This window comes from Phoca vitulina, unplaced genomic scaffold, assembly GCF_004348235.1.
Source record: "Phoca vitulina isolate PV1807 unplaced genomic scaffold, GSC_HSeal_1.0 scaffold19, whole genome shotgun sequence".
Lineage (NCBI taxonomy): Eukaryota > Metazoa > Chordata > Mammalia > Carnivora > Phocidae > Phoca > Phoca vitulina.
Window position 1 is genome coordinate 23,649,624 of NW_022589722.1, and position 70,316 is coordinate 23,719,939.

A 70,316-nucleotide genomic window follows, 5' to 3' on the forward strand; every position below is an offset into this window, starting at 1 on the left:
GAGGCAGGAAATCGGAACGGCCTGGTTGGAATATCCTGGGAGAGTTGGCCTGGAACTCTGCACAGGGAAGCCAACAGTGTCTTCAGAAGATGCTGGAGGTTTCTGGGAGGAAAGCGGCGGGGGGTGACTTCCAAGGTCCCCAGGCAAAGTGGAACTTGGAGAGGTGACAAGCAGGAAAGAGAAGGGGGGGCACTCCTCTCTGTGCGGGTTTCGGCCGATCAAGAGGAGGGGCTGCTGAGTGGCATGGCAGGACCGTGCAGGAGCCGAGGGTTGGGGTTCAGATGCCCCCTAGCAGCGCGGCTTTGGGCAAGCGACCAGGCAGTCCCAAGTCTCAGCTGGCCTGTCTGGAAAATGGGGCAGCGTTGCCGGCCTCGAGGTGCTATGCTGACAATTAAACGAAATAAAAAAGTGCTTCTAGTGCCTCCTTCATGGTAAAGCCCTAAATAAATATTAGCTACATGTCGAGCTCCTATTGGGTGTTACGTGCTTTGAAAGAAATACAAAAATGAAAAAGATGTGGTCCCTGCTCAGAGGCAATCAGTCCAGTGGAGAGAGACCTGCCGGTGGCACTCAGTATGATGTGGACGGAGGGCGGAGGTGGGCATGCGGACACCGCAAAGAAGACGAGACAGTGTTACCTGAGTATTCAGCACGGGCTCCCGGGACTTGGTGGCCACGGAGCCAGGTCTTGAAGGATGAGTGGAAGACAAGGAGCAGAGGAAGCCAGGCACGGTTTTCCAGGCGGAGGGAACAGGGGAGGTGAAACATTCACGCAACAAGAATTTGTTGGAAAATAAACACTTAAAAAAGGATTTAGAAAATCAATCCCTAAATCTTTTAATTATTTTTAACTGAAGAGGTGTTTGTGATTTTAGCAGATCATTTGTTACAAATAAAAACTATTCTCGAAAAAAATTGTTTTGTTGAGCACCTACTATGTGTCAAGGCACATCAGTGAGTGAGACTGGCGCGGTCCCGGCCTCTGGGAGCACGCACGCCCAGGAGGCAGACCCTGAGTCATCGATTATGAATTGACTGTTTAATTGCAATCATGCGTGCTTGTAGGTAGAGGGGCCGCAGGTAGCTCTGTTTTGCCGGGAGGGGCTGGCGGAGATCAGGCTGAGGGGGGCGGTGGGCCGGACCAGGGCGAGCCCTGAATCGGGCGCAGTGCTTACGGGCTGTCACAGCTCTGGACAATGAATACAAAGGTGAACAAAACCAAGGCCGGCACTGGCAGGAACCAGTGACCGAAGGTGGAGTGGTAGAGGGCAGTCCATGGTGTGACTGGAGCACAGCACGGAAAACCACAGGTGGGAAGGCTTCATGGAGGAGGGGACCTTTGCCTCTTCCTCCAGTGGAATAGAAGTCCCAAAGCCGACTGTCCTGCCTTTCAGGGGCGGGCTTCCATACCTGCAGGCTTAAAGGGGCATTAATCACAGCCAAGAATGGCTCAAGAGCAAAGGGTTCTGAGTCTGGCAGAGTTCTTTCTCTAAGCCTTGGATATAAGGGAGGGAGGAACTAGCATCATATTGAGCTATTGACCCAGAGACCAGACTGTGGGGAGGACCAACAGGCTGCTCCTAGGCCCAGGGGCGGGGCGGGGGGAGGGTGGTGGTTGCTAGGGCCAAGGGCTAGAAATCCTGGCTCCACCCCTCCCCCACAAGCCAGGTGAGCTTGAGACAGGTTATTCCCCCTCTCTGCCTCTGTGTGCTTACCTGTAAAATGGGCATCATGGTGACTTTACGGGGCTGTTGTCATCGTGAAGATCAAGTGTGTGTCTCCCCCTTGGAAATTTTAAGTACAAACAATTTGTTATTATACTCTACCAAGTGTATCACCGATTCTATAAAATGTGGCTGACTTGGCTCCTTGTAGGAATGGTCTAGATGGCCCAGGGTGCTCTGTGGTGGATGGGGAGGGTAGCCAGGTCCTGAGCCTACTAGATGTGGCCTAGCACCACATCCTGCTTTGTCCAGGCCTGATGGGGGCTGCAAACTGGAACAGGTAGAGAAGACCCCACCTCCTGACCCTGGTGGGTGTTGCAGGGTGTCAAGTTCCTCTTTCCCTAACTTGGCATTCTCTCCAACAACCCTGCGTGCCTGCGTTCCCCTGTTGGCGTCACTGAAGTCCCTTGCACACTGTGAGCAGTCTGTGATCTGAGCCAAGTGACTTCCTGCATGATAACATATCCACCCACTCCAGGGGCCTGTGTGGAATTCAGACGGAGGGCCTGCCTCCCAGAGGGACATGGGGCTGCTTCCCGAGGCCGGGGGTGCAGCCCTGCCCCCAGACCAGGCTAGGCTTGGTGCCCTGGCCAGGCTCCCCCCAGCCTCCTTCCCTGGGCCCTCACCTCCTTGTGCTGCGAATACTGTTTCTCGTCTTTCTTGGTAAGTCCTGAGTCCCGAGAGGCTGCATCCTTGTCCCTCATGTGCCTTACTGTGTCCTTTGCCTCTTGAGCAGAGTTTGGTACAAAACAGGCTCTCAGTACGTGTTTGTTGATCAATAGGGGGAGGGGGCCAGGTGGAAGGAGAGAGAAGAGGAGCAAAAGTGATATAGCAGCACATTTTCTTCAATGATGGGGGTCCTGTTGACCACCCAGCTCGCACATTTGTTGAGTGTGGCCTGTGCACGAGGTATGTTTCACGTGATACGAACTCCGGTGACCCTTATAGCAAGCCCTCCAGGGGAGGTCTGTCATAGTTCTCGTTTGACAGATGGGGAATCCGAGGCACAGAGAGGTTAAGCAACTTGCCCAAGGTTACACAGCCAAGAAGTGAGAGAGTCAAGATGCCAGCTCTCAGGCTCTCACGCTGTAGAGTCTCCTATTTGCTGAATGCCTACTGCGTGCCAGCCTCATTGTCCTTTAATAGTACAGAAAACCCGGGGAAACTGAGGCTCAGGGAGGTGAACATGCCAAGCCAAGCGGCCAGCAGATGGCAGATTCATGATGGCTTGCACACAGCTCTGCCTGTATATAGTTTCTGCCCCAGAGTGGGGAGAGGTCCTGCGGGTCACCTGCCCCTCCCCTTCCCCGAGTCAGGGACAGGTAGACATCTACTGAGCCCTTGCCTTCTTTCTGGCCTCACACCTAGGCCCACCCCCTGCTGTTAGGGGGTTATACTTAGCTATGGAGACCTCACTGAATGGGGTAGTGGAAAGAACACGGAGTCTGGAGCTAGAAGACCGGGTTAGAGCCCCAGGGACCTGGGGGAAGGTGCTTCACCTCTCAGAGGCTCAATTCCTTCAGCTTGGAAATGGGAGAAATCACATGCCGCCCTCAGTACAGTATGGATTAATTCAGATCACACACCTAGGGCTGTAGGGTACATAGAGGGTGCCCGGGAAAGGTGGGAGATGGTAGCATCTCCCCGCTGAGAATCTTCAGTGGGGTCTACACACTGAGGCCTGGCCACGTCTCGTCCAATCTCGTCCGCTTTATCCCCTCCGTAGCCCTCGACCCCCACGTATACCCTGAGTTCCAGCCACGCTCCCCTTCTTCCTCTGGACAAGCCAGGCCCTTTGGTGCTACCCATTCTCCCACATCTCCTTTCTCCTTTCCGCTGGGATCGGTGTGGGGATGATCTGCAGAAGGGCTTAACGGGGAAAACCCGTCATATCAGCTCTTTCTCCGTCTTTCTTTTTTCCTTTTGCTTGTCTCCCTCCTCCCTACACATTTCTCTCTCCCACCCCCTTCATCCCCATGTCAGTAACCTGTGTATTTCTCCATGTTCACACGATCATAAACAGAACATACCGGCAGCTAACATGCGCACAAAAACACACACCTGCGCCTTTTCCTGTGCCTACGCCCATGTGGGGCTTGAGTATTGTTTCACAAAGCGGGGGCCCTGTGAGGCACCCCTTTTGCATGTTGCTTTATCATTCAAACAGCAACACCCGTGAGGCTCTGAGTCAGCTGCATCAGCCCTAATTCATTCTTGTAATGCATTACAAGCATTCTATTTCACAGTGAGCACTAACTGTCATTTCTTCATCCGGTCTTTTACTGACAGGCATCCACTCTACTTCCTGTCCTCCCCCTGCACCCCGAGCCTATAAGCAGTGTTGCGGGGCACACCCGTATATGTGTATCCTTCAGCTGGAGCTTTTATTTTGATGGACTAGAGCCCCAGGAGTGGGATTGCTCAGTTGAAGGGTATATGTATTTTTTTTAACTTCAGATCGCTTTCCAACAATGCTATAACTTGTCACCTGTCCAACAACAATTTTATGAGTCTGTTTCCCTGCATCCACGCCAGCAATGAGTGTTAGTAGTATTTTTAGTTTTTGCCAGTCTGATGGGGACAAAATGAAATCTCACCGTTACTTTAATTTCAAGTTCCCGTGCAACTAGTGAGTTAGGGCCTCTCTCCGTATGTTTGTTGGCCATCTGGATTTGCACCATGTCTTGCTGAGTCTTATCCTTTGACTCAATCCTCCTTATGAATTTCTTATCAGTGTGTGAGAACTCTTTGCATATTATAAATATTAATTTTTTATTTGACATCTGCTGCCATTTAATTGAAGAATAATTGACATGTAACCTTATATTAGTTTCAGGTGCACAACATAATGATGTGATCTTTTATACACTGCAAAATGGCAAATAGTTTCATACTTGAATTCCTTATTTTCATATTGACTTTGTGAATGGAATCTGTTGCCACAAAAGTAATTTTGGGGGTAAAAAGTCTTTTCATGTACCACTTTCTTGTTTTCTTTTTTTCAGAGTATTTATTTATTTATTTGACACAGAGAGAGAGAGAGAGAGAGAGAGCACAAGTTGGGGAGAGGGAGAAGCAGACTCCCTGCTGAATAGGGAGCCCGGTGCGGGGCTCAATTCCAGGACCCTGGGATCATGATCTGAGCCGAAGGCAGATGCTTAACCAACTGAGCCACCCAGGTGTCCAACTTTCTTGTTTTCTTATGCACTGAGACCGACCCTGTCCTCTTCCAAATTTTCTTGCAAGATATTTATAGTTTTCGTTTATTTTTTGGATGTTAACTCTTCAATCCATCTGACGTCAAATGAGGTTTCAACTTCCTTGCAAAAGAGAGCTGGTTGTGCAAGTTTCATTAATTAAACAATGCCCCCTTTCCAACCAAATTGAAATACCATCTCTGCCCCATATTGAATTCCTGTGAACATGTTGATCTAGTTCTGCTCTCTCGGTCTGTTCCACTGATCTGTTCATTGCTTCCCCACCAGCCCCATCTGAATTTGGTAACAGGGGCCTCAATATGTTCTCGCTTCTAGTAAACCATGTTCTTCCCTGATATTTTCCCTTTCATTGGATCTGGTTATTACCAGGTCTCCCTTCTTCTATGTGAACTTTGAGATTATTCTAGTCAATGGCATGTTGGTCACCCCTGGAGCCCAGTGACTTACGTGGGGTCAAGCATCTAACTGGGGAGCAGGAGATATTTGTGGAACGTTCTTGCTGCCCTTCTCCTTCTCTAGGACTATGAAAAGTATTAAAGAGCAATATGCAAGCCAAAAGTAAGTTAACATGAACATGTGTATAGAGTAGACGACTCTTAACTAGAGAAAGCCTCAGAGATGTTGAGACTCAGAGACACTTGAAGCAAAGAGAGAGAATCATTGGTTTTTCCAACCCCTGTTTATTGGACACCTACTGGATGCCAGACCTTAATGTAGGTCTGGGGATATAGTGGTAGCCAAGGCCAAGACAAAAGTTTGGTTTTTGGGGTATCACAATACTATTGTGCTCATTATTTTTCCACGTGATGATGATATTTTGGTTATATTTAAAATAAAGAGTCCCTGTATTTTAGAGTTACATCCTGAAATATTTCCAGATAAAATTTTATAAAGTTTGGAATCTGTTTCGAAATAAGCCAGGGGTGGGAGAACTGAATGGAAGTACAGCTCAAACAAGGCTGAATTGATCATTATGGAAGCTCAGTGATGGTTTCATAGGGCCTAATGGCTTCACAGTATATTTATTATACTACTCTCTCTACTTTTGTCCGTGTTTGAAATATTCCATAATAAAAAGTTTAAAAAATGCATACAGAGCTTATTATGTTTCAGGCATTATTCTAATTGCCTTACATCCATTAATTCATCAAATCCTCAAAAAAGCCCTATCTCAGACAGCTGGGGCTGCTATAACAAAATTCCATAGACATTTATTTCCCACAGTTTAGGATGCTGGGAAGGCCAAGATTAAGGTACTGGCGGACTTGGTTTCTGGTGAGAGCCCTCTTCCTGGCCTGCAGGCGGCCATCTGCTTGCTGTGTCCTCACAATGCAGCGATCGAGCTCTCTCGTCTCTTCTTATAAGGGCCGTGATTCCATCATGAGAGCTCCTTCCATAGATGTTACCTCCAAATACTGTCATCTTGGGGGTTATGGCCTCGACACATGCATTTGGTGGTGGTGGTGACGGTGGGAGGCACGATTCAGTGTATAGGAAGCCCTACGAAGTGGATATTATCATCCTAGTTGAGACAGACCAGTCCCCACAAGATTCAGTAACTCGCCCAGGATCCCCGCTGGTAGGAGCAGAACTGTCTGGCCCCAAGGCCCTGCTGTCAAGCACTGTGTTCTACTTTTTTTTTAAGACTTTATTTATTTATTTGAGAGAGAGCGAGTGAGAGAGAGAGCCTGAGCTGGTGGCGGGGGAGGGAAGGGCACAGGGAGAAGGAGAAGCAGACTCCCCGCTGAGCAGGGAGCCCGATGCGGGGCTCAATCCCAGGACCCCAAGATCATGACCTGAGCCGAAGGCAGATGCTTAATCGACTGAGCCACGCAGGCGCCCCCACTATGTTCTACTTTTATGTCTATTCATTCCAATGAACCTATAAACAAAGAGCTATATATATAATATATAATATGATATATATAATAAAATAATTTCATATAGCAGGAAGAGCTATGAAAGATAAAAAGAAAGCATTGTGGGAAAGAGAGAAAGAAGAGCGGTAGCCCCATAGTGGGACGAGGAGGGACTGAGGCTGCTGGGGGCAGGGTCCCCCTTCAGCAGGTATGACCAGAGAAGGGCCCTCCAAGGAGCCAAGACCTGAACGAAGATGGGGAGGCTGTGTGGAGATCTGGGAAAGATGTTCAGGCAGAGGACTGACAGGTGCAAGGACCCCGAGACAGAAACAGAAGGTTTGGTGGGGCTGGAGCGCGGCCAGAGAGGATGAAGGCAGCGTAAGCAAAGTGGCGGGAGCAGATCTTACCGCAGACCGTGGTAAGGCATTTATAGGTTCAAACAAAGGAACTTAAGAGATCTCAGTAGGATCAAAACGATTTATTGGATTTATTAGCTCAATGATCATTTAAATACATTTTCCTACATTTTGCCCCGCTAAATTCATCTGTAACAGAGGAATAATTTAATTCCGAAGCCAAATTAACTGCTCTTTGCCTTCTCGCAAAGTCACTGCTTTAATTTTTTTTTTTTTTTTGCATAACTTGATTCAATTTTTCTGCTCTTGCCGCATTTTCTCCAGCTCCTACACAGTTTTTGAGGCGGTTATAACGTTATTATCTTATTATTAGTCACTACCAGGGATAATTCACTTTCCAATTGATCTATGCTGCTTATAAAATGCCAAATCAAGTGGAAACATAGGAAGCAAGTGGTTAGTGACTCCTGAAAGCCAGTGTAGACAGAAAACTGTGCGTGAGAGGCTGGGGGCCGGGCCTTGCTGATCTCCGATGAGTTGAATTTACCTGGTTGAGCCGTGCAAATGTCAGGAGCATCCACAAGGCAGGTTGTCAAGGGCGCAGGTGGTGGTAAGTGCTTGCATCAGATTCATGTTGTGTGTGCTGAATGTTTTACATGGTCCCTGCTAGTTTGTATTTGTTCTAAGTAAGTATCCAGCAATGTCAAGTTCAAAGGATTCTGTAGACAAAATGTGCCCAAGCACAATGTTTCCCTTGGGGACAAAAGGCTGGCAATACTCAGATATTTGTCGTGTAGCCTTCATACAAGCCACACTTACCACGCGGGTGGAGTGGGAATGCGTATGTGGGGGCCGGCGGTCCCTTCTGCCATTTTGACTCGAGCCTGGAGAGTGTCAATTGTGGACAAGCAAGGTTCGGGCCATAGACATTTGCTGGTTTATTTTATGGTAGGATCACCTCTGATGTTGCAAGTTGGAAGAAAAGAGGCTGAAGACAGAACATAAGATGGACAGAAAGGAGAGGCTATAAAATAAAACTTATTCTTTGGATAAGAGGATGCCATTGAAAAGGGCAGTTTATTCCTGAAGGAGGGTTCCTGGTCTTTCCTTTCAGGCTGTCAGCTAGTGAGGTTTTGCTGAGTTGTTTTTTTTTTTCCTTCTGATTCTTGACTAGTTTTTTTTTGGCGGGGGGAGGCAGCTTGGGGGCTACAAAATCAAGATGAAAGGGGCAGAAGGAAATGGACAAGAAGCCCACCATTTAAGACTTGGGAGGAATTTTTCAGGGTGCTGGAGGAAAGCACATAGAAGGAGCTGTAGGGGAGGTGAGAGAGGCCAATGGGAAGGTGGATTTTTTTTTTTTTTAAGATTTTATTTATTTATTTGAGAGAGAGAATGAGAGAGAGAGAGAGCATGAGAAGGGGGAGGGTCAGAGGGAGAAGCAGACTCCCTGCTGAGCAGAGAGCCCGATGCGGGACTTGATCCTGGGACTCCAGGATCATGACCTGAGCTGAAGGCAGTCGCTTAACCAACTGAGCCACCCAGGTGCCCCCGGAAGGTGGATTTTAAGAAATTTTGCCACAGTATGTGTCCCTCTGTGGTGTCTGAGACACATAATTAAGGAGCTTGAATTACCGCGAGTGTTTTGGTTGTTGGATTGATTCTTTGACTGTTACACGTCCTCGTGGACTGGACCACATGGCCCCAGGTACAGCAAGGCTCCAGGGAACAAAGGCCTGGATGCTATCGGAGGCTGCTCAGGGAAGACGGTGGATTGGCTAAAGATTTGGTGAAAGTTCATGCCAAACTATACAACTTAAAAATGAGACATTGTCTTTTGATTTTAGGTGCTAGGTAAAAAAAAACAAAAAAACCCCCCAAAACAAAACAAAACAAAACAAAACAAAACAAAAAACCCAAAAAGTCACAAGGAATAAATAGCTCTGGATAGAGAATCAAGAGACGTACATATTTGCCTTTGCTAATTCATTAGATGGTCCCTTCCTTTATTCAATAGATTACTGAGTGATCAGTTCTATATGCCAGGCTATATGCCAGGCCTGAGCTAGGTGGAGGCATATAAAGATACATTGTTCATCTTTCTGGGTAATTCTGTGCTGCGTGTTGAAGGGTGGGTGGGAACTTACAGACAGACAATGGAGGGAAGGGAATTTTAGGCAGAGGGAACAACATGTGCAAAGACATGAAGTTAAGTTTAAAATGGCAAGTCTTCCAAAAGTGGAGAGCAGTTTAATGAACCTCAAATCTAGAGTCCATGCAGTTGGGAAAACATGCGATTCATCTCCTTATTGTTGGTGTTAAGGATGTTTCCGTTTTTCGTGATTATAAATAATGCTGAGATGAACATCTTAATGCATAAAATGGTTTTTGGGTTTTGCTGTAGGGTGGATTCCTACAAGTAAGAATCACAGTGAGTTTCAGTGGGAGAGTAACCCAGTGGGTCTTACCCTGTGAGTTTGTCCAAGTCCTTCTGGGTTTTCCTTTCCCTGTCTCAGAACATGGATCACAGGAATGAAAAGGATCTTTTTAGCCCTCACATGCAGACACCTAGTGGCATCTTCAAACTGTGCTTTGTCCGGGACTTGTGAGGGAGATCTGGATTCCTACTGACTGAGAAAATTATTCATTATTTCATCTCAAGCAAGTCACATCCCTCCTGTATGCCTTGATTATTCTATTGGCTCAGCAAGGATACTAAAAGAGACTTAGGGAGCCACGAAGTGATATTTGTGAAGCTTTTTAATAAAATAATTCTGTGGTCCAGAGCACGGAGTTTCCTTCCACACCATCTCTTGTATGCAGGCCCCTCCTTCTCTTGCCTTCCTGTTCCCTGGTCCATTGGCCCCCTCCCTCCTCCTGAGGGGGCTGGAGGAGGATGCGCCCTGGGAGTGATATCCTCCCCGAGGGTGGCTGCTGACTTTATCAATGTTCAGCAACTGTTAAACACCACGGATGCATGGATATGCTCTGAGCTCCTCTCCATGGAACCCTCTTCCCAGAGACTGCACCCTTCACTGAGAGGAGTCCCTGAAGCTCTAATAAGGGCCAAACTCACTTCTTCTTCTTTTTTTTTTAAGATTGTATTTATTTGAGAGAGAGAGCATGTGGAACCTGGCTTTAAATGTTTGCTCTGTCATTGACTAGCTATGTGAACACGTGTGAGTTACTAAATCTCACTGTTCCTCAGATTTTTCATAGGTGGGGTGGGTTGGGCATGGGTTTGGCTTCTGCAGGGGGCTTGCTGGGCTGAACTCCGAGCTGTGGATTAACCACAGGTCTCCATTTGTCTTTCATTCTGTTTGTGCCAGTGGCCACCTGGGGTCATGTTCTTGAGGAAGAAGACAGGAGCATAGGAGGGCACGTCCAACCATATCAGCACACATCAAGTCCCTACTGAGTCACGTCTACTAGTATCCAGGTGGCCAATGCAAGTCAGTGGGGCAAGGATGTGTATTCCCTCCATAGGAGGGGGGAGGTCAATCTTTGTTGAATACTAATTCTATCACATTATGACATGGTTTGTTGTGAAGGTTAAATGAGATAATAACTTTTAAGCGCTTATAACAATACTTGGCATGTAATATGGGTTCAATGACAAATACCCTAATACTAGGGGTGGTATTAATACTGGTGTTTGTATTAGTATAAGTACATATCAGATACTCTTTAAAATACACATTCATACTATAGTGTAAATGTCTGATAAGATAGTGTGACACAGACCTCAAATGTTTATCTCAAACAGCAGATGTTTAAGCCAAAGGGGTGAATGCCTAAACGTGGACTTTTGAGAATCAGTAAGATCTAGCAGCTGAGAAAAAGGGTTCTGGAATTAGCCAAATTTGGGTCATGATTCCAGCTCTGCCACTTTTTTGCTGAGTGACCATGGGCTGGTTTATTATCTTTTTTTGGTTGGTTTTGTTTGTTTTGTTTTGTTTAAATGGTGGTTGGAATTTTTTTTAAAGTTTCTTTGTTTATTTAAGTAATCTCTACACCCAACATGGGGCTTGAACTAACAACCCCAAGATGAAGAGTCGCATGCTCTTCTGACTGAGCCAGCTGGGCGCCCCTGGTTTCTTATCTTCCCCATGTCTCATAGAGCTGTTGTTGAATGGGAGAAGATATTATACGTAAAGCATGTCATAAAGTGCCTGGCACACAGTAAGGTCCTTAAATGCTCATGGTGAAAAAGGTCTGGAGTGGGGGAGGGGGAAGGTGTCAGAAAGCCTCCCACGGAGCCCGACCCTTCCCAGAGTGTGGGCGCTGCTTAAGCTGTGTCTTCCGGTCCACTCAACAAACATTCTTGTAGTACCTACTATGTGCTGGACGTTCCTCTCTGTTCGATCCGTGCATGCCCACAGCTCACTACCTCATGGTAAATTCCATGGAACATTAGTTCCATTGGATGTTAAGTAGGGTGTCAAACTGAAAATGACAAGTTGAGTTTGGGAAGCTGAATTAGGGAGCACTCAACAGTTTCCGCGGCTGTGGGGCTTTGAGCTTTGCCTAGGCGTGTGTGCCTTGAGGGCTGAGGACTGTGGGCGTTGGGTCTCCTGTGACTGCAGACTCCTTCTTGTGGAAGCCTCTGGGGCTTTCTTCACATGTCCCGAGCGTGCACCCTCATCTCCACCCACTGCCACTCTCTGCGGGTGGCATGTCCCCACCCTGCTGGCCGCCGTGGCCCCGTTCCTGGTCTCCAGCCCACCGCCAGGGCATGTAGAGTCAGTTTTCCAAAATTCATGCCCTTTGAGCCATATGCTGTCCTCCCACACGCATGGTGCAGGGACCTCCTCTCTCCACTTTTGCCTTGCCGGTTCTGTTCACCTTCCATGACTCCACCCCCCCCCCCCCCCCCCCCGGGGCCCCCCCCCCCCCCCCCCTTGCCTTGCCCCCCCCCTCCCCCCCCCCCGCCCCCCCCCCCCCCCCCCCACCCCAAGGAAGACTCCTGCTGTCCTCGTCTTGGATGGGAGCCCCTTTTGGACCCTCTCTCAGACCTAACGGTATTGTCTGGCACCCCCAAGCTTCCCACTGTCTCCTTCCCAGCATCTTCCGGGAGCCTTCGGGTGGGGACTGCTGTGTAGCCCTGTGACTAAGCCCATAGGCTCTGTGGCCAGGGGGTGGGGATTTGTGACTGTGGGCACCTGCCTGGGCCTCAGTGTCCTGCCCTGTGAAATAGGAATCATGGCCACAGCTCACAGGATGCCACATGGAGGAAGAAGCAGCTTCTGCTCTCCATTCCCCGTGCCCCTTCCTGGCGGGGAGGTGGTGGAGTGTAATGGAAGGAGCTCGACCTGGAACCTGGCTTTGAATCTCAGTTGCGAGATCAGAACAAACGACTATACACCTGAAAACCTAAACTTCCCTCTCTGCCATATGGGATGATTGTATTTCCCTCTTTCATCGGGTTGAACTGAGGATGACCAGAGGCTCTGAGGGTACAGGAACTGACACAGGGCAGGTGCTTAATAAATATAGTTTTTCAAATTATGTGGGCTTGCATTTGACCAGTCCCACAGACCTGGGGCATGTGACTCCTGGGCTCCCTGAAAGCCAGCATGGGAAGGCACCTTGACTTCCCATGACTGTACAACCTCATTATGCAGAGGAGGAAACCCTACTTTTGCTTCCTGTTTACCTGAGCGTGGCGTGAGGGTCACCGCCTTTAGATGCAAAAGGCAATCCTAGTCATCATTATTACCCTATTTAATACCAACCCTGAAAATTGGGGGTGCAAGGGGGCCTGAAGACACCCCCTGGTGTCGTTGGCCTCCAGGAGGGAATAGTTCTGTTACCCCTTTGTCTCACACTCCCAGGCCCAGTGGCTTGTCCACACTTGGGGAGCATTCTTTTGACATCGTGAAAGGCACAGCCCAGCAGCTCACAACCCAGCAGCTCCCTGGTGTTTGCAAAGGCACGAACGCCTAGCACGGGTGTCGCATTTCACAGCCTAGGAAGCCCTTTATCCTGCACCATACATCGCTACCCCTCTTATACCTCTAGCGCTTTACAGTGGATACATCACAAAGCGTCTGCCAGGATCAGGGATCCCGACCCCAGCCCTTACAGATGAGGACGTGCAGGCCCAGGGAGTCACACTTGGGCCCAGACCCTGCCTCTGGGGTGGCCCTGGGGGCGAGGTTCCCCGAGGGGATGAGGTCCAATTCCGACTCTGCCCCGGTGCCCTGGGCTCGGCCTCCTGCAGAAGATGCAGCCTTCCTGAATGAGGCTCGGGAACGCCGCCACCGTTCAATGAGCTAATGGTGAAATCGGAAACTCAGGGCTGGTAGCAGAGGCAAAAAAAAAAAAAAAAAAAGGACAAGCTTTGATTCATGGGCCGGAGGATCAGTGAATGGGGAAGACAGCCCGCGGTAACAGAGGAAAAGCCTGAGCTTCTAGCTTAGTCCCTCCCGGGGAGAGGAAGGTCAGGCTAATGGAGGCCTGGGTCAGCATCGGACGGAGCCTGACGGGGGAGGTGAGGGAGCACTGCCGTTCGGAGCAGCTCTGGTGAGCCCCATCCGTGACCCGGGCGGGGGCGGGGTGGCATACTGGTCGTCACCGGCTCCTGAAAGCAGGGTGTGTAAAGTGGCCGGTAGGAGCCAGGCACAAAATAGTGGCTCACAAAATAAAAACACCCTGAAACTTCTTTCGTTAGGGCAGAATGGAGAGAGTGTCCTGTGTGTTTAAGAAGATGGGAATCAAATCTCTTAGCTGCCTCCACTGGTCTTAGAATGAATGAACAGGGAATTTTTACCCTGTCAGATCTGGTTCCTATTTCCTAGTGGACCCCTATTGGGGTCATGAAGATGTTTAGAAAGGGAATAACTCACATATCTAGGGGGTCACCACACACGGGGCCCTTTCCCAACCAGGCTCTTCCATCTGCTCTTCATACAGCCTCACTGAGCTGGGCGTTATCATCCTAGGACAGGTGAGGGCTCAGGGATCAGAGAGGGGCAGTGATTTGTCCCAGGTCACACAGCTGGTAAATGGCAGAAGTGGGCCTCCAATCCCCAGCTCCTTCTCATACTTCATCTTAATTTGGGAGGAGATGGAGATGCCTGAAGGTGGGGGGGGCAACATGACAGTGTAAGAAGGAGAATATTATTGTACCTTGACTAGTTACAGAAGTTTCTTTAGCCCTTTCACACTGGTGAACTTCTCTGCAAACGTACTGTTTGGCATGAAGGCAGCTAAGCGGCAGCAAGAAAGCCTCCAACTCCTCACATTTTGGTTTACACGCCAGTTTCCCAAATTAATGGAGACTTCCTCTGTGTGCTAGGAGGGTGGCAAGAAAACTTCCCAGCCTGAAATGGGGCAATGATGGTAATTAATGAAGCCGGTTTGTGCGAAGCGCCTCAGCTTTCGAGGTAAACAGGAGAAGGTGATAATGTATTTTATTTTCTCTAGTAACTGCTCCCACTGTGCCCAGTTGAGCTTCGTCTTTCTGGCTGGCCTCCTTCAGGACACCTCAGGCCCATTCCATAACTTACCGATCACTTTTGGTTATTAAAAAGAATAATTTCATTTTTATTGTTAAGTTCAACCCTGTTCATTTTTTTTTTAAGATTTTATTTATTTAGTTGACAGAGAGACACAGCGCGAGAGGGAACACAAGCAGGGGGAGTGGGAGAGGGAGAAGCAGGCTTCCCGCTGAGCAGGGAGCCTGATACGGGGCTCGATCCCAGGACCCCGGGATCATGACCTGAGCCAAAGGCAGACGCTTAACGACTGAGCCACCCAGGCGCCCCAACCCTGTTCATTTTAAAATATCGATCTCACACGAAATGTGGGGCTCCGCACTGGGGTCGTGTGTGTGCGTGCATGCCTGTGCACGTGTCCACAGGCGTGTTTGCATGTGCATACGGGCGTGCCCGCGTATGCATGCATGTGCACATGTCCATATGTGTATGTGCATGTGTGTGTGCATCGCCTGGAGTCGGGGCCAGGAGAAAGCTGCCTCCTCGTGTGGCTGCATCCTACAGGTGGATTGTGCTCACCTGGGTGGTTCAGACCTGCTGCCCTCTCTGCAGACAGCCCCGCGTCAGAGGTGCCGAGTTTGCTACGCCTCTGCCCCGTGGTTTTGCCTGTATTTCTGTCCAACACACAGTAGCTGCTGGTGTCCTCTGTGAGGCTGGTGCCTGAGGACAGGCTCTCTCAGGAGGAGGTGCTGGTTGCATGCAGCTCAGGCTCAAACTCTACCTCCTTCTCTTAGTGCTCATGGGCAAGTAGGGGTCCGCTCACGGCTCTGACTCCTAGGATCCCTGATCTTGGAGGTTTACTCACAGCTTCAACTCCCAGGGTCCCTCCCCGATCTTGGCAGGGGGCCGGGACATTGACATAAGCCCTGAATTTCTACTTTAATGTCTGCTCATGCCACAGGAAACCCACAGGTCCTTGCCACACCGAGCAGTGGGCATCCTCCTCTCTGCCCCGCTGTCTCCCTGTCCCTTTCTCCACACTCCCTGGAAATCTCCCTGACTCCAGGGGAGGGCAGGGGAGGTGGTCCAGGGCATTCCAGGTCTTGTAGAAGGGAGGCTGGACATGCATTCTGAATCCCTCCCCAGACTTAACGTCTTGCGTGTCTCGCTGGTAAATGCTGTCCTGCCAGGTTGGTGTCTCCAGCTGCTGGGGCTATGGGAGGTCCTAAGAGTCCAGGAATCGGACCTTCTTTGAGATGGTCCCAGAGAATTTAGTCCTTTTGTTCTCTACAGTGAGCTTGTGGAGCCCCTTCAGGGAGACGGTGGGGTGTGTAAGGGCCAGACCTCACGGCATCCTGCTACATGAGGTCCTAGCCTGTGCCAGCCACTGCCAGGGGCTTCCTAAGCACCAGCCGGTGATGCTTCCCACGACTCTCAGAGCATGTTTTGTTATCCCCATTTTGTGGATGAGGAAACCAAGGCTCAGACAGAAGATGGCTTGTTAGAAGTGACGCGGACCGCACGTGGCAGAACCTAAACATGAATCCAGGTCTGCCTGTCTTCTGAGCCCGAGGCGATGGGTATCGGTTGTTGGCAGCCACCCAGAATCGATTCCTCATTCTCTGGTCACAGCACCCTGATTTCTTTGGGGGAGCAATGACCTCTTCCCCATCGGGTACAGTCTTGGGGGCACCCTCAATTCAGGTGGCCTGTCCGTTCTTAGACGGCTGACCCAAACTCGACTTATTGGACCGTTGGTCTAGAACAGAGATACAGTGACAAACATCCCCCCTTCCGGCAGTGAAGCCACGAACGATAACGAACAGTCAGAGCACGTGCTCTCCCGCCCGGCTGGGATGAGCTGCGGAGCAGCCCGGGCTCCCCAGGCTCTGGAACTGCCGCAGTCCTGCCCCCGGGCAGACCCTCGTTCTCTGGCTCGCCCACGGCTTCAGCGAACTAGCCAATGTCCCACCAAACCCGTCCGTCCCCCACGTTATTTGCTCCCAGCTGGTTTCCGTTGTTGTCATCCAACGAGCCTACCTGGTACCCCAAGCATTGTGCCAGGGGTCCGGCTCTTTGCCTGATGGGAACCCCTCTATGCTCCCTGTCTCCATGAGTTATGACCTGAGAAGCATGCAGGCCAGGACCTGACACTCGATGAATAAGATCACTGTTCTCTCCCTGCACTCTGGTTCACATCAGGGACCAGGTGGGGCATGGGACCTGACCTTCCCGGGCGTGGGGTGAGTTTGGGGGAAGCCGGCCCGGTTGCTGTCTGCGGGGCATTCTAGGGTCCCCCGGCCTGGGGCCGATCATCTTGTCCCGCAGTTCTCACCAGCAAGAGGCAGGGAAAGGCCAGACTCGCCCTCTCCCCATTACCATCGTCATCCTCAGCGTCGTCATGAGGAGTGACCATCATTACTGTTGGAACGCCTACCGTGGGCCGGGCCCTTTATGAGAGTGAGGATAGCCCTGATCATGAAAGCAACAGCAACATACGTTGCCATGGTTACTCTTCCCAGAACTCGTCTGAGGAGGCGTATGCCCATTGTATGGATGAGTAAGTTGAGGCAGGGGAATGTTGCTGGGGACACATGGAAAGTCCTGGGTTCCACTTGGTGTCATTCCACCCAGCAGTGGCGGTGGCTGCTTTCTCCTGATTTACTTCAAGGCAGACACGGAACCATTTGATTCTTCCCGAGACAGCAGTTTGACCCACAGGAGATGCATACATGCTCCTCCTATTAATGTGGTTTCTCTCCTGCTCCTCGTAAAACATCATCCTGGCTCTGTGATGCTAAAGGGACCTTCACCTCCTCCCCGGGTCATGTCCAGATCCTGGGGACAAATGGCGCTCTCCTCACCAGTGCTCCCTATGCATCGATGACTCCCAGACTCCTAGCTCCCATCAGACCCCTGTCCTGAACTCTAGACTCACACCGCCAGCAACCTTCGCACCTCCAGCCGAATGTGGGTGGACATCACAAACTCCACGCCCCTGGGCCCCTGGTCTCCTCCAGCCCCAGGCCCCGTTTCTCCTGTAGCTCCCTCCACTTTGATTACTGGTGCCTCCCTCCGTCCCTCTCGTGCCCAGTCCCAAAGCCCTGGAGTCCTCGTTGGCTCCTCTCCCTCCTTCACCCCACATCTAACCCATTAGGAAATCCTATATTCACAATCGATCATTTCTCTCTGCTTTTGTCCTGGTTTGAACCACCATCCTCTGGTGCTTGGATTAGCCCATTGGTTTCCTAATTGGTCTTCCTGCTGCAATCCCAGCTCTGCCTCCGTCCGTTCCCACTGCAAAGACCGAAATGATCCTTTTAAGACGTCAGACCGTGTCACCATTCTGCATGAGCCTGAGTGGTGACTCCCCATTTCACTCTGGCTGAAATCGAAGGTTCGAGGTAGCCTCCGGGACCCTCCCTGACCTGGCCACATGTCTTACAGCTCTCCTCTGCCCACTCACTTCGGCCACCACGCTGGCCCCCTTGCCATCCCCCTGCACCCCACGCCCACTCCTGCCTCAGGGCCTTTGACCTGGCCACTCCCCCTTACCCCGGATACACGTATAGCTCACTCCCTCACTTTCTTTGAGTCTCTGCTCAACAGGCTCCTTCCTGCTTGACCACACTAGGATTGCATCACCCACACCCCACCCCCAAAACTCCCGAGCCCCTCACACTGTCCTACTTTTCTTTTGTTTTGTAGTACGTACTGCCTTCTGGCAACTTATACAATACACTTAAGGAGCATTAGGATCACCGTTTATTGTCTGACTCCTGCTACCAGTATGTTGGCTCCCGGGGTGAAACTCTTTGCCTGTTTTGCTTACCCACATGACGCAGGCTTCTGGTTCCCTGCCTGGCACATAGTGGACGCTCTATGAATGACTTCCTTGTCGCTTTCCTCTGATCCTCGACTTGCTCCCTGAAACTGGGGACCAGGAGAGCATCAGTTCATTGCACTGTACTAGGTATTGTGAAAATCCCCAGGAAACCAAGTGATCCTGCCGGGTAGGCTGCTGACCTGGTCCCTGCCCCCACTTCCAGGCTCATTCCAATCTTGTTCTCATCTTTAGGCTCTATCAGTGGTGAAGTCCTGGCAGGGTCCTGTGCTGTCATATCTCAGGGCCTTTGCATGTGCTACTGTGCCTCTTTCACCCGATGGCCTCCTAGGTGTCATTCAAAGCCCTAGTTAGGTGTTGCCTCTTCCCTGAGGTCCTCCATGATACTCCCACCCTCCAAAGTCCCGAGAGACTCCTTCCTTCCTTCCTCTGAGTGACTTCTGTGCCTCACATGCGTTTCTCAGTGTGTGGGTCCCCAGTCTCCCTGGGGCTCATCTTCAAGTCTGTTGCACCATCAGACTGTGAGCTGCTTGAAGGCAGAGGCTGGGCTCTGTGTCCCGAGCTGGCCCAGAGCCTGGCACATGGCAACTGCCTCGCCGGGGTTTGTGTGTTGCGGACGATAGAGCAAATCTGACACGAGCCAGGGGAGAACAAAGACTGTTCGAAGACCCTTTCAAGGTCACCGGCTGGCAGGGAATGAATAATGTCTTATTATTTGATCATTTATTTATACTCTATTTTCACTAGGATTTGAGGCAGCCTGAGATGAAAGGCACAGATATGGCAAAAACAAAGCCCTGTGTCTCCAACACCTTCCTCTCTTCCTCGACTGGTTCTTCCTCACTGGCCTATAAACACACCCCAGCCTCTGTTCTCTTAACAAAAGCGCCCCAACCCTCTGCAGCCCTCTGTCCCTCTGCAGCCGGCACCTCCAGCCGGGCCTCCGATGCTTGTCCTCCTCATTCCACCTGCTCACCTGTCAAGTGAGCAGCTCCTAGTCAACAGCGGCCGCCTGTTACTGAACACAGTGGACACTTGCAGACCTAGATCCCATGAGCTCTGGTAGCACCAGACCTCCTGACATCTCCCCCCTCCTCCAATCCCTTGCCTCCTTTGGCTTACATGCTGCCATTCTCTCGAAGTTTCCTTCTGCCTCTCGGTTTCTCCTCCCCAGCCCCCTGGCAGATGGCCTTCCTCTGCCCGTCCCATGAACATCTGTGCCCCCAGGACCCCTCTCTGCTCCCCCTAGACACTGCTTGAGCAGCTTTCTGTTCCAGTGACTGCGCTTAGTTAGGGATTAGTTAAGGTCATTCTAGAAACAGATGCCCCCAACCTCAGTGGCTGAGCACAGGGTTTCTGTCTCACTTACATAAAGTCCATTCGGCAGCAAGGGGAGGGAGGGCGGGCTCTGCTCCCTTTGGTCATCTAGGAACGCAGGCCCCTTTCACTTGCCTGCCCCTGCCCCGGGCTCTGTCCTGCGGGAGGAACGTGCCTCCGGACCAGGGCGGCTGGTGGATGGGGTGTCACGGACAAGAGTGTGGGGTAGAGCACAGGGCGAGGCAGGTGGCCCCGAGTCCCCGACTCAGCCTGTCCACTTGGTGTCCCCACCACTGGGGACAGTCACCCTGTGTCTCTGAGCATCCTTTTACTCTGGCCGGAGAAGAATGTGCCACTCACCTTTAGGCTGTTCTGAGGCTCCTTGAAAGCACGGACTCCTCGTGTGCTGATGAGGGAGTCCTCCGTGCACAGGGACAAGCTTCCTGCACTCACATTCACACATTTCTTGGGCCCAGGAGAGACCTGCCAGTTGGCTGATCCCAGGAGTTGGGCATGTCGTTGGAAGAAGGAATCCAGAACCAGCCATGGGTGGCTTGCTGGCAGGGACATCCTGGCCAGAGGGCAGCTGTGTGCCCGGCTCCTCCTCTACACATTCGTGGCCCAGAGGATGGACTCAGCCTTCCTGCCCGCGCTCAGAGCCTGTGCGGGACGTGCGGCACGGCTGATTGTCAAATCCATCATCCTCAGTCAGTGGCATGACTGTGGGCATTGTCACTGGCTCTTGAAGCCAAACAGGCTGGACCCGCTGTCCTCTGTAAGGAAAGGGGAGCTGACATTGATTGAGCACCTACTGGGTGCCAGACATTCTCCTAAGTGTTTCACACCCGCGCTCATTGAGTTCTCACAACAGCCCTGGAAGGAGGAGTGGCTCAGCACCCCCATTCACAGACTCAGACACCAGGACTTGGGAAGCTTAGCATTCGAAAATTTCAGTAAAAGCACAGTGATGAAGAAGCTGCCCAAAGATCACGTGTTGCCAAGGTGCAGCGGCTGATGTTTGAGCTCTCTCACCTGACCCACATCTTTGACTCTCTTAGGACTGTAAGACAGAAAGGTAAGAGGCACGGACTGGGCATGGGAACACCTGGGCTTGAAACCTAGAGTCCAGCACTCACCAGATAAGCCATGTTGTACAAGCCACTTCTACCTCGTAAAGTCTCAGTTTTCTCATCTGTCAAATGGGCACGATTATGCTGATCTCCCAGGGGCAGCTTAACAAACCATCCGGGTCTGTTATGGAAGTTGTCTTGTCCTGCTCAGATATTTCTTAGGGGCTTCTGTTTACTCTGGCTCCTTCCTCGGCAGCCTCTTCTCTGCAGAGCAGCTAGAGGGATTATTTTTTGGAAACAGAATCAGTTCGTGTCACATCCTTGCTTAAGACCTTTAAGTGGGTTCACATGTGTTCCAGGTACCCTGCATGATCTGCCTCTGCCTCTCTCCCCCGGGCCTACCTCTTGCCCCTGCCTCTGCCTTTAGCTCTCTCTCTCTCTCTCCAGCCCCCTAGCCACCTTTCAGTTCCTTCACCGCACTAGGCTCTCTCCTGCCCCAGGGCCTTTGCACATGCTCACCCCTCTCCCTGGAATATGCTTTTCTCATGCTCTTCATGCTCTTCACCTGGCAACACCACTCCTCCTTCAGATTGCTGTAGAAACTTCATACTCTCAGGGATCTTCCTTTCTTCTGCCTCTATCTCAATTAGGTTCCTTGGCCTCCCTCTCTTGTATGACTCTGCATGCTTCTTTACCCCACACAATCTGTCCTTGCAGTTTTACTTGTGCATGTGGTTTGGTTTGGTTTTGATGTCTGTCTCCCTCTCAGAATGTGAACCCCATGAGGACAGGCCCCTCTTCTGCTCCGCCCACCACCACGGGGGCTGGCACAGAAGGGCACTTGACACTTGGTGTTGAATGAATGGAGATGCTTCCTGCTGTCTCCCCAGGATGCCCGCAGCTGCTGTCTCAGTCCTGTGCTAGAAAGCATGAGTGCTCGGCAGCGTCTGCCCCAGATGCAGTGGACCAGAGCTCTTTTCCCATCTCGGATCTCCTTGAACCCTCATGGTAGTTCAGCTTTGGTTTCTTCATTTGTAAGATGGGAGTAACTGGGTTGGAAGGTTTGATGTGATATGGTATGGAGGTGTCCGGCACAGTGAAGATATTTTAAAAATGCTGTTCCGGGGGTGCTTCGGGGGGGCTCCGTCAGTGAAGCATCGGACTCCTGATTTCAGCTCAGGTCATGATCTCGGGGTTGTGAGATCGAGCCCCAGCTCAGGCTCTGCACTCAGCATGGAGTCCGCTTAAGATTCTCTCTCTTCGGGGCGCCTGGGTGGCTCAATTGGTTAAGCGTCTGCCTTCGGCTCAGGTCATGATCGAGCCCCGCATTGGGCTCCCTGCTCAGTGGGGAGCCTGCTTCTCCCTCTCCCTCTCCCTGCCACTCTGCCTACTTGTGTTCTCTCGCTCTGTCAAATAAATAAATAAAATCTTTAAAAAAAAAAAAAAAAGATTCTCTCTCTTCCTCTCCCTCTGCCCCTCCCCCTCCTCGAGTGCTCATGTGCACTCTCTCAAATAAATAAATAAATCTTTAAAAAAATTTAAAATATTAAAAAATTAAAAATTCTGTTCCATCCCCATTTTACAAATGTCCTCAGTCCCTCTGTGAGGGGTATTTCTCCCATTTTGCTGATGAGGATGCTGAGGACTAGAGAAGTTTAGCGGTTAGCCCCAGCACGCAGCGGCAAGGCTGGGCACAAGATGGGGTTCTCTGCATTTTGTGTGAGATCAGGCTGCCTCGTCCACCTGCCAGCCATCGGGAGCAGTCCCAGGCCCCGAGGAGAAGCGGGAGGAGTCTCTCGTACCCCAGCCCGCTGGTCACAGAAGAGCCTCTCCTGCCACCGTCCCACGTCCCCTCCTCACAGCTTCCCTCTGCAGAGCCAGCCCCAGGTGACCAGGTCTCCTCTCCCCGGGACCACTGGGACACTGCTCGGCAACTGACCTATATTCCTCTCCAGTGCTATTTGCCGCCCGAGTCCCCTCCCACCCGGCGCACAACCCCACCCTGCACAAACACCGCCATCCATCCAAGGACGTTGTAAAAATAAAATGATCACAACCTGGCCCTCTGGGAATCGTGGCTTTACAGCATGTCCTGCTCTGAGGGGGAGGCATTCACATCCTGGTTCGCAATAGAGGAGGAGGAACAGATACAGGGGGGCCTTAGGAGGAGAGAGGGGAGGCAGGTACTCACCGGCTTGCAGGGTGGAGCAGATGAGGCACGGAGGCCGGGGAGGATGGGCAAAGGGAAGGGGAGTCAGCAAAATGGGTGAGAAGAAGTCGCAGGGATGCCGGGGTAAACAGCACCAATGGAGCCTCAGAAAGGGTGCTGAGTGGGTGGAAGCGAGCAGAGAAGGGGCCTGGAAGAAAACCCGCGGAAGGGGAAGAGCGGGACGAAGGGGGCAGAAGACATGCAAGCGGCCAAAGCTGAGCACCCAGGACAGGGGACCGGGCTTTTGTGGGGAATAGAGACTGAGGGCATGAGAGAGTCCAGGACCAGCCTAGAGGCTGCCGAGTCAGAGGCGAGGGCTGGTTGGCAAGACAGAAAGCCAGTTCAGGCCGGTGGGGGCACCTGGGGCCTGGGGCACCGAGCGGACCAGCCTCTGCCGGCTGCTCAGACCTCAGCCCCAGAGCCGGCAGGTGCAGCCTGCAAAGCCGGCTCCCGCGGGGGCTTCTCGGGCTCCACCTGCCCGCCTCGGCCCCAGACAGCAGTCCGGGGAGGTCCCCTGCCCTCCGAAGGCCTCGGTCCCTCGAGAGCATCCATGAGACATTTTCACTCCCTCTGAGGTCTTAATGAAAGTCTTCACAGTCAGTCACACCTTGGATTCACCTTTAAGCCGTTTCCCTGATAGTGGCCTGGCTTTCATCTTTGCCTGGACCTCATTTCCTCTTGTGGATAGATTTCGAGAAAAGTCTTCAAGCCCAGCAACTCCTGGCTCTGTTACGCTTAAAGGCCTGTTCTTCAGCATCTCTTACTGACAGAGGCAAGACTGCACCCAGGACTCTGTGTTCTCAAAGCCTGCCCTCTTGCTGAGAGACACTAATGCCTCTCATTACAGTGGAGTGAGCGGAGTTTCCGGAAAGTCCTGAAGGAAGGAGGGGAGAGCTGACGCAGGAGGGAGAAGGGAGGGCGTCCCGGCAGGCCTACTATACGGACAAGACCATGGCGATGGAGAGGGAAATGCACATGGTGGGGGGCACAGCGAGGCATCCAAGAGGGCCGCACCTTTCGATCCCTCTCTGCTGTGCCTTATCTGTCATATGTCGGTTCCTACCTCCCCGTCACTCAGCACCACCTTTTCTGTCCTGTTTGCAGCACCAGCCTTTCCACATCTGCCACCCTACATTCCCCTCCTCCATGGGCTGGCTCACAGAGGTCCCGCCCTCCCCAAGAACGCCCCTCCTCATCTTGCCCCCCTGGACAGTGACTTCCTTACCCACCAGGGCCCAAGAGGAGCGTCACCTCCTCCAGGAAGCCTTCCGTCATAGTTAGGACACATAAACTGTTATAAAAACACACCAGTGCCACAATGGCTTGACAAACAGTTTATTTCTCACTCAGAGCTCAGCTGAGTGAAAGTTGGCCGGGTTGAGGGGGGTGGGCTCTGCTCTCTAGTTATATGGGGGCTCAGGTTCCTCCTGCAGGGGTCCACCATCCTCTAGGGCAGAGATTGGCAAACTGTGATCTGTTTCTGTAAATAAAGTTTTATTGGGACATAACCACGCCCATTTAGGCACATGTCCTCTGAGGCTGTGTTAGTGTTACCACGACAGCTGGGCTGAGAAGCCGCGACAGACCACAGGCTCTGGAGGCCTCAGAAGAGAGAGTGGGGACGTTTGGATGGGCCGGGCCATGAAATACTGGGCATCGCCTGCTCCCACATTCCACGTGACCCCACCGTGCTGCCGGGAGCTGGGGGATGGTGAGCACACGGCCCTGCTCCTCCTCACCTTTCCTCCTTGGCTTTGCTCCCCGGACGCAGGCCCCCGTGGGGTGGGAAGCCCTGTGTCCGTGAGGGCCGAGACTGTGTCTGTCTTGTTTATCACTGTCTGCCCCAGGCTCAGCACAGAATACGTATTCTGGAAATAGTTCCTGAAGAAAGGAATGGATTGGTGTGCACGTGTGCGCCCGGAGCGCTTCGTCAAGACCTCCGGTCTGGCGCAGACATGGCTGTGTTATACTCACTCCATGCCTGTGTGCCCCCCGTCTCTGTTCCACCAGTTTCTCTCCAGGTGGCTCGTGTGTGGTTACAGTGTGCCAGGCCCCGGGCATGACTTTGTGAACAGAACAGATCCAGCCGTGTCCTCAGGGAGCTTCCAGTCCAGCGGGAGGGACCGGCCAGGAGCAGAGAATCACACCATCGTGCCAGTAAATGTAAAGGGACAACAGGGATCGTGTGCTCTGAAAGGAAGGAGCCGAGCAGGTGCGCTGAGCACATCCAAGGAGAGATGATCTAATCCATGATGCAGGGAGGCCCCCCCCCGGGGAGGTGACGTTTGGGCTGCAACTCGAACCACATGCAGACATGAACCAGGTGGAGGGAGGGTGGGGCAGCGGCGTGTGCCAGGCCGGGGGAAGGGAGGGCCCCGAGGTCGGAGAGAGCATGCCCTCCCGACGACAACGACATCCTTCACGTCATGACAGCTCGGACCCACTGAGGGCTTACTATGTCACAGGCCCCGGATTAAGTTCTTTCCGTGTATTATGTCATTAATCTGCAGGATGCTATGAGAGAGGTACTCACTAGGGCACAAGCTGTTAACATCCAGCCCCTACTCCTTCAGTCTACCGCAGAGGTCCCCTGGGGACAGTCCTCCTACTTCTCCCAGCTTCCCTTGCGGCTCTGCCACCCGCAACGGGTCTACTTCCCAGGTGAGCCCTCGGCAATGACGCCTGAGAAGTGGGGAAGGGGGACAAAGCCCCGCTTCCTTGCCCCTGGCTGGGGAATTCAGTGGCAGTCCTGCCGTGGCCTCTCTGAGCGCTCCCCCCACCCCGACACGGAGGCTCTCTTGGCCACAGGAGTAGCCCCCATCGGGGCACACGTCACTGGCTTTTCTCCCTCCCTCCCTGCGCTCCCGGGATCACTCTCAAATAACTACTTGCTCCCGAACACTTGTCTCAGGCTCTGTTTTTGGAGTAACCCAAACTAAGACACTGTAAAGTGTCCCATTTCATAGACGAGGAAGCTGAGGCACAGAAGATTTACGTAAACACAGAACTGACGGAAGGTCTTTGAAACTAAAGCACTGTGTGTGCGTGTGTGCATGTGTGTGTGCGTGTGGGCGTGTGCGAGTGCATGCACGTGCATGTGCGTGCGATGGAACCGAGGCCGGGGAGGTGTGTGTGCAGGCCAGGACAAGGAGCTGGGTCATTAACTTAGAGGCACGGGAGGCTGTTGAAGTGCTTTATGCAGACCAGTGACGCGTTCTGATTGATGCTGGGACAGAGTCACCGTGGTGACCGAGGCAAACCTGGGTCAGAGGCACTAGGGCACATGCAAGGGGGCGGTTGGCAGTCACTGCAGGTGCCCTGGGGACCCCCCCAGGGCAGGAACACTGAGCTCACTCATTGGTCTCCGCAGCTCTGTGGGGCCCCGTGAGAGCCAGGGAGTATCTGGGTGTCCGAGGGGCTTGGTTCCCTGCATCCCGCCCAGAGTTCATCTCTCCAGGGGGACACACACTTGGTGTCCCAGCTGCTCCCCTCCCCGCACCCCTTTTCTGCCCCCTTAGGTCACAGAGTCCCCCTAACTCCCCCCAAGCCCAGGACCTGCATCGGGGGGGTCTGTGCCCGGCGCCCAGCACCCCCTACAGCCCAGCTGGGGCCGGCAGCTGCGGCGGGAAGGCCAGCCGGGCCTCCTGACCGGGGAGGCCCCAGAGGCCAGCACGCGGCCGGCCGGGTGCTGGCTCTTTCTGCCCCGGGGCCCTGAGCGGCCCGCCACCGCCTGAGCAGATGGTCTTGGAAGCGAGTGCGGACTGAACGGGGTCAGGAGGGTCTGGCAGCGCATCTTCCCCTCTGTCTCTGCTGCGCTCCTCTGCCCTTGTCACCGTCCTGGAGAGACCGCTGAGCTCGGCCGGCTGGTGGCACTGCGCGGCGTGGTGAGGGTGGTGGGACCTGGCCCAGGCGTCCAGTGGTGCTGGGCATGTGGGATGTGGATCCCGGGGGGCTTTGGGGCAGCGGTTGCAGGACTGGAGGGTGGGAGGGTGGCAGGAGAGTGACAAGGGGTACAGGCCACCCGGCAGATGCCTCAGGGAGCCCCTGACGGCACAGTGAGCCCCTCACCGGGTGGCTTGTGGTGGCGGTCTCCACGGGGGTCCCCAAAGGACGAGGTCAAGGGAACTCGTATTTGCTGAGAGGCTAGTCCTCATCTAAGTGTTATCCTGGACTATCGCCTGCCTCTCACCACCGCTTCATCACCTTGCCTCTGCCCTTTCTGGGGGGCCCTTCTCCAGCCCCCATCCTGTGGGTTCCAGCCCCCAAAGTCCAGTGTTGATTATGTGGTCTTCGCTTGCACATCCTCCAGGTCAGCTGCTTCCCCGCAAGCCTGTCCTCGAACATTCCCAGCTATACTGTCCTTCCTGCTCCCTGGGACTCTCATTCCCTCTGTCTCTCATTCCCAAGGGTCAGTGGCAGCCTCCCTCGGGCCTTTGCTCTGCTTTTGGAACTCATTGATGGGTCCGGTGGTGGGTCAGTCCTGCGTGGGGCCCCTGGGGCTGCCCATGCTAGGAGGGGGAGAGCTGGAGCCCCACCTTAGCTCAAGGCTCATATCTGAGCATCTGCTCACCAGTGTCCGATGTCTGCTACCCTTTCAGAGGGGGGACTGCCAGTACCTGGCAGAGAAGGGCATGGGGAAACCCCGGGAGAGTGAGGGCAAAGGAGGAGGCTCTGCTGAGATCTGCTATGGAATTGGGGTGTTATTCCTCTCTGCCTCAGGACCTTTGAATGTGCGGTTACTGCTGGCTGATAGACAATTTCCCTGTATCACTGCCCAACTCTTACTTGTTCACATCTCAACGTAGGGGCTTTTGCTGGACAACCTCCTCCCCAATCTAAAATAGGCCTCCTTTGAAACCTAGTTCAGAGGGCTCTGGTCTTCCCCTTCAAGCAGCTTTTACAGCTTGGTTATATGTGTGTTTGTAAACTTGCTTATTATCTCTCCCTCACGAGATTGCATGGAGAGGGGCCTCACCAATCCTGTTCAGCCCAGAAGATCCCGCACATAAAACAGGGCCTGGCACATAGTTGGTGCTCAAAAGGCCAAGGTCAATTGAGACACACTGTCCCTGTGCCTACAGCTGTTCCGTAAGCCCTTTTGCCTACTTGCTGTGCGTGGAGAAACAGAGAAGTTAGAGGCACAGGACTGCTCGGGATTATTAGTGCAAGCTTGTCATTACGGAAGCCACCCAGGCTTGGGCCCTCCCGCTGAGGGACAAGGTGGACTTGAACCCAGGTCTCCTAGCCCCTAGTCAGGTCTCTCTAGCCTGCTGTGGGCCGTGGTGGGCCACTTCCCAGAGGGGCGTCGTGGGGCACCCAGGCCTTCTAGCCCCAGAGCCCCTTCGGATGAAAGGTGGGGGGCAGCGGACTCAGCCCCTTGGGATGATACGGGACGGGACAGCAAGATTAACCACAGTCGTAGCAGGACACGAACAGTGGCTCTTCCAGTGTGGCCAAGGGCTCTGTACATACTGCCGCGTTAGGAATCCTTAGCGGCCACTGGGGGAGGTGATATTGAGGCCCAGGGCAGTGAAGTGACTTGGCCAAGGTCATTCAGTGAGGAAGCGGCTGAGCAGAGATGGGAAGCCAGGGCGGTTCGCCTCCAGAGCCGAGAATGCTGGGAGGGGCCCACGGCTCCGCTCTCCGCTTCTCTGAGCTGTGGCCACCTCCCGCCTGGGGAACAGGAAGGTGCTGAAGGAAGGCTGTTGCCAAGGACCTGACCTTCCTCAAGATGTTTCCTGAGATTCACAGATCCCCGAAGGCGGCTGTGGGCGTTCCTGGAAAGCTGTATTGGGGACCGAAGGTCACAGGCCCAGTGTGTCTTCAGCCATTGAGGAAGAATGTTGGCTTGGCCTCCTGGCTTGTTTTGAAGGTTGAATGAGAGGAAAGAGCTTGAAGGGGACTTGGGGAGATCTGGCACAGAGCGGGGCTCTCAGGGGCTACATCCTCCTGCTGGGCCCCCCCACTTGGCCCCAGAGCCCCAACCCCCTCTGGGAAAGGGAGCCACTGTTGGATCCACGAGGAGGCAAAGGGTTGGGGGCAGAAAAGGCTCACAGATGCCAAGAAGACCATCTGAGGTCATGGAAAGAGGCCTGGGTCGGAGGGACCCCAGGTTTGAGTCCTGACCCCTACCAGTCAGGTGAGTCACATCACCTGCTGGAACTCAGTTTCCTTTTGTGTGAAATCGGGTACAGAATGTCCACTTCAAAGGGTTGCCATACAAAATAAAATTGAGATAGGACGTATGAACTGCCCCAGACATTGTTCGTGAAACTGTTTCTTGATCTTTGCTTGAGAACTTCCTTTTATACCAGCAAGAAGCCACCATGACCTGGATCCTGTGTGCTCCTAATTTCAATACCATCTTACAAAGGATACAGCAGTTAAGAAAGTTCTGGACTCATTCTAAACCCATGAACTCACCCGAGTTCTATGGTCCTGTCGTCAATGATTACAGTTGGAATGGTTCTGTCAATTGAAGATTGATGACTTCGATCCTTGGACTAGATCTTCTCTGAGGGCTTGTACTCGACAGATGGACGCAACAGCGGAGGGGGTGAGTCGAAGGCAAGCAAAGCATCATGATGTCCCCCTCCAGAGGGACGCTCTGACTTTACCCGGCCCGTAAGAGCCAGAGCCAGCCTGTCCTCCATTTTTTGTGTAGAGCCAGGCCTCAAATGTATCTTAATTTTATTTACTCTTCTCAAACCTGAAATTCCTGCCCTGAGCAAGTGCCAGAACAGAATGTCCCCTGGTCTTCGGTGGTGGAAAGTCTTGCCCAAGTCCAGCCTACAACCTTCAGAACAGGGGCCCCTGGACTGTGAGCACAGTGGATGAAGCTTTCGGGATTTTAGGAAAACAGATAAGCTTTGAGCACAGCTGGGCTGCAGCTTCCCTGCCCGCCTGCCCCCCCTCCCCGCCTTCAGCCATGGCAGCCTGCTCCTGATTTCTCTGGAAAGGCAGCTCCTAATTAGAATGGATCGAAGAGTCTCTGCTCCAGCTTTGTTCTCAGTCTCGATTGAATCGTTGCTTTAGGACTTAATCTGGTGTAGTCGCCGGTGGGCTGGGACCCTTGGGTCTCTGAGCTCCTCTCAGGCTTGAGCAGGCTGGCACTGGAGCGGGGGCCGAGGGGGGAGGGGTGCCCTGCTGGTACCCGGGGGGCACCAAGACCTTGCATCACCCCTCTCTCTGCACCCTCTCCCTCCAGCTCCTCTTCTATTTTTCACCTGCTTTCTCTCCCTTTAATTTCCTTTCATTAACAACCCAAGGCTGTCCAGGACAGTCCCTGCTGGTGGGAGTGCAAATTGGTACAATTGCTCTGGAGGGCAATTTGTCAAATGCTATTAAAAGCCTTAAAAAAGTGCATAGGCTTTGACCTGGAAAGTCCCCTTCTAGGAATTTGTCCTAGAATATAATAATTGGACAGGGGTCCACAAATATGTTGCCCTCAATGCTTTTCATGAGTGACAACTTGGAAACCTGGAGCCCATCAACAGGGGGTCATTAAAAATGACCATGTGATAAACCAACTAGAAAGGAACACTTTGGAGCTAATTGGAGAAATTTGAATCTTGACTGGGTATTAGCTGCTCCTAAGGAATGGCTGTTAATTTTATCAGGTGTGATAATGGCCTCGTGATTGGTTTAGAGACACATGACAGGAGGGCTGATATTGGGTTTAAACTGTTAGAACAACAGTAACGGGAAGAAACAATGCTGGCAAAATCTTGCAAGTTCTGAATCCGGCTGATAGGTTATTTGAGTATCCATTTTGGTGTATCTGTCCTAAATTTGTGCATGTTTTAAAATGTTCATGATTTAAAAAGAAATAAAATGATTGTTTAAAACCGTATTTTTTTGATGTCCACAAGATACTGCTAAGTGAGAAGAGAAAAATCCCAAATAGCAAATATGGCATTACCAGATTTTCTGGTTTAAAAAATATACACGGAATTTTATATGCAAAAGAAAAAGGATGGAAGTACACACACCAGAATGTTCAGGGCGGCCATTTCCGGGTGGCGGAATATGAATAATTTCCACTTTCTTCTTTATATTTTTCGGTTGTTTCTGACTTTTGTTTTTGCAACAAGCATACATTACTTTTACGCTTCTAAAAAAGCCAGAGTTAACTAAAGAAAATTTGGAAATCTCCTACTATGCATTGAGCGTTACTATATGCCATGTCTTGCAAAAGGAGGTTTGATATATCTTAATTCAGAACGCGGTCATTGGTGAGGTTGACGCTGTTATGCCCATTTGCTAAGTGGGGAAGCTGGCCATCAGAGAGGGTGAGCGCTTTACCTACGGACACACAGCCTCAGCTCTAGTTCCACTCTTCCAATGTGACGCCGGTGCTCTTGTCACACTACACCTCCGCTTCTTCCAGAGAACCTGCAAGGAGTATCAGGCGTGGGCCCTGCCCTCCAGGAACCAACCCCGTCTGGTCCCCCTGGTCTCCCGCCCCCACGCTCTGCCCCGAGAACCAGTTACATAATGGCTTTGCCAAGAACGTGTGCTCCCCCCTCCCGTCACAGGTGAAACTTGAACACTGCCCCTTTGATATTTTCTCCCAATGAGCCTTCCCAGGCTTCTTGCCTTTTTAGGATGGAAACAAGTGCTCTGCTGTTATCCTCTTCATATTTATCAGCTCGGTTTACTGGCAGAGTGGAAGAGTGAACGGGCATTGTATACATAAATATCATAAAATCCACAGAGGGCTGGCGAGCCTGAGTTCTTAATCCGGGCTCTGTCACTAACAATTTGCAACTCAAAGAAGTCACTCTCTCTCTGTTTTCTCTGTCTCTAAAGTAAATAAAGGATAGCCTATTAGAAAAAAAATCAATTGGTGCTCTGAAGAAAGGAGGGGGTTTAGACAACACTCTAAGTTGGGCTGAAAATACGTTTCCCAAGTTTTTGCTAATGTTGGAAATGGACAAAGCCCTGTCTCCACCTCACCCCATCAGTTCTCAGCCAGAGTACTGTGATGTCTCTTACCTGATCTCCAAGCTCCATGCTCTTGTTTGTCCTTCTCCCCAGCTGTCACCTGCTGGGCGCCCCTCACCCCTTGCCTTACCCTGCATGCACAGTTTCTAAGAGGGGCCCCAGCTTTGCGCCTCAGGGCCTTTGCTTACGCTCTTCCCTTTGTCTGGAATGCTCTTCCCCAGCTAGCATCAGGTATTTCCCTGTAAGGTCCCTGGAAACCCTCCCTGCCCAGCAGACCTGAGCTCCTCGAGGGCACAACCTCAGTTATCTCCAGGATACAGCCGGCCCTGCGCAGACACGGATGGGAACGGGGCGGGCAAGGGCAAAACCGAAGGCTTCTCTCTACGTCTCCAGGATGGGCAAAACCTGTCCCACAGATTTAGGTTAGAAGAGTACTGTTTCCATCCTGGGCTCCCTTGAATCTGCGTTTACTGCCACCCCAGTTTGGGACAAGACATTTTTCCAATATTCTCTTTTAAAAACACAACATTTAAGCACCCAAATGAATGCATTTTTATATAGACACTGACTGCAGGAGGTTACCTCTTGCCCCTGAGCCCTTGCAGAAGATGGTCTAACCAAAGCACCTGTCTCAGCCTGGAAAACTGCGGGGCTGCCTCTCAGGGCAGAAGCGTCATGGCGATCCAAGGCGTCCGGGGACCACCTGCCTGGGGGCTGCCTCCCACACCATCCACATAGAAACGAGGAACCCTTCCGTGGTGGGACCCCCGCAAAGGACTCAGCAGGGAAACTACCTGAGGGTCATGGTCACATCACGTTTATGTTTCTGGACACTAGCTCCAAAACTCTACCCGCCCATGAGTCCCCGCCCTCCCACTAGCCTGCGCATCCCTGCCCTCTCGGTGGGTGAATCCCAGCCGTGTCAGCAAGCAGCGGGGACAGTCAGCTTCATACAACCAGGGAGCAAATGCTGAGGCCGGGCCCCGGCCTCAAGCCACTCCTCAGAGAAGGAAGGCAGCCATGGAGGGCAGTGAGAACCTCCCCCTACAATCCTAAAGGAGATGGGGGAGCACCTGGCCCCTATGCAGGTGGGAGACCCTGGCTGGGGTGCTTTTTGGGTTTCACTGGGGTTTAGAAGTCAAGTGTTGCTCAGCTTTCTCCTCTCTGGATTGTAGGTGATTCTAAGACCCATTCAGCGTGGCATTCCCTCCCCACCCCCTCCCCCCGCCCTGCTGCCCCGAGTCCATACACATGGGCTGTGCTCATCTTGAGTCCCAGTGCTGTGTGCCAGGGACAGAAAGTGGGAGATGGGCCACCACTGTCACATTTCGTCTCTGAGGGGCCAATGAACGAACTAGAGGGTGCCAATCACTCTGCTCTCTCTCAAACCTTGCTGAAATGTCACCTCGGGAAGGTTTCTCCTGACCCCCTAATTCATATTGCCACTCCCCCTTCCCCGGCACCCCCTCTGCGCTCTCCTGCTCTATCACCATCTGTCGGATGGTTACTTTCCCCGCTTAACTGGACCTCTGTCTCACTCTGCTAGACGGAGGGGAGGGATTTTTGTTTTACTCAGTGACAAATCCCCATTCCTAGAACAGGGACCGACACATAGTAGGTGTTCAGCAAATGTCAGATGAATACATCTGCAGACCTGGCGTTCGTTTCATAAATGTCTGCTCACTGAGAATGGCGTCTCCAGGCAAATGAAGACGTTAATAACCACTTACTAGATTCCCCAAATAGTGTGGGGCACTGAGTCCATAAAAGGTCCACTGTTTTCCATTGGCTCCCTGTTGTCTTTGCAGTAATCCAAACTCCTTCCAGAAATGGTCTCTGTCTGCTTCATTTCCTTCTGCTCTTCCCAGCACACACCAGACTCCACCTCCTGGACACTCTGAGCTCATTCACACCTCAGGGCCTTTGCATTTGCTGTCCTTGCTGCCTGATGGCTCATCCCTCAGGGGGTCACATGGCTGTGGGGCCCTAGCTTAAATGTCACTTTTCCTTAGAGTCCTTCCTGCCCACCCAACCCAGTTACCCCAGCACCCATCACAGCTCCACTTTATTGTCTGCATAGCTCTTAGCAGGGTCTGAAATGATCTCAATCATTTATTTGATCATAGTACATTTATTGGAGAATCTCGACCACCTTACTTTCCCTAATTGCTTTATTCTGTCCCGGTCCGTTGAGCCCCCCTTCCCCTGGGTCTTCATGACAGCGAGATCCCACACTAGCATCAGGTATTTCCCTTCCCCCTGGGTCTTCATGACAGCGAGATCCCACACAGTGCAGGTGCTCTCGCTCATTAGAACTCAGACCAGGCCAGTTCAAAACCCCATCCTGGCTCAGAGCTCCTCTACAGAAGGGGCAGGAACGGGGAGCAAGGGCTTTGTCTTCTCCTCTCTCTGGGGTGCCTCAGAGCAGAGGGGTCAGGGGTGGGCTACTTCCATTTCCCTCGCACGCCTCTCTGGGTCTGCTTCTATCCGCCGCTGTCTCCGTGGAGATGGGTGTCTGGTCATTTTGGGGCAGAGACTCCTCTGTGGCTGGCACCTCCTCAGGAGGTGGCAGGCATACCCCCCACTTCAGCACTGCCAGCAGAATAGGCCCCAACCTTTTCCAGGTGGGAAGCAGCTCCCTCTGCTCACGATCCGTCTGGGGGGCCCACTGACTCTGCTCTATGTGGGTCCTTATATGAGCCCTCTGGGGGTCTTGCACAACTGAGTTGGGGGCACCTGCTCTTCCTGCCGGTGACACAGGCTTCTCCCCACCAGATCCCCCTGGAGCAGGCACAACTCTGGGGCATGTGTGCCGAGCTCCCCTGAGGGCACCCTCAGCACCCCGCGCCTGCAGCCGGCACGAGGCTCCTGCACTCGGCGGGCACCCAGCGGGGGAGCGAGGCGCCAGCCTCTTGTTGGCAGTGCCCTCGGCCTCAGGAGCATTCTCTGGGGCTGGGGCAGGAGCTGGGGGGGCACCCACTCACCAACAGCCCATCTCCCCGCACTCCCTCCTCTCGACCGCTCAGCTTTCTTACACCAACGGGGAGGGGGCGGTGGCGGGGAGCACAGGGGCCCGGGGCTGGTTCCTGGCAGCAGGGCCAATTCTGCCCCAGGGAAGGTGTCTGGCCCCAGCCTTTTGGGAGCTCTTAGCATCTCTTTGTCCACAGCAGTGGGTCCCAGTAACCAATTCTGGGGCAGCTGGAAATGCCCCTTCCGTGGCTCCTTGGTTGTTTTTTGTAGGTTTCCCTTGTGGGCCACGTGACACGAGATCAGCACTGCTGGCGCCTAGAGAAAAGCCTGACACACTGTAGGTCCTCGGGAACCGCCGTCCGAAAGGGTGACTCAGCAGGAAGCCTGCTGGCTACTGTGAGCTCACGTAGAGAAATGACCAGAAGAGGAAGGGGCTGGACAGGGCCTGACGGGGTGATGCCATGTGCCCCCACCGATGCCTTTCCCCCATTAGCTGACTTCTCATGGTGGCCTCAAGGGGCAGCCTAGCCATCACCCTTCGCAGATGGAAAGACCTCCACCTGCTCCAGGCCAGGCCGAGCTCGGAGGTCGGGGGGGCGCGAAGGGGCAGCGGCTGTGCACAGGGCTCTGGTGTCCGTGATCCTGCTCTGCCCCCCCCCCCCCCCCCCTTAGCTCAGTGACTGGATTCTCTGACTCCGGTCCCTCGTTTGTAGAAGCGGATGGTAAGACTACGTTGTAAGGCTTGAGTCAGCTCATGCAGGTCATGTGCTTAGTTCAGGTGGAGACACGGCAGGTCATAAACCACCCAGAGTAATTGTCATCATCATCACTAGCATTGGGACAGACCCAGGTCTGTCCACCCCCAAAGCTGATGCTCTGCATGAAGCCCCCCACCCCCACGAAGCAGGAGGGGGGGATGCCTGGCAGTGGGTGAGGGGGAAGCCCTCGGGGGCACCGGGGCCGAAAGAAGCCGAGGCCCCCAGCAACGGTGACTGGCGGGCCTTCCGTGCCAGACCGCGGCGCACAGCCCTGATGTAAAAGGCACTGAGGAACCTCTGTGGTCTTTCATCAGGGGAGCGAAACGATGAAAGTGAGGTTTTAGGAAGATTAATCTGGCAGCAGGCACGGGATGGAAAAGAGTCAAGCTTAGCGCTAAGAATTACGACTGCCGCCCGGCTCCGAGAGGCGGGTCATTAAAGGAAAGTGGCCTGGTTTTCGGCTCCCTGGGCACTCAGGGTTCCCGGCAGCTGGGAGGGGCTGGGTGCCGTACTCCGGAGGAGGCCCCGAGGGGGCTGGCAGAGGGCACCGTTTGGTCAGTGGCCGTGGCCACCGCAAGGGACAGCAGAACAGGCAGCAAAGCCGAATCTGTCAGGAGGAGGCAGAGCTGTGGGCCCCTCAGCTGTGGGGCCGGTTCCGAGCCGAGCATCCCACCGTGGGCCGCACTGTCGGGGCAGGCCCTTCGGGGCCGGCAGGACCACCCACTCTGACAGGTGGCGGCCCCCGCAGGTGCCAGGCCACCAAGGTTCTGAGCGCCGCCCTGGAACTGGCAGCCAAGGGGCAAGACGGAACCAGGGCCGCCCCGGCCAAGAACGGAAGGAGTGGCGGCTCCTACATTTCATTTTATTTAAAGCTATCAGGATACACTGGAAGTCGTCGAGGCAGTTCCAGCTTCTCTCCTCCCCGAGGAGCCCGAGTCCCCGCCAGCTCCCCAGTGGCGCCGTGCCGTCGTGGGGCACTGCCCGCCCCTGGCCCTCACAGCAGCGCCTGGAAAACCTCCACCTTCTCCCGGTACAGGTGGTGAAACTGCTTGGCCAGGCAGTGGAAGGGGGCTTCGTAGTTTTCCAGCTCCTTCTGTAGAGGCAAGGTGAAGAAGCCCGTGGTGTTACGGCCTCATCAGGACTCACGCTCCCCTCCCGTCAGGGGCCACACACGCTTGGCCTCCTTTGGCCCGCACACCAGCGCGGCTGGCTACGACCACGCCCTCGGTACAAGGAGGAAACTGAGACACGGACAGGTTAAGTAACTGGCCAAAAGCCTCACGCCTGTCAGTGGTGGAGCTGGGTCTGCACCTGGGTGTTTCTACAGAGCCTGGGCTTTCAGCCACGCTCGCCCCACGTGTGACGGGATGTTACAGTGAGACTCTTCTCGCTTAGTTTTCACTGGGGCCCTCAAAGGCCAATGCAAAATAACAGATGGCAAGGACTCCCCCCGCCCCACTCCGGAGGGAGGGCCAGATGGGATGGGCCCACCCTGACCTCGAGTCGGGCAGAGCCGTGGCACAGACCCCTGTCTGGGGAGGCTCTCCCTCACCTCGAGCTCAGTGGGAGGCTCCAAGAGAAAGCCCGAGGCCCGGGGGCTCAGGCCAGTGCTGGAGCCAGGCCTGGGGAGCATCGAGGTTGGCCCGGGGCTGGCGGTGTTGACAGCTGAGCCAGGAGAGCCAGCCTGGAGCTGCCCTAAAGGGACTCTGCAGGGACGGACTCCAGGAGGGGGGATGGGCCCCAGCCAGAACCGAGGGCCAGGAACCAAGGCTGCAGGACAGGTGAGGAGGAGTGACCTATGAGCTGCAGGGGGAGGTTCCGCCAATGGGCCAGGGAGGGGGCATCACGGAAGCGCTCCCAGGGCGCCAGCCTGAGACACCTGGCAGGTCCAGAGGGGCTGCGGCGGGTCCCAGCCCAGCTGCCTGAGCTCCCCACTGAGCTCCCTCTCCCGCAGGGGGCGGGCTGGGCGGGGAGGGGCAGGTGCAGGACCAAGGACCGCCGACCTGGCCCCGCTTCCCACAGCAGGTGTGGGAGGGGGCACTGACTGGAAGTGGTGAGGAGTTTTCAGGCACCCAGGACGGTGCATCTTCATAACTGAGATGAGTATTTTGTGACTAAAGGTGCCCAAAGGACTTCCTGTTCTCTGAGAGATTAGACAAGCTCTGGAACTGGCCCTAGATGTTCTCTACGGGGTGGGAAGAACCGGCCCCCAGGGTGAGCATGGCCAAGCTCTAGGGGAAGGAAAATGGTAGCCTCTCAGCTCAGCTAGTGCTCTCTCACTCTCCGTGTGCACGTATTTTTTTTTTTTTTTTTTTATGAAGTAAGTTGGCAGAAGAAAGAACCCGCTACTTTGAGCACAGAGGCTCAAGCTACGCACGCACAAGAAGCCGTCTTCAGACGATCCTTGGGAGCTGGCAAAAGGGCAGCCTTGACAAGAGGCAATGATATACCCCAACGAAAGGGAAGGATTTCCAGACTGAGAATGTCCTGAAGTCATCGAGCTCAGTGCCCTCGCTCTGCAGGCGAGCAGCCTGCGGCCCAGGGGTGCAGTGGCTCAGCTGGGGTGCGCGGAGCCCAGCCTAGGATTTGAGTTCCCCAACTGGAGAAGAGCAGCCTTTCCACCCTGCCAGCCGGGGAGACAGAAACACACAACGGAAACCGGTTCTCATGGAGAACGTTACCTGGACTTTCTCACAAGGGAAATCCCAAGAGGAAACGGGACAAGTTAGCCAAGAGCAGAAACAGAGGTGGCGCTGCTGAGGAACGAGGGGACAGTTTGTAGTGAGACGAGCACCCGCGCTAAGTGCACGACTGCCGAGGACCATCAGCTCCCCAGTCGGACGGAAGAGAACTAACTCAGTCACATCCGCAAGGCACGTTTGGTGGTACAGAACATAATGTCCCAAGCAACGCCAATGTCAATGGTAAAATGTTACACTGGGGGCGCCTGGGTGGCTCAGTCGGTTGGGCATCTCTTGATTTCCGCTCAGGTCATGATCTCAGTGTTGTGGGATCGAGCCCTGTGTCGGGCTCTGCGCTGGGCATGGAGCCTGCTTAAGATTCTCTCTCTCCCTCTCCCTCTGCCCCTGCCCCTCCTCCCTCTCTAAAAAAGAATGTTACACCAGTTGAAAGCATAGTTAAGTAATGAGTAGACAGAGAATGAGGCCTGCATAGGACACACACGAGGATTTCCAAATGAATTTGAAAGCTCCTGAAAGCAAGATCTGGGGAGAACACAACACAAAAAGTAAAGAATTCAGTGGAGATGAGCCTTTATATATGCCATGGAGCACTCCTGAAGTAGCAGATGTAAACTGGACCATTTTCTGAATGCATTACGAGAGTTTGCGGATGACAGGAATCCTTTTGTTAAATGACTAATCATAATCTCCCTGGCACACTATGGAGTACGTTTGCTTTGTGTGAAAAGATCCTTAGAACAGGCTCCCAGACTAGCGCTCAATCTGGCCTAGAATTCTGCCCCTGAGAGTCCCAAAGTAGGTTCCGTGGGAGGCCAGAGCTCCTTCTAGAAGGTTCTCAAGCTTAGACCGGCTTTCTATTCCTGGTTTGGCTGCTCACAGGCTGAGCAACCAGAGAGAGCCACACACCCTTTCTGAGTCTGCTCGTCATCTGTAGGACAGCGATAGCACCGGCTGTCTTGTGGGGCTGCTAGAAGCTTCAGCAGATAATGTCTGCAGATAGCTAGCACACAGTAGGCGCTCAACAAAGGTCAGTTCCCTTCCCTCCCCCGGCTGCAAGAGGAGTCCTCCCCACAGATCCTTCTTGAACTTGCTTGTGTTTAATACTGTCCTACAGTAATAAACTTTTTTTAAACATGCTTAAAAAATGTTTTTTAATTTTTTGGTCTGAAAATGTCAAATATCAAGGGGTATTAGAAAGTCCAAGAAAAGGGGGCGCCTGGGTGGCTCAGTCAGTTAAATGTCTGACTCCTGATTTAGGCTCAGGTCATGATCTCAGGGATCGAGCCCCCACATTGGGCTCTGCGCTCAGTGTGGAGTCTGCTTGGGATTCTCTCTCTCCCTCTTCCATTGCTCCTCCCTCCTTCCATTGCTCTTCCCCCCACTCACGCTCTCTCTCTCCCTAAAATAAATAAATAAAATCTTTAAAAAACTCCAAGAGGATCTACAAAAAATGCCAAATAGCCAAAGCAATCCTAAGAAGAACAAAGTTGGAAGCATCACACGTCCTGATTTCAAACTATATTATAAAGTCATAGTCATCAAAACAGAATGGTCCTGGTATAAAAACAGACACAAAAGCCAATGGAACAGAATCGAGATCCGAGAAATAAACCCCTGCCTACATGGGCAACTAGTATTTGACAACGGAGCCAAGAATACTCAATGGAGAAAAGCTAACCTCTTTAATAAATGATGTTGGGAAAAGCGGATATTCATATGCACGAGAATGAACCTGGACCCCTATTTTATACCATTCATAAAAATTAACTCAGAATGGATTCAAGATTTGAACTTAAGACCTGAAACCATAAAACTCCTAGAAGAAAACATTGGGAAAAAGCTCTTGGACATGGAACTTGGCCATGATTTTATGGCTATAACAGCAAAGCACAAGCAACAGAAGCAAAAATCAGTAAATGGGACTACATCAGACTAAAAGGCTTCTGCACAGCGAAAGAAACCATCAACAAAGTGAAAAGGCAACCTATGGAATGGGAGAAAATATCTGCAAACCACACATCTGAGAAGGGGTTAATATCCAGAATATGTAAGGAACTTGGGTAACTCCACAGCAAAAACATCGATAATCCGATTTAAAAAATGGGCAGAGGAGCGAATAGACATTTTTCCAAAAAGGATATTCAGGCGGCCACCAGGCCCATGAAAAGGTGCTCGACACCACTCATCAGCAGGGAAATGCAAATCAAAACCACAATGAACTATCACCTCACACCTGTTAGGATGTCTGTTACCCCAAGGACAAGAGATAACAAATGTCGGCGAGGATGTGTGGAAAAAGGAACCTTTGTGCACTGCTGGTGGGAACGCAAGCTGGTGCAGCCGCTGTGGAAAACCGTATGGAGGTGCCTCACAATGTTAGAAATAGAGCTACGATATAATCTAGCAATTCCACATCTGGGTAAATAGCCAAAGGAAATGAAATCACTACCTTGAAGAGATACCCGCACCCCTACATTCACTGCAGCATTATTCGTAATAGCCAAGACATAGAAACAACCGAAGTGTCCATCAACGGATGAATTAAAGACATTGTGGTTGGTATGCATATGGCCACGATGGAATAGTATTCAGCCACGAAAAGGGGGGCATCCTGCTATTTGTGACAATGTGGATGACGCCTGAGGGCGTTATGCTTGGTGAGACAAGGCAGACAGAGAAAGAAATATACCGCATCTTCTCATTTATACGTGGAATCTAAAAACGCCCTAATCCTAGAAACACAAAGCAGACTGTGGTTGCCAGGGGTGGTGGGGGACACAGGTGAAGGTGCATCGAAGGGTGCCAAGTTCCAGTTTTAAGACGAGTGAGTTCTGGAGATGGAATGAAGAGCGAAGAGAGAAGGTCAGACGACCACGTGGGCCCCGCCTGGTCCGCAGGACCGTGGCCGCTGCATAGTCAGGAGGGCGGAGCTGGGCGCTGGGTGTCAAGGCTTGGCTGCGTCTCAGGCAGCGTTGGGTTATATTTCCTTTTTAATTACAGCTTTCTTAACCGAGCTGCCAGTGGTGCTTCTGTTAGCATCAACTCGGGGGACTAGTTAACTTACACAGTTAATACCAAGTGCTTAACTGCAGCCTCCTCCGGTGTAATTTACCGGCGTAGCAACAAACACCTACACAGAATTGAAACGTGCCGCCGAGGGGCCTGTGATGACTAATGTGTTGGGGGTGGGCGTTAATTTTTGAGCTCTATCAAGAGTTCTGGGGACCATGGGATACCGGGGTGGGGAGGCAATTTCACAAATGTGAATGGAGGCAGAGGGAGTAGTAAAATATGGCTCGATGTGGGTAGCGCAGCGTACGCTTGGCTCAAAGGCGCACCACGTTACAGGATGAGAAGCCGTCTGTCCCGTAACCGTGAACTTCATTAGTTTAGCATTTGTGATCATCGGGTGGAGGCAAGAGGGACATCTATCTTTGTATAATCTATGAATACAAAACACTTAAGTAACAATAGTATAAAGAAAATTGCTGGGGGAATGGTCATACGTCAAAAGCAAACATTTATTGTTTACTAGGTACCAGACTTTGTGCTGATGTTTTCCCATTTATCCTCTGACTGAATTCTCACATTTACCACTCGATGAGGAATATATTTTCTTATTCCCATTTTACAGGTGAGGCGGCTGAGGCGCCAGCATGTTGATGAACACGCCGAGGGTCCCACAACTAGTTCTGCGCCTCACCCTCAGCCGCCAGAGTGTTGGCCTTTACCCGCTTTACTGTCTCAAGAAAACACGCCACTTTGGGGGATTTAAAAAGTTCACATCCACACAGCAATTGAACAGCAACATTTGCCAAGTTTTGTAAATGCAACAACGGAAATGTCTGCAGCTTGAGTAGAAAACCACCTCCAGGCTATTTCTTAACTAGCCCACTGACTCTTTTGGAGGGTCAAAGAATCAGGCCCGGGGGCGGGGCGGGGCACAAGGCCAGGAGTGAGGTCCCAGCGACAACCATGGGTGTTTCGGGCTGGCAAGTCTCCCCAGCAACCCCGGGGAGGGGCACTGCAGCCAGGACGTTGGCCCCTGGGGCTGCAATGGATGCTTCTGGGCCGCTCCGGCAGGGGGCGGCTTGTCACTTTACTCCCTTCTGGAAAGTCTGATCCGAGCGTGCAGAGGGGGTCGCATGCCTGCACCTGGCTGCGGGGAGGCTGGGACCTAAAAGGTCTCGAGCAGAGGAAGGGGGTCCCCCAGCGGCGGACAGCCAGAATCGGGAGACAGCACACTCAGGGTGGCAACAGCAAATCCCGCTGGCTGTCCCCTTTCCCAAGAGCTCCTGCTGACTCTAAGGAGGGTACTTTGTGGCCTGGCATCACCCTGGGGCTGTGGCAAGGTGGGACAGGGAGCCAGGGATCATACTCCTGGCTCGACTCTTCACTAGTCCTGTGACCCTGGGCAAGTCCCTTCGCCTTCTCAACACGGAGATGGGAATTATGGGACCGGCGCCCAGGGTCACGGTCCTGCCTGGGGGACCCGTGAGATACGCTCCAACAGCACTGTAGCCCACCCTGTCTCATGCGAATGCCAACGGTCACTGCAGTCGAACCCGATGCACTTGCATTTCTCATTAACTGAGATACAACTATGTCGGCGCTGGCCGGCTGATCTGCTTTACTGTAAGTACATGAGTGACTCTGCTATAGCGAGACGCGTCTTGGACTAAGAATGTGCACGTCAGTTCCAAATGAGACCCTGCATATGGTGGGAGAACAACTCGATGCCCGTGAGGTCCTGTGAAAGACCACTTCCAGCAGAGGCCCACTCCAGACTTGGCTCCGGAGTGAGCAGAGCCACTTACCACGGATGTTTCAAAACATTCCAGGCCTTGGCCCAGGGCCCACGCCCGGGCCTGAGCTGAATCCACCGCTCGTCTGCTGGCCAGGTCTGCCTTGTTCCCCACTAGCACACCTACTCGAAAGAAACAACCAGAGCATCACATTTAACTGTGGTGGCCTGGGAGGATCGCTGGAGAGATGAAAGGGCAAGCACGCTAATTTTGAGGGGTATAAAACATTGTTGGGGAGAGGCCGCCCGATTCGAGGTGCTGAGCACGGGGGGGTGGGGGGAGAGAGAGGGAGAGGCTCCAGGGCTGCCCCCCTACCCCCACCCCAGCGGGCTTTGCTTTTCACATGCAGCTTTTGCTCGGCCCTTTTCCCAGATTTCACGCGGATCTGTCCGCCCTGTCTCCTTCAGGCTGCAAGGTGAGGGCCAAATTTATGTGAGCATTTGTGATAATTCCTAGCACATGGAGCAAACGTTAAAAATGGTCATTAATACTAATCTAAGGACTGGGCTCAGAGTCAGGGACTCAGAGGTAATTTAGAGCCGTTCCCAGCTGCATCAGCTGCAGCTAATTTCTGAGCTCGTCTCTGGAGATCGCTTTCCCTGGTCTCTAATGAGGGGAATTTGTTGATCTCACATAGGGATGAAAAATAAACTGATTTAAAGCATTCAGAAGTGACAATAGGACTTGAATGTTTACTTGCGCCCCACATACAGGAGAAAATGAGGAATTCATCCCCGGGGCTAGCTTTCAGAAATAAAAACTCATTCATATCACAGCACCTTCCCCATATTATGCTTGAGTCTCCTCTCCACAACCCTGCGGCAGGGTTGGGGGGGGACGGGCGTCATCGTGCCCATTTTACAGACTCACAGAAGTGTGTGCAGTAACTCACTGAGGTTTCCGGGGCTGCTAAGAGGCAGAGTCACTGTACAATGCAGGCCACAATACTCTAAGCCGGGGACACCGCACCCTCTTTTCTCCCCGTAGCCACCTCTGCAATGACCTTGAGCTCGTGAACTTGAGGGCAGAGGTGCTGGAAGTCCCACAGCCGACGGCAGCTCCTACCTGGGAGGGAGGTGCCTGGAATCTGTGACCGAGCCTTCTCCAGCCACTTGCTACAGTTGGTGAAGGACTGCTCGTTGGTCACGTCATAGACGAGACACAAGACGTTGGGACTCTCCCACTGTGCCAGGGGGACAGGACGAGCACATCAGTAACAGTGAAAGCGATTTCTAGGCTGGCCTTCCGAGGGAAGCGATGGGGGGAGGTGGGGGGGTGGGATGAAAAACTATAATGGGGATGGGAGTCAGGAACCTGAGCCCACCCACAGGAGAAAGCAGTTCACCCACAGGCACCAACGGGAGGGCTGGGCTGAAGGCGAGGGCAGGGGCTCACCTCTGCACCAGGCTGCTGGCTGGGCAGCGTGCTGTGCGTGGCTGAGAAACCTCCCAACTTTGCAGGGCTGGTCTCAATATCCCTACTGAGCTCGGAGAGGGTAACTGACTTGCCCAGATCAGACATGCTTTAAAAACGGGTAGGACTGAGGCTTTTTCTACCCAGAAATGCTTTTGCCTGCCACTGGTTTCATTCATTCATTCTCTGTCGCATTCCTCTCGAGGGCCCACTCTTATGCCAGTTATTTCGTTTTTCTGCTTTGCAGGACTAAAAGAGCATCCTTTCTTCCATTAGCCAGCCCCTGGAAGCTTATTTGCTGGCATCTTCTTAATAAGGGCTGGCTTTTCAAAATGCAAAGAGCACTTTCTGCTTCTCCTGCAGTGTATCAGCCCTAATCCAAACCAGACTGACAACTGGACAGGGCTCGCTGTCCCAATTAAGAAGCAGGGCTCTGCTCTCAGAGGCTGTGGCCTTCAGGGGCTGCTCAGAGTCCTGGGACATCCTGCTACATGGCACAAGGCCACAGGACGGCCCTGCTCAGAGGCTGTGATGCTTGTCCCGGTGTCGGACGCTCTTGCCATGCCCCAGTCTCTGCGGACCCCCATCCTGCACAATTACAGCCTGGTTTATTTCTGGTGTCAGTAACCTCCCAGGGTGTGGGGAGGAATCCTTTTCCCTCCAGTTGTCCTTGGAAGGCTGGTCTAGGATTGGCTCTGGAGGGCTCACTGTACCCCAAGGCTATGCTGCCCCTTTGACCGAACTGATGAACACCCCCCACACACACACACAGCTTCACTCTGCAGACGAACTCAAGAACTCTTGCTAGAACCACAATGACCTCTCCTTTGTGCATGCAGGGGACACCTCCTCCCTCTAGGCCTCAGTGAGGGCACCCAGGAGAGGCCTGGGATCAAGCTGGAGCCAGAGCAGGCACCCAGCATCAGGGCCGGCTGGAAGCAGGGGCTGGGCTGATCGGTACTGCTCTGGCTTGCCCAGACACACCCTTCTGCCCAGTAGGGCCTTGCCCAGTGGGAGGCCATGCACACAGCGGGCACGTTGTAAGCATCGCAGATGGATGTGTGAAGCCAAGCCCATGAGAAATGACCGTCATTACATCTATTTCTCTTAGACAACAAAAAAGGGGCAGAAAACAGTTTCTATTAAAATGTAGCCGTTCTTGGAAAGGCAGGGGAGGGCTCTGGAGAGCTCAAACCTTCTAATTAGCTCACTGGCCCAGATTAGCGGAACTGTTACCTTGGAAGGTACATTGAGCTGGATCCTGTGAGGACGGCTGGGTGGGCCAGAGAAGCCCCTGGTGGCCGCACGCGCAGGTCCCAGAGCAAACCCCAGGCTGGGCCCAGGAGGTGGGAGGGGAAGGTGAGCCTTGCTATGGGGCCTCCAGGGTGCCCCCTAGAGGGGAAGGAAATGTTTGCTTCCATCCTAGGAGGTTGGGGAGTGCTGACCGTGCACCATCGGGAGGAAGCTGGTGAAAGAAGGGGGGCCCAGAGCGCTGCGGGGACTGAGTCACACAGCTCGGGCACATTTGGAACCTGGCCATTCCGGAGCTGGGGGGAGGGGAATCACGTGCACGAGCCAGTCCTCCTGGCCAAGGGGCCGTGAGTCTCAAGGCTGGGAGGACTGCCCCTGAAATAATTCAGCCATGGTAGCTTCTCTTGGCAGCCAGACTGCAGTGACATTTCTGGGAGAGCATGGAAGGGGGGAAACTTTGTGGTGGAAGGTGGTGGTGGTGGTGGTGGTGGTTAGGAAAAAGATCGCACGCTACTTGCCAGTTTATCCAGCATTTCAGAAAACAGCTCCTTGCCGGCAGAGTCAAAAATGAAGAGTTCCTAGAACCAGAAAGGCATGTCCCGAGAAAGTCTACATGTAGGGAAATCGCTGGCCGCGAGTCCCCGAGGTGACACTCAGCTCCCCGCAGACCTGTCTTAGGGGTGAGATACGCCCATTACCACAGAGCCTCTCTCTCTTCCCCAAGGCTCGCGGAAGATGATGTGGGAAAGGAACGATCTCGAGAGCCAGAGACAGGCAGCGCAACGGTTTCCCACACCAACTAGCACTTTCTGTGCGGCAGCTCACCTCTCCTAACCCCGAGTGCAAAAATACCAGGAACAAGCTGACTTCCCACCTGGCAGAACAGAATGCTAAACAGGCTGACAAGTGCTCTGGTTTCCAAAAGGTCATTCTGCACTTTGTTAACCAAATTGATTTTCAAATCTTAAAACAATTCTTTTTAAAGCAGGTCACTGAGTAGGCCTGGAGAAGGCGTTTAAAGTAGGACAGCCTGCCATCCTTCCCCGATGGTGGAGGGTGACCCTTCCTGCCCCTCGACCCAACCTCGGCCAGCCCATGCGAGGGCCCCTCCCCAATGTTGCTGCTCTGGGAAGTCTCCCCCTTCGGCTCCCCTGGGCACTGGATGCCCCCCGGCTGGCTTCTGACCCCAGCACCCGCAGTCTGAAGGTCAGTGCTGTAATCTGTGCTCATTTCTGCCTGCATCGGGGAGTACTTAAAAGTTGTGTTTTCTCATAGACCTCTTTAAGAAGGTGGTGATTCTTCAACCTTCTCTCCAGGACAGTACTACAAACGTAATGCCTTGCAATTCAATTTCCAGAGTTATGGATTCCAAAAAAGGGACCCGGATTAAGAACCCTGATACTATGCTAGTTCTGTGAGCGCAGGGCCCCTATCCCCGTCTTCCTACTCCCTCCTCTTCGGCCTGGGTCAGCGACGCTTCCCAAGTGCTCAGAAAAGCCTAGGCCAAGTCCTCGCACCGCTTCCCTCTTAGGGAGGATGACACTGACCACGGAGACTCTGGGCCCAGCTGGAGGAGCACTGAGCTCTCCGGGGTCAAGGGCACCACTTACCACACTGTCCCCCGTGTCAGAAACTGGCACTGTCTTCACCACCAAGTCCACCCCTGTCGTCTGCGGGGGGAAAACCGAGAGTTTGCACGTCAGAGGGTCCCAAGAGGCGTGTTGCAGGACACGATGAACACCCGATGCCCAGAAGGTACAAGCACTATGTTCTGGATTTGTTGGTGCAGAAGTCAGACAGGACCGACCAGCCTCGTCCAACTCCCTGCCCACAAGGAGCGGTACACGGGGACCAAGCCGACCACCAGCTGCTCTGTTCCACAGACAGCCTCGTGCCCTGTGGCTTGTGGAAAAGTGCTCTTCACGTGGCCATGCTCTCTTAGGGCTTCTTAAGGAATTCTGGAAAGTCACTGCCTCAGGGTTAGGGGACGACCGCTGCTCTTTAAGCCTGGGCCAGCCCACGACTCCCACATCTCACCAGGGTGTAGTTCTTCTGGAAATGGGCCCCGTCGCTGCGGAAGATCTGCGCCAGGGCGGTCTTGCCCACTGCTGGATCTCCTGTGAGGTCAGAGAAGAAAATCATCATTGCCATCCTGATCTGACTGGAGAATCTCGCACTCCACAACACTAGTTAGAAACCAGAAACTTCAATGACTTTTCAGAGAAAATGTACTTGATTCTCCTGGGGACTTGTGAGGTGGCTGGTGGGGCCACGGGTCCAGGAGAGCAATCTTCAAAGCCCAGTTGCGTTTCTTCAAGGGTAATCCTTTCATCCAAAAGAACTGACCCAGAAGGTAACAGAGCTTAAGGGGGGCTTTCGAGCTCTAGAAACAGAACTAACATCTGCCACTGAACACACCCCATGGGGAAAAACTCTCTCACTTTCAAACTTGAATTTACTTTGAAGTCTTGAAGGTAAAGGGGTAAGACCCGGCTCAGTCTTACGGGGCTCACCTGCCTAACAACCAATTTGAGTTTAGAGCTTCCATACTTGGGTCCCTGCACGCTTCTTTTAGGACAGGGCGGGATGGAAGTTGGGAGGGCTTCTGTATTTACAGGAAGCAAGAGATCAGGTGCTAAATTCATCAACCTGAAATCCATTTCCAAGTGATACGTTCTGCTCCCGCCTTCCCTGTGCCTGAGACCACTGCGGATCCATCTTTCCAGGGGCCTCTCCACGTCCATCCGCAACGGCCGCCGTTTCCTCCAGCTTGCCTTATACCTACGGGGGTTTATCTCCCCGGCCTTCCTTCATGAGTCCACAGCCCCATAAACTGGTATCTCCAAACTAAAGGTTTATGGCATAGTTTCGGTCTGAGATCTGGACCTTTCGCAAGACTGTCGGGAGCGATTTAATCTGGAGGTCCTCCCTGCCCCCAAGGATGCTGAAGGCTCTCCATGCCCACCCCTAATCCCTCTGTGTGCACCACCCCTCCCCTTCCCCACAGATGGCTCTGCTCGGCTTCCTGTGACTCCACGCTGTTCTCATTTGCAAGATCTTCTGGGCCATGGGTCTGACATGGACGCTCCTTCAGAACACCTGTTTTCTGCTCTCTCACCCCCTGGCCCCTCAGCAAAACCGCCACTGCGCTCGCGGGCCTCTGACTTGAATCCTTCGGTGTGATCACCGCACCTTCGCTGCTTACGGTCGGCCCCCACGCGCCTCTTCATTTGACTTCTCCACAGCCTGCTGCTCTGTTCACTTTTCAGTTTTGACTTTTCCCACCTATAATTTTCTCTTGTGAGACAATTACTTGACTACTTGTGGCATTTCATTTCCTGTGAACTCCTCCGGGACTGAGTGAGCTATTCAGTCTTGCTTTTCTATTTACTGCCATGACTTAGAAGGGAATCACGCACGAGATTCCCTCCTTCCCAGCCCCTACCCCCTACCGTCACCATCATTAACCTCATTTGGCAGATGAAGAGTCCGAGGCTCAGAGAAAGCTGGGTAACTGGCCCAGACTTCCAACATCTCACTCTTCCCGCCAGACCCCACTCCTCTCCTAGAGCTCAGGGACACTCCTGACCCATCTCTAACACTGCCCCTCCAGGCCCCCATCACCGCAGCCTCGCCTGCCATCAGGGGCGACCGCGGGCTGGACTGTGGCCGGGTACCCATCCATCTCCAAACAAACAGAGCGTATCACTCTCCTTCTTGCGCTCTGACTGCATCCACCCTCCGGACTCCAATTTTGCTTCTGAATCCAGTTGGAAATTGGCTCTTCCTGCTTGTGAAATTCCCCACGGATTTATTTGTTCTAGTTAATTTCATAAATCTTTCTTCCGACTGTCAGTCAGAGTCACCCACACTTACGGAAAGCCTCGTGTGCCGGCTGAGGAGGGATCCAGCACAGGGAAGGGAAATGCTGATAAACACATTTGCAGAGCAACACGATGACAAAGTGCAAAGGCAAATAGCACAAGCTGAGAACCAAAGCGTCTGAGGGCACATCGAGGAAAGAAACGAAGGCGCAGTTTCATCAGCGAGGCAGACTCCCCCGGGGCGAGGCTGAGCCTGGGGTGACGGCAGGGAGGGGCACTGTTGGACAGAGATGGTGACACCTGCAAAGGCACGATGCAAGGTCACCTGTGACCTCCTAATTGCCAAGTCCGATGGCTTTTCTCAGTTCTCTCGCTCCTTGACATCTCTGAAGGGTGAGTCAGCCCAAAGCAGCCCCCTCCTTCCCGAGCCCCCTGGCTCCGTGGCCCTGGTGTCCTGGCACTGGTCTGGTTCTCCCACCTCTGAAATGTGGGCACTCCTGTGGGTCTCCCCTTGGCCCTCTGCTCCCAGTTGCTGTCCCGTTTACTCTCTTTCCCCTGTCACCTCTTGGGTCAGGATCTCTCTCCCATGCTTTGTCTGGATCTCCAACAACGTGTGGATGGTTCCACTGGAATGTTGGGCCTTCACCCAATCTGTTTGTTGACAGCCAGGCTCGTGTTGCACCCCCAGGTCCCAAGTGCTCTTGCTCACGCATCTCACTGGTTCTGCTCCCGTCTCCATTTGCCCACACTTCCCAGCTGTACCCAGTCACCTCAGACCGCATGTCCCCCGCTCCTCCCACACCCTGCGCTCTCCTCCCCACTCCTGATGTCCTTTGCTGAGTCTCAAGCCCGCATGACCTTTGTTGTCACTGCTGACACTGCACGAGTTACCTCAGACCTCAACCTGGGCTCTGTGCCCTGCCTTGTGATGCGGGAGCAGGGACTCTGCAAACATGTGTCTCCTTTGCCAGGGGCTTCCTGTCCAGCTCTGCCAGTGCGAGTTCTAGAAAAAGACTGGCAGCTGGGAGAGGGGGGATGGGCTTGCCCCTTTCCCACCTGCCTGCTGCATCCCTTAGCAGCACCCTGGCAATGGCCTTCATCCCAGCAGTAGGTAGTAACTTCTCTCCAGTTTGTTTGCTTTTTTTGTATTCCCAGACCGGCCTTATTATTCCCTCTCAGAGATGCCAGCATCGCGGGGCAGTGCCCCCTTCTCAGAGATCTGCATCTCGGCTCCCCAGGGCCCTCCTGAGCTTCTGATGTCCCTTCATCCTTCCAGGCCTCCAGTACCTGTTTGATGGACATCCTGCATGAATTCTCGCCGGTGTCGTACCTAATGCAGGTTCTGCTTTTTTGCCTGGACCCTGACTTCTGTTGCATTGGTAGCAAGAGTGGTCTCAAAACCCAGACCCGCAGCATGATCCGGAGTGGATTTGGTCATGTCTTGCCTGAACACGGGGCCCAGCTCCCTGCCAGTGGGGAATAGGGCCTAGTGATCCGTGGCATCACGTGGTGGGTGACTGAATTCTTGAGGTCCCATCCCAGCAGAGCCAGCCCCCTCCTCAGGAATCTGGATCCCAGCTCTGTGGGCTTCTTCCTCAAGCCTCTGATAACCCAACCTCTCTCTACCACTTCCGTGTCATCTCAATGTTTTCTTCTTGCTTTTCCATTCTCCTCCATTTGGAGAAATGGAACCGTTGAACCAATTCCGTGGAATAAAATGCCTAATGTTATTTTCTGTTTTCTTGACCGGGTCTTGCCTAAAGGACTCCCCACCTGCCCCTCTCTGCTTTTCATTTTTCTCTTTGTTCTACCCTCCCTGTCGGCACCAATAGATGGACCTTTCCAAGATCGAGTTTGACCCTGTCATGCTCTCATGAAGAAGATGCCTTCTACTGTGTACCCCTCTCTACCGTCAACCCTGAATCCACCTCCAATTAGCTCTCCGACTATCCCTTACACCGAATCTGGACCCTACACTCCTACTCTCTTGCCCTTTGAGAATCCCTCAAAGGTAACTTCCTTCCAGGTCTCCCCGCCCAAGTCCAGATTCTCTGCCCAGCAAGGCTCCGTGTCCTTCCCCCACTGCCTCTGAAGGCCATCCCTCCCTCTTGCCTTTACCTGTGAGGCTCACTGCTGGTAGCATTAGACTTGATGTCGGAGCCACCTTCTGGCGAGGCACTATTATCATCCCCACTTCCATCAAGGGGGAGTAAACTGTGGTACTTAGGGCACACCCCAGCTCTGCCACTTACTAGCTATGTGACCTTGGGTCAGCGATCTCCCTCGGGGCCTCAGTTACCACTTCTGCATAAAGGGAAGAATAGCACCTGTCTCGCAGAATTGTTAGGAGGATTTAATGAGCTAATATGTGCAGTACCTGACATTTTTGAAGTTATATTTAAGTGATTTTTAAGTAAATAAAACAGATAAATGCCAAGGGTGTAGTCCCTCCTCATCTCCTCGTCTGAGCCAGAACAATTAGCAGCCATGCCCTGAGGCATTTCTCTGGTATCTGGCACACAAAGGGCATTCTATTCGTGTTTGTTCGATTATAAATTATTCTCCCAAAATCTCAGCACTGCCACGAGTGTAGGGGCTGGCCTGGTTCATCCCTGCATTCCCGTTATACCTTGCACGGTGACTCACACAGAGCAGGTGCTCAATAAATATCTGTTGAATGAATGAGCACTTGAACTGAATATCAGGCCCCTCAATGACCAGTTATAGGAGAGAAAAAAGACAGATAAACTCAATTTAAACAGTAGGCCTGGGAAGAGAAAGGAAAAATAAACCCAGTGAGGGGAGTGTATGCAGTGGGGGCGGTGTGGAGAATGAGAATTTGGTGGGTGGTGGTGAGGGGGTGGGGACCTGATTCATTGTGCTGAGGTCTTTTTGGTTTCTGGAAACTACCAAGAGGAAATGCCCTCAAGGCCCTGAAAGGAGGCTGCAGTTGAGGACTAGACTGGAGTTCAAGAATCACTTACTCAGGCAGTGGCTGAAATCAGGTGAAACAGTGCCCGAGGGAGTGCGCATAAAGAGGGGCAAAGAGTCTAGACTTAGGGCTTGAGGACAGAAGAGCTGGGGGGCTAAAAACAAAGCCCTGGAAATCAGACCACCCGGTCTGGATCTGGATGCCAGCTCTGCCGCATCCAGCTGTGCGACCCAGGGCTAGTGTCTTAACCTCTCTGGGCCTCAGGTGCCCCAGCTATAAATGAGGATGACAGCAATACCGATCCCACAGGGTTCTCGTGAGGATTCACTGAGATACCTGTGTTGAGGGTTCCTGTGCAGTGTTGGCACATAGAAGATGCTCAGTAAGTGAGTCCCATGATGGAAGGTGAATTAAGAGATAAGAGAAAGAGATAAGAGAAAGAATAAGAGAATAAGAGAAAGAACAGTTAGAGAGAGAAGCACACATCAGAAAACGTACAACTTCAGAAAATAAAAAACGTTCTCACCTTATCTGCAAGGAAACTGAGGCTCAGAGAAGTGCTGTGTCCAAGATGACAGAGCCGATCAGAGGAACAGCTGAATTACTTTTGTTACATAATACTACCTCCCCTGGGCTCTGGAAACTGGAGACCTCTCCTGAGAACCACTGATCTTTTTTTTTTTTTTTTGCTCCAGTATGATCTGAGTTACTATTGTCAGTCATCTTTCTGTGTGGCCCTTTTATTTTCAAATTAGAAAAGCCATTAAAAATAGCATCAATTTCAGTCTGGAAGAGAGGAAGCCAAAAAGGCATCTCTTTTTCCTCCATATAGTTTCTTACCATTTCTTTCCTGAGCTGGTCAGGGAACCCTGGAGAGAGGGCGGGGTTCAATGGTAACACAAGTGAAGAGTTTTGGAGTTAGGCAGGTCTGGGGGCTGAAATCCTGCGTATGATTTTCCTTCGCTGGCGGGGGGGGGGGGTGACCTTGGGCAAGAGACTTGACCTCTCAGTGCCTCAGTAAGAGCAGAACAATACAGCCCCTATTCCAGTGTGCTCTGGTGAGGGGACTGAATGAAGTACCCATGCCTGACATGCACTAAGGACTCAATAAAGTACATCTATGTTCAGGGGCCTCAGGTCAAAACCCAGGCAAATATTTTCCTAAATGTGCAGACAAAGGGAACACCACAAATGTGAATGCCACATTGTCATGCATGCCACACATAGTTACTGAGTACCTCTTGGGTTCCAGATACTGTTCAGGATGCTTGAGATATAGGAGTCAACAAAACGAAGATTCTTGCCTTTGGGGGATTCAATATCCGTGTCCTCCTGAGTGTGAGGCGGCACAGTAACTGGCTCTTAAAGACAACACACATGGGCCTGTTGCAAACTCTGGTCAACTGTACATTACTGTCTCCAATCCCTGTTATCAGAGGGGGTGGGGTCAGGAAAAAAAAATCCCACAAGTAAAGACTTCCAAAGTCAGTGATACCTGACTTTGGGATACAGCACATAGTTTAGATGAAACACTTATGGTGTGTTTAGCCTGACTTTTTTTTTTTTTTTTTTAACGAGTCTATTCCTCCTGAACACAGCTCAAAAACTGGTGAAGGTGGTCTCAGAGTATGGCAGGGAGTGGGGAAGTCAGCTGGAGCTACAAATGTGCTCTGGAAGATAATTCTCCCACCCTAATGGAGTTTACTCTATCAGTAATTACATTAACTCGCTTTTGGAAGAGACAAAAAAGGGAAAGAGGGTAGGCAATTTAGGAGAACAAAAGCTCTCGATAACTTACGAAGTCTCTGGACTCCGGAGACTGTGAATTTCAAACTCACCTGCCAGGATGCATTTGGCCGCCAGCTTCACCATGGTAACCAACCACCTCCGCGGACGAGACAGGGAAGAGCGGCTGCTAGAGGCGTTGGGGGGCTTGCCTGGGAAGGGAAGTGGGGAGAGGAGAGGCTCAAGGGGCCTGTGGCCGCGGTGGGGACAGGGACAATGGGGCCCGGACCTGCTGGGCTGGGCTGGGGGCGGCTATCGGGCGCTAGGACTGGGGCGGGGGCGCGGAGGAGCGCCAGATGGGGCTCGGCTCAAGGCCTCAGAAGACGGCCTTGGAGGTGCGAGCGAGGCGACGCGGCTCCCGTTCCCAGCCCAGCCTCGGCAGTGGGGTCCGAGAAGTGTGACCCCGCAAGCCTGCAGCCCCAACCCAAACACAGTGCCAGAGGCGCTCCCGCTCACCTACCGCCCGCCTGCCCCGCCTCCTCCTCCTCCCCGCTGACCCGCGATTGGCTGCCACCAAAAGCTCCCGCCCCGAAGGCTCTCGGAGGCCAGTGGGAGGAGGGGGCGGGGCTAACAGGCCTCCCTTGACGGACAGTTCTTAGTGGTATTTGCGCTTCAAGCTCATCCCGCTTGACGAATGGTTATGGGAGACGTCAATCATTACTACTCCCGCCCCCGGGCCGCCGGAAAGTTCGCGGGACTGAAGCTCCAGTCTCCGTAGCCAGAAGCAGTGATAAGAGAAGCTTTCTGATTGGCCAGAAGTTGGCTTGGACCATCTGCGGGTGGAAGGGGGATTCGCCGCTGCCCCCCCGCCCTTTCGGAAGTGAGTTCGCCCACGAGGGGCCCGTCGAGCGCGCGGGAGTTTGCAGCTGCGCCTGCGCAGTAACGAGGTCGCAGTTGCCGACGTGGAGCTGTGAGCAGGTTACGCTTCGCAGAGGGTCTTGTGGCTCAAGTTCGGGGGCACCTGGGAGCAAGGCCGCGTGGTGCATCAAGAAATCCGGTTCTTGCCCCACATCCCGCAGGGAAGTCCGATTTTTTAAAGCCCAACGATATTATGCGCTGTAAGATCTAAAATAGGACCGTGTTTATAGTGATGTCTGTGAACAAGAGGGAGAGCAAGTAAACTTTGCCCCGGGCGAGGATTGCTCTCCGGAATGTGAAGTCCTCCTTTCCGCTGAGCCCACTTCCTCGCTTGTACAATGGAGAACGTGTGACCCCCCCCCCCCCCCCACTGAACAAAAGCGGGCCTCCAGGACCTTGCCCGTCGCTCAGGAAGGCTGCGCCCATCTCCGCACGCTTCCCAGGGAGGTCCCTCTTGCTGGGCGGTCAGAACACCAGGCTGAAATCCCCACCGTCTTCCTGGCATGGCGCGTCACCTCACCCTGAGCCTCGTCGCTCATCTTTGAAGATCGGCCAGCAGAACCCGCCTCTGGGGTTGTCCTGAGGAGTACAAGAGGGGAAAGATGTAGGGGCCCGGGGCACAGTAGGTGCTCAACAGTGATTGTCGAATGGATGAAAGAGAAGAAATTTATCTGGACAGATTTGGCTTATCACCATCACGGTGATGACATCATGGCCAGATGCACCCCCGAGGTCACTCCTGCTGACCCCCCCCCCCCCCAGGGTGGCTGGCGCTGAGAGGGAAGAGCAGGCCCTGGGCGAAGGTTCCTGTGCCCGGGGTTCCCATCACGAACCGCTCCTTCACCAAGCACTTCTCTCAGCTGCCCTGTGACTTCGTGTGGCTGCCAGCCGCGTGCAGGGCAGTGAACACACGCACACTCATCAAATTGCTAAGAACTTTTTAGTCCCGATTCTGGAGTGAAACCATGCAAGTTGCCTGGAATTTTCTTTCCTTGGGAATCATTCCTGGTATTATGGTTGAGGCCTCTCTGCCTCTCCTTCGTTCTTTTTACCTGCTTTTCTTTTTTGAGGACATCATGCACGGCTGTCTCAGGCACCTCAGGCCTTGGTGAGTCAGAATGCCTCTGCCTGGTCTTCCTGCTCCCCCTCCAGGCTGTCCTGTCCATCGTCACCCTGCTAATCCCTTCGAGGACCCCTTGAGTGAGTCCCCCTCCTGAGGCAGCTGCATGGAGCTGAGACACTGAGCTACATATGAGGGGAGCCTTCTAGAGCCCCCATTTCCTCCAAGGGGGTAATGGCACTTCCCTCATAGGCTGTTGTCCTCTGCACCACATCCACTCTCCCTCTCATTGTCACTCTGTGATTTGGTCAGCATTTTGGATTTTTCCAGCGAGGTACTAAACTGTGTATAATGAATTCTACCCCACTTACTCCACAATCCCAAGAGCCTTCTATATATTCTTAATGACTAATGACAGCTGCCTGACTGTCCGTGGTTTTAAAGCGGTCAGAGAGTTTTGGAGCCCTGAGGGCCCTTGAGAAATTCTAGTCTGACCCCTCCCTGAGCTGCTGTAGTGGCTAAAGCTGGCATATGTTGAGCACATTATGAATGCTGGCCTCATCCTGAGCACCGTAAAGGCTTAATTAATTTAATTTTCATGTTCGTATGTGATATTCATAATAACCCCTGCGAGGCTTGTATCATCCCTGTGTGATAGATGGGGAAACTGAGGCCCAAATGAGGAAAAGGCTAACACCCAGAGTCACAAAGATAGTGAATGGCGGAACTAGGTTTTGAACAAAAGGAGATTGTCAAGCCCGTGGTGTCGACAGGAGCCTGTCCTTCCTCCACTGCCTCTCACGTTTCCTTCCATCCTAGAGAATAAATTTATTGAGTTCCTTTGCAGTAATAGGTCATGTCAGTTGAGCCTCATATGCCAGGCATGTGCTAAACACTTCACATCCTCTCTCGTTGGCTGCAACGACTCTGAGAAGTGGAAACTGTCATTACTTCAGTTCAACAGGCAAGAATCTGAGGTCCATGAGCAGCCCAAGGTCCTGCGACATATCAGCTGGAGTCAGAATGGACCTCAGGTCCTGTTCTTGGGACTGATGTCTTTTTCCATTTCCCGGTGCAATCTTCCCAGTTTCATTAATAAGCTTTCCTTGAGTGCCTGCCCTAGGCCAGGCCCTGGGCTGGTGGCCCGGGCTATGAAGTGAGGGTGACAAGAGTCCCAGGCATCTCTGTCAGACTGTGGTCCTGTGGGAGTGCTGGCCAGTGTTGCAGGCCTGTTTTCTAGAGGAGGCCGGAATCTGGATTTTGTGTGAAATCCCCTGACTCTCAAATGATCTGCGCCTGCTTGTGGTAAGTGTTGAGCGGGAAACGATTTGTTGCACGAAGAAATAATACTCTTTGCTGTGGTTCCTGGACTAGCAACAACAGCCCCGCCCCGCAACAGGGACTTGTTGGAAATGCTCATTCCCAGGCCCCACCCAGGCCAACCGAACACGGGGTAGGAACCACAGTCTGTTTTCATAAGCCTTTTTGGTGATTTTGATGCATGCTATTGTTTGAGAACCTCTGCTTTTAGGTCATGCTAGGACCCACCTTTATCCATTTTCTCTGTTTTACTGTTTCTCAGACTCCCCAAGACCCTTCCTACCTCAGGGCCTTTGCACTTACTATTCTCAACGTGGCTGCATGACTCTTTCCCTCAAACCTTCAGATCTTTGTTCAAATGTCATCTCCTTGGAGAGGCCCTCCCAAGCACCCAATTTAAAGAATCACTCCCAATCTGTCGGTCTCAATCTCTTTGCCTTATTTTACTTTCTTCATAGCACTCCCCATACCCGATATTATATCCTGTACTAGTTATTTGTATAGTATCTGTCTCCCTCCACTAGGAGGTAAGCTTCACGAGGACAGGGACTTGGTCTCTTTTGTTCTCCCAAGATCTCGAATGGTGCCCAGCCTGGTGAGATACTTGGTAAATATTGTTGAATGAAGGAAGGAGTCTTCTAGAGTTTACCTTTCTGGTCATTCATTTATTCATTCTACAAGTACTGATTCTTGAGTACCAATTCTTGTGCAGGCAACAGGCTTGTTGGCCATGGCCATTCAGATGGGGACAGCCTGTGGCCTGGGTCCTCTGCTGCCTCCCACCCCCTCGTACACCAGCTCCAGATCTGTAGAACCTCCAGAGCCTACAGACCCATAGGCTCTGTGGAATTGGAGGGGTTAAATAACACTGCTCCCCAAAGCCGGGGACTGGGCTGTTTGGGCTGATTTGGAAGCGAGGGCTTTGGGGGAGGCAGCTGCTGACAAGTTGTTCCCGGGGACTGTTCCATCATCCTGGGGTTGGATGCTTCCTGACAGCCCTGACACACAGCGTGCGCCCAAACTGCGGCTTGCTGCCACAGACAGCCGCAATATTCCACGCATGTGCCCGGGCCGATCGTGCCCACTGTGGCCGAGTCCTTCCACCGTTGCTCCAGGGGGTTCTCCTCTGCTTGGGCTGCTCCTCAGAGCCCCCGTCGCTTGTAGAGTAGATTGTGAGCGGGATTGTTGGGTGCAAAACAACCCCTTTGGATAAATAAGAGGCTTTAGGGGAAATTAGTGGGGAAAACCTCTTGAGAGTTATTCAGCATGAAGCCTCGAGAAGAATACGTTTCATGCAATAAAGCAGATTTGCTCTAATGCCCTCATGTTAGGGGGGCAATGCAAAAGAGAGGACTAGTAGATTTGGGGGAATTTTATGTATTTTGATGAGGGCTTATTTACCTTGGCACTATTGACATTTTGGAGGATAATTCACTGTTGTGGGGGGCTGTGCTGGGCATTATAGGTGTGTGGTAGCATCTTTGGCCTTTACCCACTAGATGCCAGAATCATCTCCCTCGTTGTGACAACCCAAAATGCCTGCAGATATTGCCAAATGTCCCCGGGCGGCCAAAATCACCCATGGATGAGGACCACTGATGTGTGAACTCAATGAGTAAGGAGTATTGATTTTAAAATTGAAATTTGCAAGGGCCGGGACTCAGACTTGTCCGGGTTCAGATCCTGCTTTGCTTCTTAAGTTCTGTTTTGTCATCCCTGCTCCTGTGGGGGCCGCACGGATCAGCCGGGTTAACACCCAGAAGGGGTCTAGAACAGCGCCTGACAAGGAGTAGGACTCACTAAGCACCAGCCCTTACTAACAGCGATCTGGATGCTGATGAATCCCCCTTAGGGTGATCTGTAATGCAGCCTTGGCGTCTGTTTGACAGTTTCCTACGATGCACTGTGTCTCATCTGCCTCCTGGGTTGCCGCCTTCTTATGGTAATGACCTTTGCTGTTCGTTTCTCTGCTGTTCACATGGGCCTGGTTGTTTATGTCTCCACTGATGCAATGCCTGGCGGTGGCCATCTCGATAAAGGGCAGAGGAAATGTGACGGACTCACCTCCTGTGCGCCTGGAATGCAAAGTGGAGCCTTGAGCTGTGTGGCCTCAGAAGTGCACGGAGGCTGCGATGTCCTGATTCCGTCAGCAGGGGGCAGCAGCAGCTGGGAAAATGCCTGTTGCAGGAGGGAGCCAAGGGCGGCCTTCACGGTTGCGTGTATTTAAAGTGGAGCAAATCATCCCTCCAGAGCCACCCGCGGCCTCCTTTAACAGCCCGCGATAGCTCATCTGCGGGAGCCAAGAGCTGCTTTTCTAGAACATTCTACATTTAGCATCTCTGTCCACTTCCAGATGGCTCAGTCTGAACCCAGGCCAAATTCTGCTAGGGGCAAAGTTAAGCTGGTTCCTGTTGCTCCCTGTGCCTTTGCCTCTCTGCTTACTCCACCCTGTCCTGTCCACGTGTCTGAGTGGCACAGTGCCTTATCTAGGGCATCCCGGCAGCTGCACCCCACGCTCAGGCCCCGCCTTACCGTGTCCCCCATCTCCCCCTCCCACAAACAGCATTCCAGAGTCTCATTCTCTCACAGTTGCCCTGCATTCACTCTGGACCCCCTCCACCGCGTTTCCTCCGTAGCAGCCGGGGACATCTTTCCAATTTTGAATAGACAGTCTCTTCTCTACGTTTAAAATGTAAAAGGTGGAAGACAACAGTACAGAGAACGTTCCCTCCCAGCCGTGACCACAGGCCTGCAGTTCCCAGCCCTGGGGCCACTACTCTTAACAGTTTCCTACACTTTTCAGATATTTTATGTGCCTGGCAGCAAATGCACATGAACATTCTTTCTTACCCTTCCCCTCCTCCTTCCCCCTATGAATAGAAGCTGTCACACACACTCTCCTGCACTTTGCTTTTTCTAACAATGTACTTTGGAGAGGCTCCGTGTCAGCACCCAAAATGCCCCTCATTCCCCCCCCTTTTTTTTTATGCTTGTGCAGAGAGTGGTCTTTCTAAATCTTGTATTTCCACTGCACCTCCCTCAAAGACTTCCTACTGTTTTTCCCAAACAGCTGTTAGGCCTGGTGAGCTGGCCTTGGCCTAGCTCCCTTTCTGTGTCTAGGGCAGGCTGGCTTAATCCATCTTCAAACTTGACCTGCCTCTCCTGCCCCAGGGCCTTTGCCTCTGCTGTCCCCTCCTAACCTAGTTTGCCCCCACTGTGCTTTTCTCGGCTCAACCATTACTTATGCCCTGTGTCCTGTACATCCCATAGCAGTGGTGACTGTTGTTTGAACACAGTGATTCATCATAGGCTCTAGACCAGAGTCCTGGGGTTCACATCTTGGGCACTTTGTAGCTGTGGGACCTTGGGCAGCTTGCCACACCTCTGCCAAGTGCCATGGGAGCGATAATAGATCCTTCACCCTGGGCTTTGGTGTTGAGGATTCAGGGACTGGATGAGTAAGCACAGAGCAAGCCTCCATGCCCGTGGTGATTGGAGGGCATCTTTTTCACCTACTGAGTGCTAACCCCTGAGGGCGGGGACCATGTCTTCCTCATAGGCATCACATCCCAGTGCATGGTATAAAGCAGATATTCTATAAAGATGGCCCAAATCTACTGGGCATACTTACAGATTAGGAGGAGTCTCAGTACGAGCCAACAGTAGTTGGCCCTTGTGCCAGGCTCCTCCTTAGATTGTTTTACCCCATCCCCACAACAACCTTGACAGGTAGGTAACATCACTATCCGCATTTCCCAGGTGAGGAAACTGAAGCCCAGAGAGGTTAAGTAACTTGCCAGAGGTCACACAGGAGCAGAGCTAGGAGTCAAGTCCAGGAAGACTTCTAGGAAACAATAAACGTTTCAAAAATAGCGTCTGAACTCAGAGATGGTTATCTCTGTGAGTGAGAGTGGGCTGTGCCCTGGGGCACCCTTCCCATCCATCTCTGCCCGTTTCAGTTCTGGGCCGGTTTTGAGACCCAACTCAAATAACCCCTCCTTCCTCCAGCCCAGCAGTTCATGTCCTGATCTACCTCTGGACCCTCAGAGAGGGGAGGCAGACAGCCCCTTCACCTGGGTTCGGGTCCCCTGCTGTCCTGGCCGGGTCCTGCTCTGTAGTTCTCCTCTGTCTGCCCACTTGTTCATACAGGCACAAGGCCCCCAGCTTTTGAGACACATTCCCCACTCCTCCCTTCAGAGCTTGGCTTGCCCATCCCTCTTTCATTCCCTCACCTCCCACTTCTGCCACAGTCTGCTGCAAACAGTCTCCCCCTGTGTCAGAAGTCACCCACGGAGCAGTGGTCCGCTCCAGTGCTCAGCTGCAGGAACGGGGGACACTGCACTATGTGTCAGGCCCGCGGTAAGCACGCCAGCTCACGGTAGCCTTGTGAAGTGTTGCTAGCTTCAGCCTATAGAGGAGCAAACAGACCCGGAGAGGTTTAGCAACGTGCCTGGGATCATATGCTTGAAGTGGCGGGGCAGGATTCAAACCCAGGAGCCACAGCTGCGGCCACTGAGCTCCGCTGTCTCCAATGGGGCGTGTCTGCCAAGTTGGCATGGCCAACCTCTTCCCTCTCTTGGCCTTCTTCTCTCTTCCTTGCTCGGTGAGGCCCCTTTTCCTGGTTCTTCTCCTGAGCCCCTTGACTGGTCTTTCTCCAATGCATTGGAGGCTACTCTGCTCCCTGCTCCTGAAATGGTAGACCCCCAAGGGCTTCATGCTGTGCCTCCCTGCCCTGCGGGCGCTCCCTGGTGCCTGCACCTGGTGCCTGTCTGGTGACTTACTGCCCACAACAGGCCGCCCGACACAGGGGACTTGGGGATAATAACACCCCTGCTCGCTCTCTCAAAGAGTTACTGTGAGGGTCAAAGTGTTGCCCAGGATATGCTTTGCAAACTGTAAAGTGCTGGGCAAAGGTCAGGGCTGTCACCGTTACTGCGATGGGCTCCATGGCAGAGGTTGGTGTCTGGTCCCCCGTTCTGAGTATTCTTGGAGTGTGTCGTCAGCACCTGAATGTAGCGCTGGGTAGTTCCTGAGTTGGAACCTGGCAGCCTGCGGACAGGCTGTGAAAGTACCTGATAGCCATTCGGAGTGAGAAGCCGAGAGGCCTTTTCCAAATGGAACCATGGAGATGAAGAGACTGGCCAAGCATGTTACCTGGCTGGGCCGCCTCCGGGCCGCCTCCTGAGCCTCTGGCGGCTGTAGATGGGTGTGATTGCTTGGATGGCAGGCTCCTCCACCCTAGAAAAGGGGGCTGGTGAGACAGAGCAGCACAGAACCCCTCGACTTACCACCACTGTGGGCTTCGTGCCCAAGGGTGCGAGCACCCGGCTCTCGCAGGTGCCGGAGGGGCAGGAGGACAGACGTTGAAGTCAGCAGATGTGGTTTAAGAGGCCGACTCTGAACAGAAAGATGTCTCTGGTCTACCGATGCCGCCCTCCATATCCCCGAAGAGAGTTCAGACATCCTGCTTGCAGGGAAAGATTCTTAAAATCTCACAAACTTAATCTTTGTCGGGGCGGGGTGGGGGGGTGAAGAAAACCAGTTTGGGATATGCAAACTGAGAAGCAGATCCCGGGATGTGGGCAGTCATCCCTCAGAGCGCTGGCACCTCACCTGTCTGGTGGCTCTATCCTGTCCTCTCAGACTTCAGCCATCGGCGTCCAGTTTCCAGAGGGGGAGACTGAGGCTCAGTTCAACGAGTTGACGGTACAACATGGTTGTGTCTGGTACAACATGGCTAATAAGAAGGGAGCGTGGGATTAGAATTCACATCTCTTTTCTCCAGATCCCGCTCCCCTACCTGCTGGCTGGCTGGCTTTGGGAGAGCTAATGAGCTTGGCTGAGCCTCTGTTTCCCTATCTGTAAAATGGGACGAATGACTGACCTCAGAGGGCTTAAATGTGCCTTGAATGAGGCAATGCAGATAAAACACGTGATACGGGGCGCCTGGGTGGCTCAGATGGTTACGCGTCTGCCTTCGGCTCAGGTCATGATCCCAGCATCCTGGGATCGAGCCCCGCATCGGGCCCCCTGCTCAGCCAGAAGCCTGCTTCTCCCTCTCCTACTCCCCCTGCTTGTGTTCCCTCTCTCTCTGTCTCTCTCTGTGTCAAATAAATAAAATTAAAAAAATAAAAATAAAAAATAAAACACGTGATACAGCCACAGAGCAAACACTCAGCAAATGCTGGTGGTTATTGCTACTCGAGAGCATGCTGTTATTGAATGAATGAATGAATGAATGACTTAAATGTACTCCTACCCTCTATGGGGGGATAGGAAGCTTTCCTTGCAAGAAACCCAAGAAATGAAAACAATTTTCTGTAGATGAAAATAAAGTGCCCATGGAAGCAGTTTCTTGTGGCAGAAGAATTGGCCCCCACTTCCTCTGTGTTATTCACACTCGGAAGCCGAGGAAGGGCTGGTTCCCGGCGCCGACCAGCCATCCACGACCATCTTTCTGGCAGTGCTGACAGGGTGGCATTTTTGTGATCATTACGCAAGAAACCTTTCCAGTCCCTGACCCTCTGCTCCAGCAAAAAGCTTTGGATCTTGCAGAACTGCTGGGCCATTGGCCATTTCTCATCCGGCGCTGGCTCGCCCCGCAAGCTTCTCGGCCATCCCCAGAACCGTCTGAGAAGCACTCTGCTGAAATGATCGCCCTCTGCCCGTTTTTCGAGAGTGAACAGATGTGAGCATTGGGTGAAAAGTGGCCCGAGACCTGGAGATGCTGGAGCAGTAACAGAGGCCCGGGTGTCTTGCTGGAGCACGGCCAGGTTGGTGCCACAGGCACTGTGGTGAACACAGAAAGCCTTCGAACGTTCTCTGTTTTCGCAGCAGGACGTTCAAGAGCCTCCCCAGTCAGAGGTTGGGCCTTCGGCAGCCGCCGCGCCCCTGCGTCCTGCTCCAGGCTGCAGAGAGCTGGCTGCTTGCGAGTCTGGGTCCCTAAACGTGGATGCACTTGGGGCTGTTAGGCAGATCACCGCACAGAGCGGAGGAGCTTAGTGGGTCTGAGCTCAGGCTCCGGGGTCAGAGAAACCAGAGATGGGCCCCGACTCCAACACTCTTTCGCTTTGGAATTCTCCCAGAAGCACACCTCGAGCACGGACTTGATTGAATACAGTGGTTTATTGTGAGTCGGTTCCCAGAAGCACTACTTGGGGAGCAGGGACATGAGACAGGGAGGGGACAGGGGCAGGAGGGTGCACAACTAAGCTGAAGGCCACCGTGGGCAGCTCAGCCCTGCTGGGGACTGAGGGCTGTGCCGCGGGTACCCTCGGCACGTCTGCCTTGCCCTGGGCGGGGGCTGGGTATCCACAGCCAGGAACACAAGCCCCTCGGACAGTGAGCCTGGGGTCTTCAGAGGGAGGAGGGGGGGGCACTGCAGGATCTGCTGGGATCCCTCCCCTCTCTGGGCCTCAGTCTCCCGAGCTATTAAAAAGGGATGAGGATACCATTATTGGGGTTTGGCATAAAGATTAGGGGGAGGGCATGTGAAGCACAAAGTAGAGGACATGCCTGACAGCCGACATGGTGCTATTCTTGTTATAGTTTGCTGTTCGTGTTTCTGGAAGATTGTTCTCCTCTTAACCAAAGAATTCCTTTGTATCCTTCAGATGCCTGGCTTAGATGTCACAGCTTCTACTTCCTGCATGTCTTAGTGTCCTAGGGCTACCATAACAAATGGCCAAAAATTTAGTGACTTAAAAGGAGAGGAATGTATTCTCTCATGGTTCTGGAAGCCGGAGTCGAGCTGTCTGCAGGCCATGCTCCTTCAGAAGGCTTTGGGGAGAGTCCTTCCTTGCCTTTCCCGGCTTCTGGTGGCTCCCGATGCTCACGGACTTGTGGCTGTGTCACTCCCACCTCCGCCTCCTCCTTCATGTGTCTGTTCTATCCTGGGTGTCTTCTCCTTTTCTGTCTCTTCTGATGACAGCTGTCACTGGATGTAGGGCCCACGCTCATCCGGGAGGGTCTCAACTTGAGATCCTCACCTTAATTATCTCGGCAAATATTCCAAATAAGGTCACTTTCTGAGGTTCCGAGTGGACGTTATCTGTTCAACCTGCTACACTACACTTTCTGAGTTTTCTTTAATTCCTGCTCATTGGTTAGAATTACGGCTTGTTTTACATACTAACCACAGCAACTCAACCCGCCAGGGGCTTGTTGCGCTGTTCTCAGAACCCTCCCGAGCTTGGTAGCTTCCAGGAGCCCTCGGGGACCAGGCTCCTCCCAGTGTCCTGACTGACACGTCGCTGGCGTGTCTTTCATGTCTACGGCTGTAGGAAGGCAGCTCCATCTTTGGGCACCAGGGCTGCATCCCAGACAGGGCAAAGGAGGAAAGCAAAGGCCAAAGACTAAGGGGTCTGCTTCTCTGGAAGCTTCTCTGCAAACCCCACCCAGGGATGTAGGTTTACATCTCATAGACCAAAACCGTGTTCCCATTCAGGCATCTTTATCAGGGCACATCGCTCTCCTGCCCCCAAATAGGATTGTGGTAGAAAGAAGGAGGTGAGAATTAGGGAAAAATAGACAAATTACAATATACTATAGTATAATGTAATATATAATATAATATATAATAGAGTCACCTATAAACAATTAAAATTCGCATCACAGATCTCATGTTATTATAGAATATCCACAATGTCTGGCTTAAAGGACACCCCCTAGTTTCTTTGTGGATGCTCAGACTTTTCCCAGCCTTGTCCCTCCTGGTGTCGTAGCCGCTCCTTTCTGGACACCAGGGCTTGGCCCTGAGGGAGAGCGGGGCCAGGATGTGGGCGTTCCGGTGAGCCCAGCAGAGCAGAGCCACATCAGAGACGGCAGGAGCCGTCGCTGGTGGTGATGCTACTGGAAAGAGTTCGAGCAGGGACCGGGAGGTGGCGAGCGCACCAAGGGGCCAGCAGAAGCCTGCAGGAGGTTCATTAAATGCAAACCAGTCTCCTTTGAACCTGGTGACTTCAGCACCTGGCTTTCCCAAGGTGGCGTTCTGAACACTGGGTCGGGTCAGGACGGAGAAAATAAAAAGAATGACCTGGAAACCTCTCTGCCTTTTTAGGACGTGGCCCCCTCTTTGGGTCCGTGTTTGGGTGACATCTGAGTTCAGTGGCTATCTGGAGAGTGATTGATTCAATAACGTAGCAAGCAGCCAGCAGGAGGTTAATGGATTTGTAGTGGCCTGTAAGTTGGCTCAGGTCACAGCATCTCCGAGTTGGAAGGGACTCCCTGTCCAGGGGAACCCGCCTGCTGATTCATGAGTTCTTTCAACAAGTTCCCTCGTCTCTGTTTGCATGCCTCTCATGATAGGACACTCACTGCCTCACAGGATAGCCCGTGTCGTGCCCAGGAGCTCAAGGGGTAGATAGGTTTCTTTAGGTTTAGGCAAGAGCTGTTGCCTCATGAATCCCCCTAGTCAGTCCTGATTTTGTGCCTGCGGAATCACACAAAATAAATGTGATTCCTGTTCAGGCTACGCTCCTGCCTTCGATTATGGAAAGGCTTAATATCCTCTGTACGTTGATGCTTTGCTTTTCTTGCTTCTTTGTGAATGTTTTTCTTTGTTTTCCGTGTTTATTTCCTCCACAAGGATATATTAAGCCCCTCCTTTGTGCCAGGGACTGTGTCGGGTGCTGGGGGTCACAGTGGTGAGTGAGGTACACATGTTTCCAGCTCTCAGGAAACCTAGCAACCGAATGGGGAACCTAGGTGATCATGATGATGATTGAGGTGAAATTCACGTGACATACAAGGAACCATTGTAGAGTGAACGATTCAGTGGCATCTAGTGCATTACCAATCTTGTGCAACTACCACCTCTCTCTAGTTTCAGAACCTTTCCATTACTCCAAAAGAACACCCTATACCCATTCCCCTTTTCCATCCATGCCCTGGGCAACTTCTAGTCTGCTTTATATCCATATGGATTTATCTATTCCAGATCTCTCATATAAAAGGATACTCTGCGTCTGGCTTCTTTCACTGAGCATCATGTTTGCAAGGTGCATCCCTGTTGTAGTGTGTGTCAGCACTCTGTTCGTTTTTATGGCTGAGTAATATGCTGTTGTATGGATGTACCACATTCTGATTATCCATTCAATCACTGATGCACATTTGGGTTGTTTTCACCTTTTGGCTGTTACAAATAGTGCTGCTATGAACACTTGTATACACGTGTCTGGACACATGCTTTCATTTCTCTTGGATATATACCTAGGAGTGGATTTCTGGGGTATATGGAAATTCCATGTTGAACGTTTCGAGGAACTGCCATACTGTTTTCCATAGTGACTGTACCATTTTATGCTCTCACAATCAATAGATGAGAGTATTAATTTCTCCACGTCCCTGCCAGTAATATTTTCATTTTCTTGATTAAAGCCATCCTAGGGGATATGAAGTGGTTTCTCAGTGTGTTTTGATTTTCCATCTCCTTAGCAACCGATGATGTTGCGCGTCTTTCCCATGCTTGTTGGCCATTTGTATATCTTCTTTGGAGAAATGTCTTTCAAGTCATTTGTCTGTTTTTAAATTGGGGTTTGTGCTGGTTAATTTTATGTGTCAACTTGACTGGCCCAGATATTTGGCCAAACATAATTCTGGGTGTTTCTGTGATGACAGTACATTTAAATCAATAGACTGAATAAAACAGATTGCCTTCCCTAATGAGGGTGGGTCTCATCCAATCAGTTGAAGGCCCGAATAGAATGAAAAGGCTGACCTCCCTGAGTAAGAGAATTCTTCAGCCTGGGTAGGTAGGGGATGTAGGAGAAGAATGTGGACTCTGAATCCAGGCTCCTCATAGTTTGAATCCTGGCTCTGTCCCCCATCAGGCAAAGAGTGGGGTCAAGCAAATGGGTTCTGGGGTTTCAACTAAGCTACTTATGCTCCATTTTCTCATCTGCAAAATGGCGATGATGAGGGTATCCTGGCTTGAGTGCCACCACCCATGGGGAGCCTGCCTTTGGCCCTTAGGAGCCCCAGATCTGACTTTAAACCCCAAATGTGGATACTTCTTCTATCACTTCCCTGGGGAGGTATAGGGAGAGCAGAAACAGAGGTAAGTCAGGTGAGAGCCCTTTGTGACATGGTTTGGGGTCCAGACTGGCTGTCCAGGCCTTTCTCTGGCTGGACTGGTGGAGGAGGATGCAAAGTCAGAGGGCACTGGACTTCTGTCCCACATGCTGAGCTGCCCCTCGCAAATGGCCTCCTGATTCTTATATAAACTGGAATATCAGATTCAACCAATTTAAATCTTTCCAGGCTAATTGTCCCTGTAGAGTGGCAGCAGAGACACTGGATGGAGGTGGGGGTCTTCACTGGGGGAGGCAGAGCCAGAGAAGGCCGAACTTTGGAAAGAGGTCTAGCAGTTACTATGATGATCCAATGAGGTAATGCTTCTAAAATGCTTAGCTGTGTTGGTTGTAAGTAAGGCACTCAAAAATTATTTGTTGACTGTATGAGTCTATGTTTGTTATTTTCAGTTTTATTAGCTGTGTAATTTGGGCAAGTTCTCTAACCTCTCTGAACCTCTTTTTTTCACCTGTAAAATATAATTGCTCCCTTCCTTGGAGGGTTATGGTGGGAATTAAGAGGTGTTATATACAAAACATCTGGCACATAGTAGGTGTTCAAAGGAGGAAGAGACAGATTTGGAAGGCAGCTCTGTCCAGCCCCAAATCCGGAGCCCAGCACGCTCCTATCCTCCAAGCCCATGGCTGGAAGAGGAGAGAGTCCACAGCCCTGATTTTTCCCACCCAGCCTTCCCCACTTCTGACCCTTCCTCGCCCCCTCTTCTCCCACTTACCTGCATCCTCTCTGAGCTCTGGGACGTTTATTCCATCATTCAGCCCTCTGCCCACATGCAGGCTGCTCCCTGCTCTTATCAAAGGCCACTCAGGCTCCTCCCAGCCCCGAGCTCCTTCCCTCCGGGTCCCCAGCCTTTCCAGGACAGAAGGGAGATGGAGATAAGGAGTGAGCATAACAAGGAAGAAATGGAAGAGGAGTTGTGTTGAGCTGATGAGCGAATGAAGAGAGTGGTGACCAGGTGTTAATGTGACTCTGGCCGGAGGCTGGCCGATGCTGGCTAGGAGGACGTCCGTCGCCTGTGCCCCACTCCTTGCTGGGGTGGAAGGTCTCTGTGGGTGAGACACCGTGGCAGGGTGGGAAAGCGGGAGGCTGGGGTCAGGTGTCCATTCTGCTCTGCGCCTGTGGCCTTGAGCCAGTCGTTGGCCACACTTGGCCTCTGTGGCCACGTTGGCATCATGGCACCTTTTTGTGCATCAGGCCCTGGGATCCAGCAGGGAACCCCGCGGACATGACCTTGGGCATCTTACGATCTCTGGGAGACATGGGTGTGAATTAAGTTGTCACACCTGTTTTCCCCATTTCACCTGCAGAAGAAGTTCAGATGCTCTAGCCCTGGCGGGGGTGTCCATCTGGGGGAGGGGGGGTTCCCAAGAGGAATAAGACTGAGGCAGGGAAAGTGGCGGGGAGGGCAGAACGATCTGGGCTGAGGGAGCAGCTTGGTAGGGAGCGGTGGGGACTGAGGGAGAAGGCAGAGATGGGGGAGGGATGGGAGTGGAGGAGCTAGGCCATCCCCGCGGGCAGGGAAGGCTGTGCTTGGATTCGGGGTTCTAGTCTGTGGATGGGGCAGTCACAGG

The 70,316-nt window shown here is 52.7% G+C and overlaps 1 protein-coding gene across 3 annotated transcripts; it reads right to left on the reverse strand.

Moving 5' to 3' along the window:
• Positions 1–36,531: 36,531 nt before the first annotated feature.
• IFT27 (intraflagellar transport 27) lies at positions 36,532–54,955 on the reverse strand. Of its 3 annotated transcripts, none has more exons than XM_032416684.1 (9): positions 54,880–54,955; positions 54,473–54,571; positions 53,873–53,995; positions 47,916–47,995; positions 47,489–47,548; positions 46,397–46,456; positions 44,280–44,397; positions 43,227–43,336; positions 36,532–36,800 (listed from the first exon to the last, which is right to left on the reverse strand). In XM_032416684.1, the coding sequence occupies exons 2-9, from the start codon at positions 54,504–54,506 to the stop codon at positions 36,702–36,704; spliced, it is 684 nt and encodes a 227-aa protein (XP_032272575.1). In that variant the 5' UTR covers positions 54,507–54,571; positions 54,880–54,955; the 3' UTR covers positions 36,532–36,701. The 3 variants fall into 3 exon arrangements, with proteins under 3 accessions (XP_032272575.1, XP_032272574.1, XP_032272576.1); XM_032416683.1 differs by having other exon boundaries at positions 54,876–54,944; XM_032416685.1 differs by lacking the exons at positions 53,873–53,995; positions 54,880–54,955 and having other exon boundaries at positions 54,473–54,869.
• Positions 54,956–70,316: the final 15,361 nt, after the last annotated feature.

Coding starts and splice junctions, on each gene's coding strand:
- IFT27 (XM_032416684.1), bottom strand. CDS start 54,506: ATGGTGAAGCTGGCGGCCAAATGCATCCTGGCAG. Junction 46,457..47,488: donor CTGACACGGGGGACAGTGTG/GTAAGTGGTGCC, acceptor TTCTGGTTCTAG/GAACTCTTCATTTTTGACTC. Junction 36,801..43,226: donor AATGTTTTGAAACATCCGTG/GTAAGTGGCTCT, acceptor TTGCCTCTACAG/AAGGAGCTGGAAAACTACGA.